This window comes from Phalacrocorax aristotelis, chromosome 25, assembly GCF_949628215.1.
Source record: "Phalacrocorax aristotelis chromosome 25, bGulAri2.1, whole genome shotgun sequence".
NCBI classification, from domain to species: Eukaryota; Metazoa; Chordata; class Aves; order Suliformes; family Phalacrocoracidae; genus Phalacrocorax; species Phalacrocorax aristotelis.
In genome coordinates, this window is record NC_134300.1 from 68,779 (window position 1) to 129,726 (window position 60,948).

The window sequence follows — 60,948 nt, forward strand, 5'->3', positions numbered from 1 at the left end:
TCTTAACGGCAAATAACTCCTGCGCTGTTCTGTATCATCCAAGAATAATAAACAGAAATATACACGTGTGAGGTAACAATAGCATCTCATCTGGCCTAAGCATTATGTACTACCTTGTTAAAATTCTCAGGTGTTAGTTGCCACTTCTAACTGTGATCCTTTCTTAACCGCTACTGTTATCCAAAAAAGGCAGGTTCCTTCGCCCAGTGTGCAAAACGCCAACCTACACACGGTGCGGAGGGATTTTATTTAATTCATTTTTGCACAAAGGTGGGTGAAGCAAACAAACCAACCCGCTTTTCAGGGTAACACTACTAGCTGCTGCCCTATTCCATTTCATCCAAGAAGAAGATACCCGTTTGAGGTAACATTACTACGGTACATTCACGTATGAGCAGACGCAGAAAAAGAAAAAACCCAAACCTCTCTCAGCGGGGTCATAAGAACAGTCGCTCTCACAAAGGCTGTTCAAGACCGAGTGTCCTGGTTTCAGCCGGGGTAGAGTTAAATTTCTTCGTAGTAGCTGGTATGGGGCTGTGTTTGGGATTTTTGCTGGAAACAGCGGTGATAATGTGGAGATGTTTTAGTTGTTGCTGAGTAGCGCTTACACTGGTCAAGGCCTTTTTCAGCTCCCCGTGCTCTGCCGGGTGCACAAGAAGCTGGGAGGGGACACAGCCGGGACAGCTGACCCAAAGTGACCCACAGGGTATCCCGTACCATACGACGCCATGCTCAGGATATAAAGCTGGGGAAGAAGGAGGAAGGGGGGACGTTTGGAGCGATGGCGTTTGTCTTCCCAAGTAACCGTTACGCGTGATGGAGCCCTGCTCTCCTGGGGATGGCCGAGCGCCTGCCTGCCCGTGGGAAGGAGTGAATGAATTCCTTGGTTTGCTTTGCTTCCGCGTGCAGCTTTTGCTTTTACTATTAAACTGTCTTTATCTCAACCCACGAGTTGCCTCACTTTTACTCTTCCGATCCTCTCCCCCGTCCCACCAGGGGGGAGTGAGCGAGCAGCTGCGTGGTGCTTGGTTGCTGGCTAGGGCTAAACCACGACAGTCCATTTTGGCGCCCAACGTGGGGCCCGAAAGGTTTGAGATAACGACAGATTTTATTTGACTGTGCTAGATGGAATTTATAGCGGTTATTGCTGTTCAGGCTTCTGTGCTTGCTGGAGGCTCGCCTGACTTACTGCATGCCTTAAAATCTAGTGCTCACTAGTGGCGCTTTTTGCTTTCACTGCTCGCTGTACTGCTGTACTGCTTATCCCCTTCCCCTGCCGGGCCTGGGAACACTCTGATAACAGCCATGGCGATGCGCCTGGGCTGGCAGACGGCCAGGGCCCCGCTGCTGTTTCTGTGCTGCTGCACTGGACAGGCTGGAACTCCAGTGCGAACTCGAGTCAAAGCGACTGTGGCTCTGGATAAGTCCATGCTGCAGCAGGTGTGCCCCTGGAGAGACTGTGGCTCCCGGGTAAGGCTCCGCTTGGAGCAGGTACAACCCTGTTGTGGTTTAGCGGCAGCTCAGCCCCACACAGTCGCTCGCTCACTCCCCCACCGGTAGATGGGGGAGAGAATCAGAAGGGTAACGCTCGTGGGTTGGGATAAGAACAGTTTAATAATTAAAATTAAAAGAAACAACAGTAGAAATGCAATGTAAAGGAGAACAACGAGAGGCGCAAAGCCCCGGGGGAGGGGGAAGGGAGGGGAGGGGAGAGGGGGAACGAACCGCCGAAACAAACCGCACGCGCCGCAGCCGCTCGCCGACCCGACGCCGCGCCGCCCCCGCGCTGCCACTGCCCCCCCTCAATATACTGGTCATGGTGTCACATGGTATGGAATGAACCTGCCACTGGGCAGTCGGGGTCAGCTGCCCCCACCATGGCCCTGCCCCTCCCAGCCCCCCCTGCCACGCCACGCGGCAGAGCACGGGAAGCTGGAAAGGTAGCCGACCCCCACAGTGAGGAGAATTAACCCCATCTCAGCCAAAACCAGCACAAACCCTAAAGGACTACAGTCTGTGGGTAAGTCCGAACCAGAGCAGGGGCAAGGGGAGGAGTTCATTGCAACGTCAAACCTGATGGTCTGATCCAAATGGACCAGGGGTGGAGACTGCAATGGAAATCCCTTCAAATTGTTCTAACCCGGGATTTGAGTTGCATGTTATAGGAATTACCACAGCAGGAACCACCCGAACCAATGGAGGACAAGCCATTTTCCTAACAGAACTGTTAGGAAAAATGGTAATTAACTCAGAAGAAATGGGAGGCACAAAGAGAGAGATTCTGACTGCGGTATGCTCATGGAGGTATGCGGACTCACGCTAATCTATCAGAGAGTGACTCGGGTTACAAACGAAATTCCCTTATAGAGCAGCTATTTCAAGCCATACCAATGCCAGGCTTGCACGTGAGGCTCTTCGCTCTTGCTGCAAAAGCTATTTCAAATCACAGCTTTGAATAAGAAACACTCTACTAGGTTTGTTCCAAGTACATTCATCATCCCCTTGTTTCTATCTATATCTGATCATTTCTATTCAAGCCAAGTAAGAACAGGGTCTCTCCCAATGTCAGGCAACACTGGACCTGTTTTATTTGTTGGTGTACCCTGCACTGTCTCCTGTCGTTGAAAATCCAACTGCTGGAGATGCTTCTAAAGCAGAGTTGTGTCCTCTTCAATGAAACTTGCCAAGACAGGTTGAACTGATGAAGCAATCGGTGGGTTTGGGTTTTTTTTCCCAGTAGTTTGCTGTTTGAAATGTCAGCAGTCTGTCTCAGAGGGCAAGTGTATTCCGATTCCCAAATCATCCTGCTGCAAATGTATGCACATCAAATACCGCTCCTTTGTGATGCCCGTAGGCCCAGCGCTGGCTGGGGAGCAGCAGGTAGCTCAGCAGCTCTGCAGTGCCAGGGAAGGATGGGGCCGGGCGGTGCTGGTAGGGGCACCCAGCCTGGCTGCCCACAAGCAAAAGCCTGTTGGGGTTGAGCCGGCAATGGAGCCCCACACAGCCGCTCGCTCACCCCCCCACCGGCGGGATGGGGAGAGCATCAGAAGGGCAAAAGTGAGAGAGCTCGTGGGTTGAGATAAGAACAGTTTAATAATTAAAATAAAACCATAATAACAACAGCAATAATGCAAAGAAAAGGAAAATAACAAGAGAGAGGCGAAACCCGGGGCGGGGGGAAGGGGGAATGAACAACCCAGACACACGACACGTGACGTGGCCGCTCAGCACCCGCCGACCCACCGATGCCGGTCCCTGAGCAGCAGCCGCCCCTCTGTGCGCCCACTGCCCCGGGTAATAGGCTGGTCGTGGCGTCACGTGGTATGGAATGAGCACCCCATTGGCCAATCAGGGTCAGCTGTCTTGGCTGTGGCTCCGCCCCCCCGGCCCCTTGCCCACGGGGCAGAGCATGGGAAGCTGGAAAGGTCCCTGGCTGCTTTGCCAGCTGCAGCGAAGAGGAGTGACCCTCTCCCAGCCAAAACCAGCACAGTCGCCAGCCCTTAATTCCACACCGTTTTCGCCATGCCCAGGTCCCATACGATGCAACGCAACCTCACCAACCACCACCCCTCCCCTCCCCAGCCTTTGGCATCATAGACAGACATCACTCCCTTGGTCTATGGCCCTCCCCTGTAAAATGTCCATAAAAACGCCCACTTGGGTTTCTCAGGGCAGCTGCGGTGCTGGGTCCGGCCCTGGCACAAGCAGAGGGACAGTCCCACACGCTCCCATCATGTCACCCCGAGGAGCTCCCCGCAGGGGCAGGGAAGGATGCTCCGGCGGTTGGGAGCAGCTCCCAGGACTTCGGACACCAGGCACGGCCACCCTGGTGCCACACGGGCGGTGTGTAAGCGTTGCCGCACAGGTGGGGGTTTGTGCCTCGGTTTCCCCGTGGAGAATTGCTGTGTCGCTGCAGAGGGGGGTGACAGCACCCCCGTACCGGGGCTGGGTGTACAGCCAGGGCTGGCCTGCTGAGGTGTCCCTTACCCACAGGAGAGAGGGTCAGACAGAGCCCGGCGGCGCTGGAGGGAAACAAGGAGGCAGAGGGGGTTTTTCTTCTCCTTTTTTATTTTCCAAATTGGTAAATCACTTGCCACAAAAAGCATTAAATTGGACACGCAGCTCTGCAGTTCTTCAGCATCAGTATAGAGGCTCCAAAACAGGAAAATATAACAAAAACAACAAATAAAAAGAAGCATCAGCAATACAGATACAAACACCTCCAGTGACCCCCAAAACCTGCATGCCACATCCCGCTGCTGTAATTTCAAGCCGGGTGCTTGCACAGCTCCTTCCTGAACGCAGCCTCCCCACCCACTCGCACCAGCCCCACAACAAACTCTTGCCCTGAACTCAACGCGCGTTAAGTGGCAGCCCCAACCCCTCCCATTTAAGCCCCTTCTCCCCGCTACATCTGACTTTCTGCCAATCAGCAAAACCAACAGCAGCTCCTCTTTCCACAATTACAGCCCCAGCATCATCCCAAATCTTAATAAAACATACCACCGAGTTAGAAATACTGTGACAAACCTTCTCCAGCCAGCTCGTGGGCTGCTGTTAGAAAACAGTTTAAGACTCTGCTAAGGTTGCTCAAAAGCAACTGGCGGCGCTGAAGAGCCTGTAACCTCTGCGGGTCAGTGGAGCTGCAGGAGCCGTCAAACAGCACAACACCTTTTCAAGAGCAAGTATGAAAGCGTCAGCCTGCAGAGCAAGTTCAGAGTCGCAAAGCGCACTTCCAGATCTGCGGGCAAGACCATCTACCAGCAGATCACTGAATGAGCTCAGCTGGAAAGAATGACTCTAGGTTTGCAGCACGGCTGCACTAGTACTCACAGATTTGGTCAAATGCGCCTTTTGTATAGATCACTCTGCTCCGTGTCCAGTCAAGGGCAAACTCTACATTAGCAGCAGAACTTGGCTGCTCTTTAAAAAGAGAGAACAACAAAGAAATGAATCAAGAATTCCAAACTAAAAAAATATGCAACACAAAAAACCACATAAGAAGTGTTACCTTTAGATGTCCAAAGCTTAATGCAGCCAGTCAGAAGCCCTACAGAACCTGTCTGGGCAGCAGCTGACAAGACCGCCTCTAACTGCTCCTCCTAAACGTAGCAGACAAAAGAAAAGGAGAATCCCACCTGCTTTCAACATCCCAACCACCAACAGTAAGTGCTTGTTTCTAACTGTGCCCTCACTCGGGCATCACAGGCTGGGCTGCTTGTTGCTGGGAGGAGCACAGGAAACTTTCCCTCTGACAGGACAACTTACCAAAGGCTAATTCTAACCTCCTGCACGGAACCTCATGCTTTGAGGAACTGACGGGGGGAAGGTTGTTCTGAGGGAACGATGCTTCCTTTTCTCCAGTCTGCCCTCCTTTTCCCAGCTCATCAGGGATCAAAACCCGAAATCAGGACCACGCAGGCAGTTGCACTCATTGATGAGAGAGAAGGAACAGCTTTCCCCGACTTTCTCGTCCTGCTCCTAGAGCAGCGCTGCCTTCCTTTCTAGACATTCAGGCCCTGATCGTGCTTCAACGGGAGGCAACGGTGGGTTTACACGCCCAAGAGGGGACCTCAGACATCACCATTTGCATAAAACTGGCAGGGTACAATTGCAGTTACGCGTGTGGATGGGCAGGAGCAGCATGAAATGGTCTCTGATGCTAAAAGCGGCGCCATGGAAAGCTTAGGAAAGGTCCATCTCTTGACATTCTCAATAAAGACACAGTAAAAGCTCACCTCCTTCTGGAAGCCGCTGCATGTCATATGAACAACTCCAGAGCTCAGCAAGCACCTGCCATCTGCAGAGACAACGAATGCTGGACAACATTCCATACTCTCACCGTGATGGAAGCACCAGTTTACCTTTTTGTCATAGCAGCCTCTGGAAAGGTACAACCAAGTACCCGTTCTCCTCCTCAGAGCACTTAAAACCTTTTTTAGAAAAATAATAGCTGAGTGTAGAAATTTTATCTCCGGGGCTATCGAGGTGCTGCGCTTTGAGCTTCAGCCCAGAGTCATTTCATCTGATCACCAGCACCACGTCACGGGCTGCGTTGCAGAAGCACCCAACCCCCAGACCCAGCCGACTGTCAGACAGGTGTCACAACAGCACACACTTGGTCAGTACAATGAGATCAGAGTTGGGTGGGTGGGGGGTTGGGGTGTTTTGGTTTGGTTGGGTTTTTGCGTGACAAACAGTGAACAGGAGAACCAATAAATGGCATTTGAGCTCGGTTTAAGCTTATCACTATTCAAAGCCGTGTAATACCTACCAAAATTATAGGTGCTTGGATGAAAAACTGCGCAAGTTGTGGGCAAGAAGGAGGAACTCTCCAGCTTAGGCTGCGCTCCTGCACCACAACATCCAGAAGGAGGTTTGGAGCAGTCGTGCTTGTCACAGCGTCCAGTGACCACAGTGCAAAATAGGGGCATCCCTGAAGGGATTCTTCTGGCCTGAAAGAAAACAAGTGCAGAAGCTAAACGCTGACTTTCCAATGAATTATGGGGAGGGGTACTGAAAACAACTCCATCAAAATCTACCTTAGTCAGCCTGGCATTTGAGCCTGATACCAGCAATTAATGTCAAATACACCCAAATAAGTAGATGGTTTTCCCTGGCCACGTGTATTCACTTGCCAGCTGAAGACTGAGACACTGGTGTCAGGAGATATGACTGGAAAAGACAAGACATTGTTTCTTAGTGGGAGAAAATACAGTCTCTCTGATATTTTCAAAACACCACTTTCTATTTTGGCTTCATTCTGTTACATCACTCATGAAACACAACACTTCAGTAAGAATCATTTTAAACATTTACACCATAGCAAGCATCTCTGTGATAGGTTTCAGTCATACTGGCCCCTTTTCGAGTTCAGATTGTACCCATCCTAAGCCAAATCAAGCACACAATTATTAGCTAATCAAGTTTTCCATACAGTAAGAGTTGATCAAGAGGTTTAGCAAAAAAAAAACCAAACAAATCCCCACAAGTTAGCCTACACAGATATGGAAGACTTTCAGGCTGTGGGTATAGAACAGCATTCATTGCTTGGACTCCAAAACCATTTCGTTTAGAGTCACCAAACAGGGACATCAGGAACAAACCTTCATCAACGCTGCCTTCTCTGGCTGCGTGGGTGGGAAAGGTTTCTACAGCCCGACAGCTGAGTAACTTGGCCTTGCTGCCCTGCCCTCTCAAGGGAAAGGCTCCGCCCGTCAGATCCAACCTGTTCTTTCCAACACAGGATGCCAGACGCTGCGGAAAAAATCACAGGAGAGAGAAGGGTCATTCTGAGATAAAAGCAGACATTACACCTCAGTAGGAAAGAATGTCCATGTCAAATATTTGCCATTTTCATGGCAAATATGACCCCTGCCAACTTCACTGATACTGCCTTAGAGAAAAGGACTCTTTCCATCCTTTCACGCACGTGCACATCTTACCTCATACACGGCTTGCCCTGAAGCCAAGCGCCTGCTGGCAGCGAACGCTAACTGCAACAGATGTAAACTCAGAGCATCGCCTTCACTGGAAAAGGCATAAATTATGACACTTGGTTACAAAGGTGCTTTATACTCCTCGTTATCCTTTCCTTGGATCTAGGCTGAGGTTTCCTGAATAGCACTGTCTCGCTGAAAAGAAAAACAGCCCTTCCCAAAGCATGACAATTGGTCACATTTAGCCGCTAAAACACAACGGAGGACATTTGGACACTAACAGCTTCTGGGGCAAAGGCTAACCATGCAGTCTGAAAGCTTTCAGATGTTATGTGGACTAAAAATGGTTGGGAATAGTTCCTGACGGTGAAGAGTTCTCAACCAAAACTGCTTTACAGTCAAACTGAAAAAGATTGCCACTCTACGAGCAGCCGAGCTGAGTAAATAGCTTGCTGATGCTGAGAGGGGCAGATCCTTCCACCCTTCCCTTCCCACCAGAGCTCCAGTCCCTCTCCTGCACACACGGCACCTTCCACACCCTCGTTTCAGTCATTAGCCCAGCAGGAAACCACCGACTTGGCTGCTGAACACCTTCCCTGCCAGGCGAGCTGAGCTGGCTCACCAAGGCTCAAGCTGGCACCAGGGAACCGGCCATGCTGTCACCTCCTCCTTTAGGGGCAGCAGGCTGGTGGATCGGCACCGTTAGTGCTCTGGAGCTGCAGCCTCGGCTGCTTTTGAGGGCATTTTAATATCACGGCGTGAGTATCAAGCAAACCATGAAGCAGTCATCAGGAAACAAAGGAAATCTTTTAAGAATGCCAGCACAAAAATATGGCCCTGTCGCTTTGCCTCCTTTCAGCAGGGAGGAACTAGGAGGTCCCTCTTCATCTCTGCTCCATCCTGTACAAATCGCACCGTAAGCTCCTTCCATAGCTGAGAGAATCTCCTGCACAGCCAAATAAACCAAACAAATACACCTGTCTCAACTCTATGTGAGAAAATACTAAAAAGAAAATTCAGCGGCTTATAGTAAGTTTTTATTCACCTTTCTTGCGTCGACTGAAGAGCCCACAAGGAGCAACATTTGCGAGGACCATTCTCAGGCTCTTGGAAAGTAACGGCGCAGACAGGAATCCTTCCTCCTTCAAGCTGCGAGTGGTGCCTGCAGGTTTAAAAACAAAGAAAAACCAAAGACAAAGAAAGCAGGTGAGCGACTGGCCCTGCTCTTTGTAGAAGGGGAGAAGCATCTTCTGAGCAAAGAGCCCCTGACGTGCTTCTCCTCAAAGCACAGAAGGTCACGCTCCCGTCTCAAACAAGGGAGCCAAGGAAGCGACTGCTTTTGATGCAACAGCCACGAGGTGAGGAAATGACTGTCCATCACGGGCAATAACCTGGCTTTATCTCCTCCTCTGCCTGCGGAGGAGGAGCAGGAAGGATTCCTTCAGCTGCCAGGCAAAAGATTGTTCCTACTGTTGTCGCCTGCTTCAATATTGAACTGAAAATGCAGCGTCTCTTCTGCACAAGCTGAAAACAGCGCCAAACACAAGTAGTATCTTGTTTCTTTACTTGGGCTATGGAAAGCATTTCTCCTCCAGACTTCGGAACCTTCCTTGCCCCTTCACAATCTATTCTTGCCACCTCACTTTCTCTCCACTCTCTATTTATGCCTCCAGTAGTTCCCGCTGAGTCACTGCAGTTTTGCTTCACTGAATCCTTCTCTGAATTGGGTCAAATATTTCAAGCCAGATTGCTCTTTGGCAGATTTGTAATCATCTCTCTAATTTCTCTGTTGCTTATCAACTGACGTGACCCTTATCCTCATCTCCAAGTCTTCCAAGCAGACTTTCATTCACAGGCAGCGCAGCCTTGGCATGGGTCAAGCCCCTCTTTTGGTCAAGGCTGATTTGGGGGAGAGAATGTCTTTTCAGGCACCGAGCAGCTCTTGATCTTTCATGTCTCACTCGTTTTTTTTTTACCTAAACGCTTTAAAGAGTCTTATCACCAAAACCCCATCGTCAACCTACTTCAGCCTTTCAACGTATGCCCTCATTGCAGGAGCTGGTTCTGAGAAATAACGTCTAAAACCTCTTTCATTGAAACACACCCATTTCCTGCTGTCACTGACTACTACTGACAGAACAAACTGCCTTACAGAGGCAGCTCTCTCACATCGTAACTGCCTGACAGACCCCAAAGAAGCGACCTTTCCGCAGTTCCTCAGCCCACAGGCACAATTAGGCAAACAACCCCAGCCCGCTGGGGAGAAGGCGGCCCACTGAATCCATGTCTGACTCAGTGGTTACTTCACAAGGGGATTCCTAAACAGGCCAAGATTACACTGCACAGTTCCGTCCCTGAAAAAGGGCTCTTTAAATTAACAGACTTCCTCCTCAAGCAAAGCCTGGAGAGCCCTGCACCTCCAGGCGTGACCCAGTGCAAAGGGCGACTTACTCCCGCTGCAGAGTCTTCACATCCCACAGTGACAGGGAGCCGTCGGAAAAACCCACGGCGAGCTGGTTGCTTCTGCTGATGTAGCGCAGGGTCGATATTGCTGTTCCTGAAGGGCTTTGCAGTTGAAAGCAGAGATGTCTCCCTTCCCCGGTCACCATTTCTCTTCTTAGTGGAACTCCAGCAGCAATTCTAGCGGCAACTGTTAGACCTGCACGCACAAAACCACACGCTAAATGAAGGTGTTATGCCACTTAGGTTGCATCTGAAACACGGACGTGACAACATGTATAATCTAATCCTACCGTCCCCGGCAAAATACCCATTTGTGAAACACTTGCTTTGCTCTTTCCATTTTGCATGTGCTCAGAGAACATAAGAGCTCTCGCACTGCACAGGTATTCTCTCTCCTATTTCAAAACCAGGTAAAAGCGCAACCTTCATAGGCAAATTCTTCCTGGACCCTGCACATCAGGAGTTTGGGCCTCATGATGAAGTTACCTGAAGTGGCATTAACTCCTGAGGCCACTCTTGTAAGCGCCAGAACAGTGAATGCAATCCGAATACGCAGATTAGAGGTTTCTTTCATCCAAACGCAGCGATTTTGATAAGGCATATTTACTTCAAAAAACAAGCCTAAACTTTGCCCCAAGCCAATGAACAGAAGCAGAAGAACGTTCCCAAGACAGAGGGCACGTCCGACACACCTTCCTATCCGGCAGCTGCACCGACTCGGAGGCTCAAATTCCTACCCCTCACTGGCGAGAGTCACAGTGACACAGGGACCCTGGTGGGAGGGGGCGTCTGTGACATTAGGAGGAGTACGAGGCCGCTCCCATTTTAATCCATTCAGGACCAGACGGTGTCAAACCGCCAGCTGTAATCAGCAGTCAGAAACGTCTGCGCACCAGTAGCTTCCAAGTGGGATGCGTGTTGTTGATTCAAAAGACACAAGTTTTCTTCCTTTTCAATTCAAGTTTAGAAACTGCCGCTTACCCGATGGCTCATTTTCCCTCTGGCTGCAGGATGGATCACCCAAACAGAGCTCCACCACAAGTAGATGACCAACATCTTTTGCCACCGCTGCCGCTCCAGCGAGCCACCACAGAGCCTGGGGTAGGTGCTGAGGGCTCACGCTGCCACCTCCGGGACTAGTTCTGGGCTCTATAGCAGTTACCTACAGGAAACCTACAAGTTAGTATTTAACCTGTTTGACAAGCGAAAGAGAAATCACTCAAATGTGAAGCCAGAATTAGCCCATCACAAACAAGAAAGTAAACACAGGATTGTAAGACTTAAAAACACAGCATTGTTTACCATTACATCAAGAAAAAAACAAACAAAAAAAAAACCAGAAAAAAAAGCCCTGTGCAGAAATCCATTACTGCCTTGCATTTACTGGATTTCCTACAGTTATTTCACTGAGTTCACTCCAACTGCAATGGCGCATTCTACCATTACAGCTTACCAATTTCCATTTCCTACTTAGAAACCATTAACTCAAAGAAAACATAGAAAATCACTCATATGCAAGAAACTTTACCACATTTAAGGGACCTAAGGACGAAAGACCAAACTCACTCTCGCCCTCCCACTGCTCCCAGCCCAGCAGCCCTGGGATACAGCCTACGCCTTCTTTGCCAAACAGCTGTCGCGGCAAATCACGGCTCTAAGTGAGACGCGGCAGCGGCCAAGTTGCGTGGGAGACACCCCAGTGCCCTGGGAAGGGAGTATTTGGACAAAGTGGGGAAGGGACAGAATAGCTTAGTAACATTTACACCAGTCCTCGGGCAGAATCAAAAGGGCAACCAGGGAAAGCAGAAGAGTTTTAAACGCACACCAGCACCTCCGTGCATGTGAACACAGACTTAAAAAGCCGGCCTAAACAACGGCAAAAAGCCCAGCAGCTTGGTCGACAAAAGCCAACTCCGGCTGAGGAGAAGCGCACGCTGCTCTGTAACACGCGGAGCCGCCTGCCAGCAGCTTTAGTACAAGGCCCTCATGAAGACAGACCTTTCAGCACCTGCAGCCCCTCCCGGGACAGCCCTGACTGCTCCAGCAGAGACACCAGCACGTGAAGGCTCCTGCACTAAGGCTCCACAACAGCAGAGCACAGGCTGCCCTTTGGCCTCCTTGCAAAATGCACCACAGCGACAACAGGGAGCTTTACATCAACAGCAACGTCTCACACCACAGGAACACAGAGGAGTGAGCATCGCAAGGTATCCTTTTCTTTACACATTGTTTTTTCCCCCCCAGAGGTGGGCAAAAATAACCCAACCCCTGAGCACCAAGGTTTCCTCCTCTCCCATATCGAGCACTTGCTGTGCCTGCCTTGCCAGGCAACCTGCTACAGAATTTACCTCTCCTCTTGGCTACATGGATTCTAACCTTACAAGTGCCCCCAGGAATCGAGACAACGTTATAACATTTCAGATTTCCTGCGAATCTAATTCAATTTCCCATCTTCTCTGCTACTCTAAGCACTGCCAAAAGCGTTTTGATTATGCGAATTCTTGCTGCTCCAAGTCTTGAGGACTCTTAGGAGGAAAGCGGAAACACTGCACATATCGTGCTGCAGAATTAGCCATAGTTCCAGTGTTGCTGTTAACTTCTTTTTCTTTTAAGATCTCTTGTTGTGGTGGTACAACTGGCTCCAAATCAATCTGTTCCACTTTTGCACACAGGCTCCCAGTTTCAACACTTCCATTTTCCCTGTAGAGGCTCCTGAAGCTGCCTATTTTCCCACGGCGCTCGGCACTGGCTTTGCATATTCTCCTAGGCTGCTGCCAACTCCTTCTGGGAATGAACGCAGAAAGCCTGTCTCAGCTCCCTCACTCTGAATGCTGCCCTTCTGCCTCGTGCAAACCAGGAAGAGTGGGGAAAATACCATTCCATAGCTCTGAAACATGCAACCGTTATAAACCAATTTAATATCACTAATGTTTTCAATTCAGAGCTGCTTTTACAAGAAGCCGATTCAAATAATACTCCAGTATCAGTTTCCGTTTCCTGCTGCGCGTCCCCTGCGTATCCAGAGGGCAACTGGAGATCTGGAGATGCTCCCACAAAAAAATAGCCAACCAAAGCCAAAACTAAATGCCCCTGCCAATTCCTGCTAAGCTTGTGAGTTTGTTTTTTTAATCTCACTCGTTTACTCTCTGCATGACCACACACCTACTCTTACACTAAAAGGCAGTCGGACAGTCACTCTAAATACCCTGGATTAAGGCACCAATGGCTCCACACCTTGCACCAGAGTCACTCTCTGTCAGTGTTAACCTGTACAACTTAGTTGCCCACAGAAGATACACCCACAAGGAAAATAGTCCTGAAATTAAGGCGCCCATTAAAGCCTTAAAACAGTTGTGACAAAAACTGCAGAGAGTGATGTTCAGACCAGATCCGCATCTCACTTTTTAAAAGAATCAGGGTGAAAATCAGAGAAACATTCCGGCAGATTAAAACCCCGACCAGGTAATGTATAAATGTGGAAGGAGGAGTTACCAAAGAAACTCAAAACATAGGGGCGGTGGCCACGTGCCAGATTTATCTACCTGGTTTTGCTGACCCTGACTCCCACTCTCAGCTGGGAAGTTCACAGCCCCGCGAGCAATACCTGTGCCCTGTCCATGCTGGTCTCACTCCTCTCACAACAGCAACAAGTGGGGAGCGAAATGAAAGCAACAGACCAAGCATGCTTGTACTCCAGAGCACTCACCAGGGCACAAGAGCCAAAATTCAGAGAAGCCTAGGCTTTATTCCAAAGTTCATAACCTTTATGACACAACAGCCAACTTTCCCCACCAAGGCTTCTTCATATTCACCCCTTCAACAGTGAACCGCTTTTCGGTGCTGTAGAAAAACTCCCTCAGACAACGGAGAGTTACGACTACATTTGATTGCAAATCACTTCTGTAGACACAGATTCAAGATGTGACACGATCCTTCTCTACCTTTCCTTTTCCCATTCCCAGCACAAACATCATGTACTCATGGATGATACGCTCATGTCAGCGCACAGCTTGCCTTTCCATCTCAAACGCTGAGATTTATCAGGATGAGGGGCAAACTCACACAGCGGAGCACCAACCCAGCTCAGCTCGTTAGAAATCACCACCACACAAACGCTCACTGCCAGCAATCACCCCGTAGCACTACAGACAAACAAAACCCCGCCGGGATCCCAGCGAGTCAAACCAAATCACGCGCTGGAAAGCCGAGTAATACCTAAGTATTGATTTGTTGCAGATTCTAAGGTGGTAAAAATAGAGTGAATCTCGATGTTCCATTAACTTAAGGTGACTCTTGCCTACACTCAGATAAGGAGCCGAGGGGAGAGGCCATCATTTGAGTTTACGGGTTAGACAAGACGGGGACAATTAGTAACATCACACCAGAGTATCCCACCTGCACGAGCACCGTATGCAATAAGCAGAGATTCAAGGGCTTCAGGCTGAAAGTCAACCTTCCAGAGAACTCAGTGAAGGTTGTGTTTCCCATCCTAAGCCAACAGAAAAATGTGTTTTGCTCTAAAGTCACCTGCTTGCTGGTCCCACACTCGTGGGAATGTGCCTAAGTCATTTACAGCACAGCCACAGAAGTCTCAGATACTGCAAACAAAGGGCTACGATCGCTCCTGGCAGCGCGCACTGGGAACCTGTTTCCCTCCCAGCACAGGAGGTCACAGCTCGCTCTGAAGCCCGGGCTCGGGGAGCAACACAAGGGCATTCAAGGGCAGCGCTGACAAAGAAATACAAGTTACACAGACGGGCCAGCTGTGGAGAAAGGTTATGCTCTGAAGGTCGGGCAGTGGAACTGACTGCACTTCCAGTCCCAGGCACGGGAACTCTTTGAGAGCATGTTCCAGTACCTTCTGCCAGCATGAAAAGCACGAGCGCGTGACACACAGGACGCGGCCGTCAGGGTCCCGCACTAGGCGCAGGGCAACGTTTTGATGGAAGTGCTTCATGATCACTCATAGAATATGTTCTACTAGTAGCAAGGTAGTTTTAAGAAAAAGAGTGAGCAAGTCTCTTGCAGCAGGGCAGCTAAGAGCAGTCAGGAAACCTCCTCACCTGCCGTGAGCCGCCCCGAGTCACCCTGCCTTTGCCGCTGCCTCCCGCGACAGGCCAAGAGCACAGACCTTTGTGTGGCCAAGCTGGAAGTCACGCTTTAAGGATTTAAACTAACTGGGGAGACGGGAGTTTAAAAGCAAACCACTCACCGCCCCAAACTCCCCACCAAGCCAGAAATCCTTCGTCCCTGGTGGAAAGCTCACACCCTGACACAGAGCAGTCCTGTCTACAGCGCACATCAGATGTGCTTCTCCGACCAGTGCCACTGGCAAGAACCATCAGGTAAGGAACCCTCCGACATCTGGACCCTTCAGGTGACTTTAAAGCTAGTCATGCTGCCGTTATTAACAGCATACAAAAGCATGTGAAACTGCCAGCGCATCAGGCGCGCCCAGGTTCCCCGAGTGAGCCAACGGGCATTTGAAACATTTTTTTTCTATGCATTTGCTTGGCAATATGGAACCAGGGAGGTAAAACCTATAATAAATGATGAGCAATATATATACTGATCTGGTTATCAGGATGTTGTACTTGCATCGTTCCGCTAAGTTAAACCAAGGTTGACTGGGAAATCAAAGCAGTGGGAAAAGAGAGAGAGTCCAGTTAAAGGCGTGAAGCCTCTCCTTTAAGAGACATGTCCAACACTAACTGCGTTTCTGCTCTCTTTGAAAACACCGACTACAACTACATTCCTATTTCTGTCACCAGTCAGATTAGTGTAAATCGCCACAGGCTTACTCCATGCTCAGGAGTAAACCAGAATCCAGCCTCCCAGCTGGATCCTACCCCACAGCGGGCTGGGCACAAGCTGCCAAAATGACCATTCTCCTTCACCCTGGGAACTTAGGACTCCCATGGTTATTCTCCAACACGACTACTCTTGCATGCAGGAGCTGCAGTCCCTCTCTAACGCGGCCAAGCTAGCAAAAGCTCCTCAAGTCACTCCTGAAAGTGTGCTCTGTTGCATGCTGCTTGGCGTACCTGGACAGACGGGCGCAGGCGCCGAGTGTCTCAGGGCAGAGCGCACACGCAGCCGTCCCGACAGAGGCAGAGCCCAGGGAAGACAACGCTCCCAGCGCTCCCACAGCGCTGGCCCCTCGCAGCACCACTTCCAGAGTCACGGAGTCACAAGGGAGAGAAAGGCCTTCCGGAATCCCTGGAGGCAGCTGGTCCAGCCCCTGCGCACGCAGGGTCACCCAGAGCAGGCTGCCCAGGGCCAGGGCCCGGCGCCTGCTGAGCCCCCAGTGCTCAAACACACTCCTTGCAAACAGCCGCCCGACGAGGGCAGCTGCAGAAACGTTGGCAGCACACGCGACAGGCCCACGCTTTCGGGGACTCGCTCCGACCAACTGAAGTATTCTCTCCCCCACCCCAGTAAAACACCACCACACCAGCAGAGGCTTGTCACCATTCTTTCTCCAAAACTCTCTCTCTCCAAATCTCTTGCTGAAACAAGCTTTCATTTATTATTATTGGTTTGATTCCCTCACTCACACAAATTTTCTGACACAAAAGAGACAGCCCTTTATGGAGTGGATGGGATTTACAAACACAAACACCTCTGTGTTCGGTTTTCAGAGAGAGCCCCTTACTTTTTCAGGGAACTCAACTTTTGGAGGCAAGGACCTACTGTTCGGGGATGCCTGAAAAACGCCAACAGCACAAAAGCAAAGGACAGAATTTAAAAGCTTAGATCCACAACAGGTTACTTGTTCTGAAAAATCAGGCTTTGAATCTGTGCCATCAGGAGGCTTCCCATCTGCTCACAGCCATGTGGATCCTTCTACCCATGCAGCAGCCTGAAATCACAGGGATGATCTCAGTGGCAGTGGTTAGCTACCTGGGGACAACAGATGCTTCTGACACTCCCTGGGTACTGATCCAGCCTCGGACAGCCTGGAGCTGTTCTGTCCCGCTGGCCTCATCACGGACAATATGGCCAAGCAAACGACAGCACGTGCTTTGCTGACACCGCGCTCCTTTGCAACGTAGGAATCCCAATAAGCGCCTCTGATGAAGCACATATTTGAGATGGACACAGCTTACAGAGAAGCTGCCCCCAAAACAAACTAGCAATTTGTGATAACCAGGATGGAGGGAAGACATTCATCGCCTACAACAGGGAAATACTTTTCAGGAACCTCCAGCTTTTACATGCAATTTTGCCACTGATTTGTCACATAGAGCAGAAAAAGTCACTCGCTCAACCTCCCTGAGCCACAGCTCACCCACTCACAAGAGACTTCAAAGGCCCACGTAGCACTGCCTCTAGTTGAGTGTTAGGGGGCGTTTGGGCTTTAATCTGACCAGCACCGTGTCTCAGGCTCTCTCAGTCTCACCGTCACGCTTTAACATTGGCCGTGGACACGCAACCAAGCTTCAGCTGGTTGGTTCTGTCGGTCTAATCACTGCCAGCAGTCACCAGGGCGGCAGAGGCCTGCCCAGTACGGATGAACCCCGCAAAGCACCAGCTGTACTGAGCGTGTGGAGGGGCAAAATTTAAAGAACAAAAGGAAAATACCAGTCCCGGCCGCGCTGTATTTCTGCACGCACCTGTACCTCTGGCTGTAAAGTTTCCCAGGACCTGGTCGGAATGCCTCGCCTTGCAGCTGTACAGCCCCGAGCCATCGTATGACACACTGATGATCTTCAACAGCTTCTGCCCAGTACGAGCTCTGCTGGGAGGTGCAATCCCGATACCGTCTTTAAACCAGTAAACAGGCACAGAAGAGCCGTGGCTGTCACAGGAAAGTTCAATGGTGTCTGCGCTCCCAAACACCAGCTCTCCCAGAAAGGCGCTCTCGTTCCTCAAGTATTCTGCAACGGGAGAAAGAAATGGAAATGAGTAAATAAGAGCAGGCATCAGAGGATGAAAGGGCATTTCAAAAATCAACAGATCTTCTATTTGCCCTGCTGACGCTTCCACGTGCCCAGAGCTCCTCCTTGCCCGGGGGAAGCCTTGCCTGCAGCCAGGCAAGCCGGGCACACGACAGTCAGGGCTCTGGCTGACCTGCAAGGGCGGCTTCGAACCTGTAGCGACCAAACCACGGCCCCCCCTCCAGGTGCGTCACAACAACCAGCACACACCTCTGGGGGGGGGTCACCGCAACACCCAGTGGTGCACGGGGGGCTGATCTGGCAGCGAGGAGCGTGTGCTGAAAAGTGCATGGTTCAGCCTCTGGATCTTCGTTTCTTGATTTCTGTGAGTCTGTCCACAACCCCTGTGGGACCCAGCACGGACAGGATACAAGGAGCAGGAATGGGGATAAACCCGATTGCTCAGGTGGCTCTGGGGGGCCCAAAGGCAGCCTCCGTGGGCTGAAGGAAACAAGGGGGAAGGCCGCACAGCACGCGCAGGTTGGAACAGCTAGAATAAATGAACCCACCGCTAGCTCCCTGCTGGAGTTACTCTCGGGGCAGCAGCACCAAAGACTGAGCACGAAAGCTGAAATCCCTCTTTCTTCACTCTACCTACCAGCTGCGGCAGTTTGTTCCACCAGTGACGACAGGGAACCCTGCCACGGGCTGGAGAATTTTGTTTCTCCATAGGCTAATGACGCAAAGAAACGTTCAGGCTCACGAGTCTCCCCAGGGAGGAATGTGGGGCGTGTTGGAGGTGTCGTTCTTGGGCCTGACGGTCTTCAGGCTCATTTGAGTGACACAAGCTCACTTCTGACACTGAATGGTTTATTCATCCTTTACCCCAGTTTAATAGAGAAGAATTAGCCCTCGACACCTGCCCTCAGCCCAGCCGGGTCAGCGGCCATAAGCCTGCTTATGCCCCTAAGGCAGAACCATTTCTGGGTTGGTGCAAGATGGATCACGGAGGATCCCGTTCCAGCACAAAGGCACTGGGGTGCCGTGACTGCATCATTATCAAGCAAGAAGTAATTCAAACCAGAGCGGTCGGAACCTAATCCTGTGATCCAAACCTAGGAGGCCCGAGCGATCCCTGACAGGAATCAGACACCGAGAGGTGACCCTCACTTTGCAGCTGAAGCAGAGCCACAGATTACAATTTGACTATGAAACCAACGCAGTTACAGCAGCTCTGAATTCCTCAGCATGTGGCGTTGGCTTCAAGCTGCTCTTCGGCCATTGAGCGAAGGAGCTGGAGCAGGCTAGGACAGAAAAATGGATTGCTTCTCTCTTCGCCTCATGCAAATTTTTATTCTGGTGCAAATGTAAGCAGTAAAAATACAAAAATGTTTCCATCAACAGCCTTGCAGGGTAGCCATAAAGAATCCTGGGGGCCTGAAAACGTCGCATTTCATGGGAGGTATCGCCTTGCAGAAGGAGTCACATTTTAACTACTAAGTTTACTGAAGGCTTTACTCAGCTCAATCTCACAGGGTTTTCTGCTTTTGATATTACAGAAACCTCCTGGTCCTTCAAGCCAAGGGGCAGATGCTTTAGGGGTAAGCGCACCACAAGTACCACGTTCACCACAGGACTAAGCGCCCTTCTTCACACATCCAGGGATCTAAATCATACCCACGGCACTTGGCAGCCCGAGCTGTGAGCATGTTGGAAAGGGGCACCTGGACACTCAGCTCGGCTGCAGAGAAAGAACACCTTTTTTTCTTTTTTTAACAAGCTCACCAGGTAAACAGCCAAAAGAGGGGCTAGCAGTAAACTGATAAGCTCTGCAGGAGGGTAAGGAAAAGAAGTCAGCGCATAACAAAGAATTTGATGGCATTTTGGCATCATAGGTGCCTTCAGACCTGGTTTTAACCCAGCGTTTGTGCAGGGGGTGCTGTCGGATTTACAGTTCAGCTTCCTGAGCATAGAGTTGGATATCAAATGTCACTTCTATGTGGAGAGGGGATGAAGGCAGAGAGGGGCCTGGGCCATGCCAACACCCCCAGGGCCTGCGAGGCCCCCCCAGTCTCTTCCCAGGACAGCTGCTCTCGGTGGCTGAGCCCCCGGCGGGGTCTGGGCAGGTGGAGGTGCTCTGGGAGCATGACAGTGACAGGCCTGGACACTGAGAGCGCCGCTGACCGTGCTGTATTTCAGCCGCTTGCTTGGAAAAGGGCAGCCGCTCACCCTCCCTGAGCTGCCGGCAGGGCTTTGGTTTTCATCCCTGACACCTCTGGATATTAAGGGCGTCAGCAAATAGAAAGCTCCGGGAAGGGAATGGTTATAAAGGGGAAAAGGAGAACAAACACATTGGCAGTGACAGTATCCCTGCATGAAGGGCAGTGCACGCTCCGCGCTTGAGGGGGAAGGAAAACTTTGGGGCTAAGATGTGGCTTATGGCACAGCAGTCCTCAAAGAAATGCACTTGTGTTGCGCAGGCTTCACTACGCTACGTAAACAGATATTTGTATAGTAAGAAAGCGGCTGAGACACAGTCCAGGGATGTAGCTTCTGCTGCACAGCACTACATCCGGGGCTCTCTTACGGTGGCCACCGCGGTGACAACGTGGCATCAGCAAGTCTGCGCTTAATCGGATCTGTGCTCCCCAGCCCCACGGCAGTGTGCCGCACCAGAGGTTAATAATGGGGAAACCTCAAAACCTCCCGCCCAAGGGAAAGCTGCAAACCTTGAAGTCCTTCAGGCAGGAGTGTCTCAATAGCCCTTTGATTTCCTGCTGTAAAGGGCTTCCCAGTGTTATAAGCTTTTAGTTTTCCTCCAAATGAAAAGCAGTTCAAAACCGTAAAGGGCTGAGCTGACTTGATCCCACATGCAGACCTTCACACCTCCCAGCAACCTTAAAACTCCCCGGGTCCAGATCTCCCCCTGCCGGAATTACCTCTTACCTACTTGGCCCTTAATCTTGGCGGTCCTGGCCGGTTTTCTCAGCCCGCTACACAAAACCACATTTTGTCATCCTTTTCTGACAGCAGCACATTGTCTGTTGTTTCGGTCACATTAATGATTGCCGAGGGACTAAAACACAGATCGACAGATACGCTGACTCGTACACTCCATGTCCCCAGAATATAACAATATCCCTGGTTGATTAAGTTCATCACTTTGGTTACAGCACGACTATTAGCGATACTTGATGGCGTGACTTGGTTTCCTATCCCTTTGCTCCTTAAGCTCAGGGGTTAAGCTAGCCTGAGAGTGCTGAAGGAAAGCATCAGCCTTTAGGCAACATTGAGAGTAGCTTTTCAGAATGAAGCTACAGTATTTAGCGGCAAAGAACAAGTCAATAAAATTATTGAAAGATTTCTGAGCCGTTAGGTGACTGCCAGCCTTCTTTTTAAGCTAGCTCCAAATGTCACGCTCATTGAGCTGATCTTACACTTTGTGAGTTAACTGATGGATGTACCAGGTCAGCTCTTCGTTATCGCTAACGAAAAAACATTTTGTCAAATACTCGATCAGCAGGGGGTGAATTTGATCTGGTGCTTGTATAAAAGACTCACCGCACGTGCATGGCATAACCTGAAGACAGCATGTTGATCCAAGTCTTGTGGCACATACCAAAGTATTTAGGTTTTTAAATAACCAGGAAATCTGGAAATACAAGTGCAAATTATGAGAAGCAGACGGGTTTGTTTCCTTCTGAGGAATAACGGCACGGGCGTTGTCCTCTGGAATAAAGAGAACTACTTCACGGGATAAGAAATGTGTTTGTGCAGATGTGAACAAAAATCAATCAACAACCCACTGCTGGGGGTGCGTGTGTATTTCCCCCCAACAGAGACATGGAAGGCTAGCAATTTAGTACAGCGTGACAATGAAGTATTTTGAGCTGTAATAAAGAAAACCCATTAACCTCAAAAATTTAAGTTTTTTTTAGAGCCAGTAGCCAAGGAACAGCCAAATGTAGTTACTTGGTGAAATACTTTGTGCAAAATGGGTGTTTGGAATATTGACACGGCAAGAAAATGTGAAAATATGCTTTAGTAAAAAGTAGGATATTAAAGCACAGGGGAAAGTGTGTTGAGTGAACAAAGCACATTTCTGTCACAGTCAGTAAACACCATTAAAATTAAACGGCAGGGGAAAGCAAATGGACTATTTTTATCAAATATGAAATTAACCAATATACCTAATATATGGTATATACACACAAATACAATAATGTTAAAAATCCGGAATGCGGCAGAGTTAAAGGACGATGAACGTTTCTGTGCGCTCACCTACGTTTGTTCATGCCCTTCACGTAGATGCTACTTAGTGAACAAGACAAAGGAGGAGGAGTTGTGATTTCCAGATACGTAAAGCTAAAATACAACTTCCAGCCCCGGTTCCAGAGGACTTGCCGCTGACGTCCTTACACCTAAACCAAGTAAATTTAAGTCCTTGCATGAGCTAAACAGTGCCAGACTAAGAGAAATTATTTGGTTTGTAAGCATCTGTGCTTGCAAGCATCTCAAGCAGATTTATTCCACCTGAGTGTGATCCATTCGTGGAACCACAGCCAGAGGAAATGCAATAGCTGACTGACTGTGGCTTTGGACTGACCTGAAGGTCAGAAATATTTCCCTTCAAAAGTTCTCTCACCAATAGGGCCCAAGCAGGAGTTTTACAATACTCAGCTTTTTACTGTCTCTCTAGTATGACTGACGCTTGCTGGACAGGTCCAGTGTTGCTTGACATTGGGAGAGACCCTGTTCTTACTTGGCTTGAATAGAAATGATCAGATATTGAAAGAAACAAGGGGATGATGAATGTACTTGGAACAAACCTAGTAGAGTGTTTCTTATTCAAAGCTGTGATTTGAAATAGCTTTTGCAGCAAGAGCGAAGAGCCTCACGTCAGGTTTGGACCCTAACAGCGAGGGTTTGGGACCACTAAATGAGGCTTTGTGCGTTAAAAGATGGCTTTGGGCTCTAAAACTCGGTGTGGAAAGAGAAAATGACGGTCTGAGCATTAAGAGACCGCATTCGATGCCAACAGTAAAGGTTTGGGATATAAAAATGAGGCTTGGATAATAAAAATGAGGTTTTAGTACCTAAATGTGAGGGCTTGGGGCTTTAAAGGAGGCACTGAGCATTAAAAAAGGGCTTTGGGCCCCTCTTGGCTGTTAAAAATGAGCCTTTGAGGATTAATCAAGGGGTTTGGACTGAAACGCACGGTTTAGAATGAAAAAATGACGGTTTGAGCATTAATAGAGTGGATTTGATGCTAAATGGGAGGCTTTGGGACCTAAAAAGGAGGCCACTGAGTATTAAGAGGGGTTTGGTCCCTGAAAGTGAGGCTTTGGGACCTAAAAAAGAGGTTTGGACCCTAAAAGTGAGGGTTTGGGATCTAAAAATGAGACTTTGCAGGTGAAAAAAGGCTTTGGACACTAAAAATGAGGCTTTGGCACTTCAAAGTGAGCTTTTGGATGCTACAAGTGAGGCTTTGGGACTTTAAAGGAGGCACTGAGCGTTAAAAGAGGGGTTTGGATGCTTGGAGTGTGGCTTTGGGTGGTAAAAATGAGTATCTGAGCTTTAAAACTGGGGTTTGAACCCTAAAAGTGAGGGCTTGGGACCTAAGAATGAGGGTTTGACCCTAAAAAAGACAGGTTTGGACCTGAAAAGCGAGGGTTTGGGACCTAAAAATGAGGCTTTATTCCTTACTAGAGGGGTTTGGACTCTGAAAGTGAGGGTTTGGGATATGAAAAGGAGGCTTTTAGCCTTAAAACAGAGATTTGGAACACCAAAAATGAGGCTTTGGGACTTAAAATAAGGCTTTGAGCCTTAAAAGAGGGGTTTGGACCCTGAAAGTGAGGGTTTGGGACCTAAAACTGAGGCTTTGAACCTAAAAGACAGGTTTGGACTGTGATAGTGGGAGTTTGGGATATAAAACTGAGGCTTTGAGGGTGAAAAGAGAGCTTTGGATCTAAAAAATGAGGTTTTGGCACCTAAAAGTGAGGCTTTGGATGCTACAAGTGAGGCTTTGGACTTTAAAAGTAGGCATTGGGCATTAAAAGAGGGGTTTGGACCCTGAAAGTGAGGCTTCGAGTGGTAAAAATGAGGCTTTGAACCCAAAAGACAGGTTTGGACCGTGAATGTGAGGGTTTGGGATTTAAAAATGAAGCTTTGAGCCTTAAAACAGGGGTTTGGAACAAAAAAAAATGAGGCTTTGGGACCTAAAATAAGGCTTTGGGCCTTAAAAGAGGCGTTTCAACCCTCAAAGTGAGGGTTTGGGACCTAAAAATGAGGGTTGGCAGTTGAAAATAGGGCTTTGGACATTACAAATGAGGTTTTCATACCTAAAAGTGAGGTTTTAATGCTTAACAGAGCAGTTTGGACCCTGAAAGTGGCGGTTTAGAAAAGACAACTGAGGCTCTGAGCCTTAAAAGACGTGTTTGGCAGCAAAACGTGAGGCTTTGCAAGATATAAAAGAGGCTTTGAGAGTAAAAATGACAGGTTTGCACCCTGAAAGTGAGGGTCTGGGACCTTAAGAGGAGGCTTTGAGCCTTCAAAGAGGGGTTTGGAACTCAAAAAATGAGGGGCGGCAGGACCCCATAAGCAGAGGCTGCAAGGTTTAAAACGGGTTTAGACACTGAAAGTGAGGCTTTGGGTGGTAAAAATGAGGCTTTGAGCATAAAAAGAGGGGTTTGGACCCTGAACGTGAGGGTTTGGGATCTAAAAATGAGGCTTTGCCGGTGGAAATAGGGCATAAAAATAGGACATAAAAAATGAGGTCTTGGCTCCTAAAAGCGAGCTCAGGTTTGGGTGCTAAAAGTGAAACTTTCGCACCTAGAAATGAGGCTTTGAGTGTTAAAAGGGGGGTTTGAAACCTGAATGTGAGGGTCTGGCACATAAAAATGAGGCTTTGAGCCTTAAACAAGGGGGTTTCACTCTCAAACGTACTGTTTGGAAGGAAAAAATCATGATTTGAGCATTAATAGAGAGGATTCCATGCTAGAAGGGAGGGTTTTATGTTCCAAGCCCATCTTTCAACACTCAAAGCCTCATTTTTCAGTCCCAAACCCTCACTTTCAAGGTCGAAACCCCTCATTTACGGCACAAAGCCTCCTTTTTTAACAGCTAAACCCTGTCTTGTGGGTCCAAACCCCACTTTTAAGGCACAAAGTCTCATTTAGGAGTCCCAAACCCTCACTTTTAGAGCTCCAAACCTATCTTTTCCACACAAAGCCTCATTTTTATATGCCAAACCTTCACTTTTAGGGTCCAAATCCCTCCTTTTTAGGCACACACCCTCATTTTTAACAGCCTAAGCCTCCCTTTTATTGTCCAAACCCCTCTTTTAATGCTCAAAGCCTTATAGCCAGGACCGCAATATTCACTTTTAGGGGCCAAACCCCTGTTTTAAAGCTCAAAGCCTCATTTTTAACACCCAAAGCCACACTCCCAGCGTCCAAACCCCTCTTTTAATGCTCAGTGCCTCCTTTTATGTCCCAAATCCTCATTTTTAGAATTGAATCATGTCTTGTAAAGCTCAAGCCTTCATTTGTTCGTTCCAAACTGTGGGTTTTAGGGTCTAACCCCTTGTTTAATGCTCAAAGCTTCATTTTTATCACCCAAACCCTCACTGCAAGGGTCCAAATCCCTCTTTTAAAGCTCAGTGCTACCTTTTGAGGTCCCAAGTACTCACTTTTAGCATTCAAACCCAATCATTTACTGCTCAAACCATCATTTTTTGCTCCGAACTGAGAGTTTTGGGGTTCAAACCCATCTTTTAAGGCTCAAAGCCTCATTTAGAAGTCCCAAACCTTCACTTTTAGGGTCCAAACCCCTCCTTTTCATGGACTAAATCTCATTTTTACATTCCAAATCCTCCCTTTTATTGGTCAAACCCCTCTTCTAAGGCTCAAAGCCTCATTTTTAGGTCCCAAACCCTCACTTTTCACAGCAAAGCCTCAGAGTTAGGACCATAAACCTCACTTTTAGGCTCCAAACCCCTGTTTTAAAGGTCAAACCCTCACTTTTAGCATCAAATCGACTATATTATTGCTCAAACCATAAATTTTTTGTTGCAAACCATGAGTTTTAGAGCCCAAACCCCTCTTTTAAATCCAAAAGACTCATTTAGATGTCCCAAACCCTCACTGTTAGGGTCCAGACCTGTCTTTTTTACTGCCAAAACCTCATTTATATCTTGCAAAGCCTCACATTTAAGGTCTAAATCATCGTTTTGGGCTCAAAGCATCCTTTTTTGGTCCCAAACCAACCCTCACTTTTAGGACCCAAACCCCTCCTTTTTAGGGACAAACCCTCATTTTTAAGTTCAAAAGCCTCCATTTTATTGTCCAAACCCCTCTTTTAAAGCTCAAAGCCTCATTTGTAACAGCCAAACCCTCCCTTGCAGGGTTCAAATTCCTCTTTTAAAAGTCAAAGCCTCACTTTTAACACCCAAAGCCGCACTTCCAGCATCCAAACCCCACTTGTAACGCTCAGTCCCTCCTCTTTAGCTCCCAAACCCTCACTTTTAGCAGCGACTCCGGTCCTTTCATGCTCTAACCATCAGTTTTTCTTTCAAAACCGTGCCTTTTAGAATCCAAACCCCTCGTTTAAGGCTAAAAGCCTCATCTATAGGCCCCAACCCTCACTTTCAGGGTCCATACCCCACTTTGAAAGCTAAAAGCCTCCGTTTTAAATTCCAAACCTTCACTTCTAGGGTCTGTGGTGATTTGGCCGGCAGCTCAGCCCCACACAGTCGCTCGCCCCCTCCCCCACCGGTAGATGGCGGAGGGAATCAGAAGGGTAACGCTCGTGCGTTGGGATAAGAGCAGTTTCATAAATGAAATTAAAAGAAACAACAACAGAAATGCAATGGAAAGGAGAACAACGAGAGGCGCAAAGCCCCGCGGGGTGGGGGGAAAGGGGTGGGAAGGGGGGGGGGGGCGGGAGAGGGGGAACGAACCGCCGGAACAAACCGCACGCGCCGCAGCCGCTCACCCACCGCCGACCCGCCGCCGCGCCGCTCCCGAGCCGCAACTGCCCCCCACCCCACCTCACCCCCCCCCTTAATATCCTGGTCGTGGTGTCACGTGGTATGGAGTGAACATGCCACTGGCCAGTCGGGGTCAGCCGCCCCCACCGCGGCCCCGCCCCTCCCAGCACACCCCCACCCCCACCCCCCCGCGGCAGAGCGCGGGAAGCCGGAAAGGCAGCCGCCCCCCACAGTGAGGAGAATTAACCCCTTCTCAGCCAAAACCAGCACAGCCACCTCCCCTTATTCCACACCGCTCACGCCATGCCCAGGTCCCATACCTGGGCTGCTGCACGCCGAGTCAGGCATCGTTCCGTCACTGCTGCACTTTGCTTGTGTCGCAGTTTATCTTCCACGGCTTGGGAGGCTCGTACTCTGATATCGTTGATACAACACAGAGGTGACACACAATATTATACAGCAGTTCACATTTGCCATTCAGTTCATTGCCTGTTTTCGCCCAAAATCAAACCCCCTTGAGGCACGCATCGGACTTCTCCGTCCTCCCGCATCACCCACCAAGTGCACCCAGGTCCTCGAGCAAAAGCAATCCCACGAACGGCTTTGCCTTTGCCTGAGGCAGGGAGGACCCAGACTGTGTTGCCCAGCGTACTTTTTGCGTGCGCTACAGGGCCTCCATCCCCTCCCACAGGATGTAGGATTTCTGACTGGGCAGGGCCAGCTCACCTGGCAGATCCCCTCCTGTTGACTAACCACGTGGCTTTTGCCAAATGTGCACCCCAGGGCCTGCATGTCCCACCCCCCATTGCTCTCAGTGTAGTTTTTAACAGTCCATTGTACCGCTCCATTTTCCCAGAGGCTGGTGCGTGACAGGGGGTGTGATACACCCACTCATTGCCGTGCTCTTTGGCCCAGCTGTCTATGAGGTTGTTTCGGAAATGAGTCTGTTGTCTGACCACTCTCTGGGGTGCCATGTCGTCACAGGACTTGTTTTTCCAGACCCAGGATGGTGTCTGGGCAGTGGCGTGGGGGATGGGATATGTTTCCAGCCAGCCAGTCGTTGTTTCTACCATTGTAAGCACATGGCGCTTACAATGAACAGGGCATACTGCTTCTCATCTTCTGGCAGTTTGTTATACAGTGGGGCCTCTTCAGCACATGGCACCCCCTCCTCTGGTCATATTCCAAAGTCTTTGCCTTCTGGCCAGCCCATGGTCACTTCCAAGATTCCCGGGCCACTGGGGTTCCCTACTCGAGCCCGCTGGGTGATCAGTGCGAACCATTTACTCCATGTAGCATCACTTTGTGCTAATCCCACCTGGCACTGCTTGTGGTTCTCCCGAGTGCGGGGGGCTTTGAAGAGCTCTTGGCGCACAACGGGCACCCAGCCTCTGTTCGCACCATACCCGATCGTCGCTCATGGGCTCTTCCCTGAGCCGTCTGACCATACGCCGGCAGAGTGGCATTATAACCGTGCCAGGAGCTCTCCAGCACTCCCTGACCATGATCACCAGAGATCTTTCTCTAACAAACCATCAAGTGCCTCCTCTTCAGAGAGTAGAAAGCAAATGCACACACAAGCACTGCTCTCTGCCAGGAGAGCCCTCACTAGCAGTTTAGATTAGCAATCAAGACTAGCAAGCACACTTGACAGTAACACTCAGTTCCAGGAGGACAGAAACACAGATAAAACCTAGCCACTGCTTCACACCAGGAAAGTGATAAATGCCGGTCTTTTGCGTTACGCTGACATGAGTGTTAGTAACGGGAGATAAAGGAACTGACCGGCCTCCAGCTGCGCATTAGTGACAGCTGCTTCCAGCTGGTTCTTTGACTCAAGGCTTACCTGGCCCACGGAACTGCTGGATCCTGCGGAGACGAGCATGCCGTTCTCGTCCTTTAGGAAGCTCCTCTGAGACCAATAGGCTGGATCAGAAGCAAAGGCTTTCCTGTGCCCTGGATTCCTAGGGTCACACACGCTTGTGCTGTCGGTGTTCACAGAAGTCACACACCTCCTTCCTGCATCCTTCTCTCTGTCTGTATTCAAATTACAGCCATAGTATCAAACTACCAGCAATCAGGCTTTCACTAATAAATCATGGTCTAGTCTGGGTTTAAACCCAGTTCAAGAGCAAGGCACACCACACCGATGGCTGCTGTGGGATAAGCCTGCTCTTGAACCGCGCCGGGTGATGCACAGCCCAGGAGAGAGTGACCTGAACCAACAGGCACATCAGGAACCGCCACTTGCATTTTTCCCTCTGCCTCACGTATGGGTCACCCACACAGCACAGTGCATTAGGAAACGCTTTTTATCTGAGGAACAGCTGTCATTCAAAAGGAACCACAGAACATTTCCTCCAAGCGTCCAAAGGCACTCATTATCATGACTGCTTTGGTGAGAACAGCATTCCTGCGATGGAAACCTGCAAGTTTTGCACAGAAGACAAAAGTACCAACAACATAAGAAACAAATGCAATCTTACTACGAGAAATTCTATTATTTCATAGCATTTTCCAACTAGCCTAGACTAAGAGGTTACAAGCATTGCCTAACAACTCACAAGAGACTATAGTTGGTAACATGGGAAGGGATGAATTGCAGCAAATAAATGGAGTGCGCTGACAACCCTGAGAGTCATCTTCCATGAGAAGGGGTTCTGATGGGGGATTAAACTACTTAGTTATCTGCGGCCTTATTTGCACGCTGGACACGTCCTTGTAGGACGATCTGTCCAAGGTCTTGGTCTTTTCTCGTGACAAAAGGACAGCAGAGAAGGACAGTAACTGACCTTCATTGCCCTCAAGTCCAAATATACCAGAATTGAGGTTGATTTGGCCCTACCACCTGTAGGAAACTCATCTGACAGCTACTGGCCTCTTTCCTGCTCTTTATCGTTCTGCCTATTTTTAAGTAAAAGAGGCAGAAACAAAGCAGAAAGATGTCAGCAAGTGGGAAGAGATCACTATTTGATCACACAATCAAGTCTAGCAAGATGTGTACACCAACAGCTTGATGCTCATCGTTTTAGTTTCAGCTCTCTTAAAGTCTCTAAACACATTTACCATAATGTAAATATATATGTTTTGCATAACAAACATTATCATAACAGAAAAAAATCTCTCTCAACTGGGCTTCTGCTCATTTCCTACCCATAACTCTCTAACTTTGGCCAATACACAACTGCTGAAAGGTGCTCTTGGATCCACATTTCCTGCATTAGCTTGTTTTGTTACCGTTGAGAACGGCTTTGGTCTTGCGGCTGTAAAGCACGAGGGAAAAAACGATCAGCCTTGTGCAATCAAAGCGATGGTTAGTTGTGCGTTATGTTCCCCCCCAAAATTACCTCCTCTTGGTCCGGATAAAGGCAGATGGGAAGGCTTGGCTCTCCCTGCAGCCAGCTGCCTCGGACCTCTAGGAAGGGTCTTACCGTGTTGGCCTGAGAGAGAATTTCTGGCAACTGCTCTCTGTCTCCAGCGAGGAGCACGATCATTCTGATGAACAAAAAGCGTAAAGCAAGAAGTTTCACCCCGTATTTTTAGCCAAGCCGAAGGAAGACTGGAATAATAACAGAACCTACAACTTTAAGTTAAAACCATGCCGGCACTCTGCAGAACCTGATTCTGACACGCTTGCCAGCACCCACAAGTTTCACGTGGCTGACAAAACAGCAGCCTTGCCCTTGTTTTTCCTGAAACGCCACTGCCCCAGGGGACTGAATCTCCAGGGCAACGGCGGGTTACATTGGACAAAAGGAAGTGAGGATTAAAACGAGGAAGAGAAAGCTACCTACACACCCCTTCCCCCTGGATGGAAGCTTTCAAATGCAGGACCTAAACCTTCCAAAGCCACCTGGGTAAGTTTGCTTCCCTGGAGAACTATGGTTCCCCAAAACAGCACATGGATCACAGAACCACAACAGAAGATCCCATGACACAAAATTTAACCTGCCTATTTTGAGATACAGAAGTTAGGTAAGAATTTCTGTCCTAAAAGTGGTAAAATTAAAGCTGTGGAATTGCAGACCTCACGCTATAACTTGAGGAAATAATAAAAAGAACAACCCGTAATGTAAATGTTGCCTGTGGGTTGGCACCCAGAGTTGCGTGCAAGATACCAGAGATGACATACAACACACTCTTCATTCCACAGTGACCCAAACAACTTCCAATCATCCGAACCCTACATAACATACGTCGCTGAATATCTGAATGGTAGGAGTGGCTGACAGGAAAGATACTTATTTCATCCTCAGACACAAACAAACTGTTTGAAGTGGAGTCAACAAGAGCCTGGAACACGGAATTTCCAACTGCACGGGGTAGCTTTGGAGTAGTGACACATTTTGTTCAACTTTTAGGTTCAGCTGTAACGTAAGGTGCAGAGGCTTATTGCAAGTATTTCAAAGAAGGGTGTGATAAAGAAAGCAGGATTCTCACTGAGCGCTGTTAAACCGGTTCGTAACCCCTGAGAGAAACTGGCACACTTGGCAGGACTTTTACGCTTACCGTGAGATGAACGTTCATCGCCTGGTTCAGCTGTGCTGCTGCTGTACAGTTGGCACGCTGCAGGTGCTGGACTAAAAGAATTTCATGAGTCCATAAAAATTTCTCCAAACACTTCTACGAGAAATAACACATTTTAAAACATATATGATGATCCTGCCTCTTCTCTTGGCAAAGAAGGGATTCAGATTTTTTTCTTGCCCACACTTACTTGTTCAGAGTCTGTGAAAGGCAGCTTCAGGAAGTCTCCCACTAGTCCCATCTCCTGACAGATGTCATACATATCTTTTAATAGCTCTTCCTCCTTTAACTGAGCGGTGTCTTCCTGCAGCAGAGCCCAAGCCTCCGCCATGCACCTGTAGTTAATTTTTTGAGATGTAAAGGCATATTAATAGTATAACTAAAAAGATGCCCCACAATTACTGTGCTCAAAGTTTAAAGGAAACTTAGGGGATTGTGATTTCTAGTGTTTGTTCTCCACCTTTCACGGTATTTCAATGCCAAAATGGTGGCACATATTTCTTTACCTATTGGACAACAGCACAGTGAGGAAAAGTCGCTCTTCACAACTGCTTGAGAATGGTGGCTTCATCACCTGCATGTATCTGAGGGCTCGCCTATGCTCTCCTTGGCACATGAGGGACCCAAGAATTCTCACGTGTTGCCACGACACAGGTTTGATTGTAGCTGGGTGAAAGAGCAGGGCCACGGAATTCTGCAGAAGGGGGAGATCAGGTTTACTAAGATCACAGAATCCCAGGTTGGAAGGGACCTCAGCGATCATCTAGCCCAACCTTTCTGGGAAGAGCCCAGTCTAGACAAGATGGCCCAGCACCCTGTCCAGACGACTCTTGACGGTGTCCAATGTGGCCGAGTCAACCACCTCCCTGGGGAGATTATTCCAACGGTGACTGTCCTCAGTGTGAAAAATTTCCCTCTGGTGGCCAATCGGAATCTCCCCAAGAGCAACCTGTGGCCATCCCCCTTGTCCTCTCCATGCGACTCCAAGTAAAAAGGGAGTCACCACCTTCTTTGTAGCTACCCTTTAAGTGCTGGTACATGGGGATGAGATCCCCTCTGAGCCTCTTTTTCTCAAGGCTGAACAAACCCAGCTCTCCCAGCCCATCCTCGTACGGCAGCTTCCCAGTCCTCTGATCATCCTGGTGGCTCCTCTCTGGACCCCTTCCAGCCTGGCCACATCCTCTTTGTACAGAGGGGATCAGACTGGACACACAAGCACACAACAAAACTGTTCAAACGTTTCTTCAGTAAGGGTGAATGTCCTTGATACCGGACAGGTAAATATAAATTCTTTACTATTTGCAGAAAAAAAAAATCAGTTAGCCATACAGAAAAAAAAACAGAGTCTTTTAAAAGGAGTGATTCACACTTGGCTAGGGTAACCAAATCCCCATAGGCAAACATCACTTCTTATCAATACAAGTTATTCTCCCAGACAGGTTGTATTAAAATTGTGACAGGCAAAGAGCAACCTTCAGCATCAGAAGGAACATGAATTAGATTGAAGAGTCACTTTTGCGGTCTTCTGTCTCAAACCTTGCTGCTAGGATGGTCGTTTGACTATTTAAAGTACCCAAACCACTGCTTCTGAGAAAGCGCTCGACTGCTCTGCTGAGAACAACCTGAACAGATGGCTTTGGCAAGTCACACGTCAAGCATTAATGTTGACTTCTTCATTGTCTTAATCCATTTCCTGTCAACGTAATTAAAACCAAACTGCACATCATCACGTACTGCTGAAGGTGCTGCTGAAGCAGGATTACAAAAGAAGCTTCCCATGTTTTATCACCTGTTGTTAGCTAAGCACCAGGTTTTTAAAGTCATTTGCTAGATCATAGCCTTGTACCACAACGTATGCCTAACTAAACTGTCACATGCTTACTTCATAGTCCTTGTGGTCTAGAAGCCAAAATCCTTGAATAAGCTTAACAAGGCCCAAAGGGATGGCAAAGGCAGCTGCGAAGGAGTCGACGGAAGCTTCTGTTTTGTTCCGAAAGGAACGCATGATGTCTAGCAGCAAGTAAATTGTCTGATATCAAGTATCTAATTAAGGCTAATAAATTTGCAAGACCAACAATTTATCACAGGAAATAATCACATGAAATAATATTATTCCTATGATTAATATAATAGGAATAAATAAGAAAAGGAAATAAGAATATCATAGTGGTAGGACGCAGAAAATACTCATGTATTAGTCTTGCCGTTTTACGCTGTTGCAACCTGAAGGTAGCCAGGCCCTAACAACAAAATTGCATTCTGAATAAATAACCAGAAAGACAGACTCTCTGATTTCTCCAAGGCATTCAGAAAGGTTGCCTTTCGATATTTAAACAGTTCCGTTGGAAACTCAGGCTCCCTCTTTAGTCACTGGAGCCACCGGCTGGACATTCAAAACACGTGAACGGCCAATGCTTGATTATTAAAGCAAACAAGTTCTACAGCTGGTTTTTCCCTCCTTTCCAGCGTATATGAAACAACTGAAATTAGGGTGTCCTTACAGCACAGCTTAGCTCTCAATGATTAAAACTGGATTTGAACCAGTACCTGGATCACTCATCGGCAGTGTCGTTTTCTCTTTCTGACAGCTGTTTTGGGGGGTGTATTCTCATCAGAGAGCTCCGGGGTGCAACAGCTTTTAAAGCCCCTGCTCTCTAGGCTCCCCTCTCGGGTCAGGCAACAAACACCCAAAGCAACACAGTGCATTTCGGCAGCTTAAAAATTCAGCTTCTGCCCAGTGGCTTTTCTCTTCTCTCTCTTTATTATTCTGTGTGCCTGCACTTGTAACAGCACAAAAGCAAGCCCTCTTAGCTGTGCTGGAAAATGGATGATTTCAGCAAAATCAGGTCCTGGTAAACCACTGTCAGAAATCCTTTTGCTCTGAAGCAGCACATTCTAGTGCATCGCTCGAGGAAGCAGCCGTTTGCTACAGCTGTGGGTGCTTCAAAAATGAAAAACAGTTTACGTTTTGAGAAAACCTAAGGGAGCTTTCTACCTTTAACATTGCTTAGTAAACCTGTTTTCTCACATCAGAAAAGGCTTTGCAACAAAACATTTTAAAAATTCCTAAACAATCCACAGTACAAACAAATAATCAAAGCTTCCTTCTGTGCCTTCATTCTAAACTACATGTTTTCCCTTGCACTGTGTTTGAAGCATAAATTAGAAAATGCATCGAACGCGTAGGTGACAGACATTTCAGACCCCTGATGCGCGTATACTGGAAGTGTAACAGAAATAACTCCAAGGGATACAATTGCATGTTTGTGGCTTTCTTCAACGCCTTCTAGCAAATAGAGCTCCAGCAGTGCCTGGAATGAAAAGGGAAAAGGTTTTTAAAAACTCCTCTCTTTGAGAAATCATTGGCTTTGGGGGAGGGCTGGGCTGGGGCTGGGGCTTGTGGTGGTGGTGGGGGTTGTTTTCAGGGAACACAACACTCACCCGTAAACTAGCAGGTGGGTATTTCCCAGTTCCTCCTTCCTCTCTCTGCCACATCTCCTCAACTTGGTCTCCCAACTGGGAAACCATCCCATCGACCGTCAGGCAGTCAGAGTCCCATTTGCCTCTGGAACAAAACGTAGCGAGGATTTGCACAGAGGAAAACACTAATTCCAGCCTCGCGGTGTCACAGATTTCCTCCAGCCAAAACAAAACCAGCAAAAGCTCCCACGAGCCCAAGAAAGGAACAAACATACACAGGCATGATCGTGACTTGAAATAGACTGGAAAGAAATTTCTCAGTCAGGTGAAAGGTGTTCATTAGATCATAGTGAGCTATTAAAGGAGTTCCAAGTAGGAATCCTAGAAGCTCCCCTATTAAGGGGAAAGTTGCAGTGACCTTTTAGTTTTCAGGTTTTCTTTTGTGCCGCATTACTTGTAATACAAAGGCAGCGTGAGCAAAGCTACCCCAAATCTCACGCCTCCAGCGGGAGTGTTCCCACACACAGCGGTGAGACCACAGCACGGAAATGTCCGGCTTTGTTCTCAGCACCTCGCTTCTGTTACTGAAAAACAGTCACGGTCACAAAGCTGAGCCCACAGCTGAATTCTGGTACCACCTGAAGCAGCACGTTTGTGCCTCTGCACATGCCATCACAGTGACGGAGGGCTGGCCTGTTAAACACTGCATTCCTCAGAAGCCCATCGCAGGCTCCTGCGGGCTGCGACGCCAGCCTTTCATTTCCTGAGGAGGACGAGCAGAAGCAGCACGCTGGAGGTGGTGCTTCTAAGGAGCCCGTGAGCCTGTACGAGAGTTACCTCAGAAGGAACCTCAGGAAGAGGAGCTTGAAAGCCAACACCTGACATAGAGCAGCCTCCACCTGGACTCCTCCTGCAGCACCTTGTTCACGGTGCCACAGCCTGAGCTTCTTTAGGACTTGCTTTACTTACAGTACAGGTGCCAAATTAAAATCTGCTCTCACCTAACCCAAGGCACATCACCTGTATGCCAGGGAGCCAGTCCAGGAAAGGGAGTTCCCGTGAGGAAGGCACTTTTATCCAGTCGCCAGGAGAGCGCTGGCTGTGCCAGCTGCGTGGACCTCTGCCCATCTCCTTCAAGGACACCGCGGTGCTTGGGAGTAGGAGATTTGGGCCAATCCCCTTATCGCCATCTACTACTCGTCAAGGAGAGAGATTATTTTTGGTTTTTAAAACATGCTTTCTTCTGTGTCCAGAACAATTGCTCTGCAAAGGCCGTGCCTTGCTGACCTGGCCGTGACGGATCCTGTCCTCATCACATGCCCTTTTCCAGTAGTCACAAATCACACAGAATAGCCAGTGAATTACGTGCGCTTCAAAGAAACGATGATACCAACAAAGGGCACTAAGCAGAGGTACATATCAACGTTTTAACCCAGGAAAGTAACCTCTGTGTTCTGCAGAACACGCGCATCACTGAAGTCAAGGCTGTTGCCGGCAAATGCATGAAGCGTAGCAAATGCAGCTGTTGATGGAAAAGCCACTCGCTGCCGCTTCTGAATTTGCAGCGGAACTGTTCTAGAGCTTTCCTGCACGTCTTACCTTGATAAACGCTCCAGTTTCTGTCGATGACCCGTGTAGTAGCTCTGAATCAGAGGATAATTGTAGAAAGGTCTAGAGAAACGCATATCACCTCCTACAGGCAATAAATAAGATGTAAGTTAAAGAAGTCATATCATATTTTCAACCTACAGTTTTTGACTAAAAAAGACAGAACACACAAGCTGAGCATCAAAATCACAGGCCAGCCTCCGACTTTGAAAGAAGCCAATCCTCCTTCTGCCTTTGCTAAAAGAGACCGAAGACACAGGAGTCAATTCCTTCTTGTCCCAAGCGCCATTTCAAGTTTACAGCTGAGGTCGCATCCAGAACATGTAGTGTCAGCTGAGGTTCACTATAAAGAAAAAACCCCAATTCTCAAAGGGAATGGGTGTTTAAACACGTCACCTGAGCATGCGTAAGGCAATTAAGGCTGACAACAGAATTTATAACCCATCCAAATGATGAACTATTTCCAAGGTGTATTTTTTCCTCAAACAATCAGTAACAAGTTCAAAACATGCAGGCCGTGCTTTTACTGTAAAATCAAGCATTCCCGTGTTGGTGCTTTAGGAGTTACTTGTTTAAAATCCCAAGTATTTCAAGCTGCGGGCACGAGCAACTCCTTCACTCAGAGACTTAGTGCTGTTTCTGAGAAACACCCCGGAAAGAAACTGTTGGCATCATCCTACACGACGTAGTTGGAAAAAAACAGTCAAACCTCCATTTCAGCAGCAGAACTTCAGCATCTGCTGTCACTGAACCGGCACGGCTTGGTATTGATGAAGCACTGACAGAACCACGGCTAGGCAGGTGTTCGTAGGAGCCACTTACTGCTACAAATGCAGGACAGTTTATGCTTACCTGAGCCCTTGGGCAGGAGACGGGACCAACAGAACCAGAGGACCACTCGTGCATACAAAGCTCTGAGGCTGGTTTCTGCCAGCTTCTTTGTCAAGTCTGCAAAACAGGTAAAAAAAGCTCAAGAGGACTGTTGGTATGCAATTTCTTTTGCTTTGTTTTGTTTTTTAATAAAACTCCCCTCATTGCACTAAAGCAAAAGTAGAAAAGTAACAGGGTAGAAATCTTTGCCTCTGCATTTTTTTCACTCCGTAACACATCCTTATCTGAAGAAAAAACCCACAATCACAAGCAACCCCTACAAAGAAGCAGATTCACTAACGGTTACATAAAAAAAGGAAAGCCTGAACTGTTCAATCCACTCATGAATAAGACATCTGTTTTTCACAGAGCAGAGATTTTTACTCTAGCAAAGGGATATTCTCTTTCCTCCTCAACATGCCAAGAACAATTTGTAATAGAAACAGCTACAGAAATTCATGCAACTCACTTCACATGTCACTTATTTATGCTTCCTTTCCTTTTTTAGTAATTTCCAGTCCAATATTTGCATGCAATTACGCACTGCTAGCTGACAATCATAGGGAGTATTTGTCACAGTGCCACATCCCGCTGCTGTAATTTCAAGCCGGGTGCTTGCACAGCTCCTTGCTGAACGCAGCCTCCCCACCCACTCGCACCAGCCCCACAACAAACTCTTGCCCTGAACTCAACGCACGTTAAGTGGCAGCCCCAACCCCTCCCATTTAAGCCCCTTCTCCCCGCTACATCTGACTTTCTGCCCATCAGCAAAACCAACAGCAGCTCCTCTTTCCACAATTACAGCCCCAGCATCATCCCAAATCTTAATAAAACATACCACAGAGTTAGAAATACTGTGACAAGCCTTCTCCAGCCAGCTCGTGGGCTGCTGTTAGAAAGCAGTTTAAGACTCTGCTAAGGTTGCTCAAAAGCAACTGGCGGCGCTGAAGAGCCTGTAACCTCTGCGGGTCAGTGGAGCTGCAGGAGCCGTCAAACAGCACAACACCTTTTCAAGAGCAAGTATGAAAGCGTCAGCCTGCAGAGCAAGTTCAGAGTCGCAAAGTGCACTTCCAGATCTGCGGGCAAGACCATCTACCAGCAGATCACTGAATGAGCTCAGCTGGAAAGAATGACTCTAGGTTTGCAGCATGGCTGCACTAGTACTCACAGATTTGGTCAAATGCGCCTTTTGTATAGATCACTTTGCTCCATGTCCAGTCAAGGGCAAACTCTACATTAGCAGCAGAACTTGGCTGCTCTTTAAAAAGAGAGAACAACAAAGAAATGAATCAAGAATTCCAAACTAAAAAAATATGCAACACAAAAAACCACATAAGAAGTGTTACCTTTAGATGTCCAAAGCTTAATGCAGCCAGTCAGAAGCCCTACAGAACCTGTCTGGGCAGCAGCTGACAAGACCGCCTCTAACTGCTCCTCCTAAACGTAGCAGACAAAAGAAAAGGAGAATCCCACCTGCTTTCAACATCCCAACCACCAACAGTAAGTGCTTGTTTCTAACTGTGCCCTCACTCGGGCATCACAGGCTGGGCTGCTTGTTGCTGGGAGGAGCACAGGAAACTTTCCCTCTGACAGGACAACTTACCAAAGGCTAACTCTGATCTTTAGTCGCATGCCTCTGCTTTATAGTCTCAACTTACTGAGTCCCAATTAACTATTCTCAGCGACGTGCCCTGCTTATACCCACGGCACACGGTGTGCAGAGAAGTTTGCCATCAGGGGTGCATGAAGGGGACAGAACAAACACAACTCTGCCACATTTGCATGGGAAGGGCGAAGCCAAGATCAAGCAGCTTTCCAGACTACGAAGACATGAAGCAGTTACGACACCCCAAACATTAAGTTGTCATTTTCTAAAATGACAGAAAAGAAGTGAAACAGTTACGGTCTAATAGGTTTCAGTTTGAGGCGCTTCAAACACTGTGTTCTAATGCCGGGGCAATCCTTCAGAAGGGCAAAGCACAGGCAGGCACAGACGTGCACTGTTAAGGAGTAGCTCATTGCAGCTGGTTCTGGTACTTCTTCCAGGTGAAATGATCATAGAAACACAGAATCACAGAACCATTAAGGTTGGAAAAGCCCTCTAGGATCAGCAAGTGCAACCGTGAACCCAACACTACCACGTCTCCTAAATCATGCCCTCAAGTGCCACGTCTACATGTCTTTTAAATACCTCCAGGGATGGTGAGTCCCCCACCTCCCTGGGCAGCCTCTTCCAAGGCCTGACCACTCTTGCAGGGAAGACATTTTTCCCAATATCCCATCGAAACCTCCCCTGACGCAGCTTGAAGCCCTTTCCTCTCGTTCTAGCGCTAGTGACCTGGGAGAAGAGGCCAACCCCCACCTCACTACAACCTCCTTTCAGGTAGTTGCAGGGAGCGATAAGGTCTCCCCTCAGCCTCCTCCTCTCCAGGCCAAACAACCCCGGTTGCCTCAACCTCTCCTCGTAAGACCTGCTCTCTAGGCCCTTCACCAGCTTTGTTGCCCTTCTCTGGACACGCTCCGGCGACGCGATGTCCTTCTTGTACTGCGGGGCCCAAACCTGATCCCGCATCAAATCTTCCTTTTTTGGGGTTTTGATTTTTGTTTGTTTCTTTCATTTTTTAAGCACATTCAAAACTATCTTTCCCTTCTAGGTAAAATCATCACATTCAGAGCCATTTCTGCACATGAGGACACACACGGGAGATTTCCATCTTTCTCTGAAAGCCGGTGTCAGACAAGGAAACACACCGAGTACGGCTTATGGCGGCAGGCAAAACTCCAAACCAAGCGCCTTGTCCCTAATTCTGAAATTTGCCTTGCTGACATTCACAAGCAATCCCTGCTCAAATGCCTAACCAGTCTCTGAATGATAGAGTCCCATCTCAGCAAAGGGTATTAAAAGACTTCTTCCTTTCCCAATTGCTTCCAAAGGGGAGCCGACATCAGATCACCCGATGTGAATGTCAGAGTCTACATCAGGCTTGCAAAATAAACAGCCTATGGGCCAGGCCAACTTGCCAAGAAATCCATGTTAGCTACCACACTGTGCACAAGGGCTCTTTGCCCTAACGCACCCCCACAGATCTGGTGAGGAATCCATTAGAGAGGAAGATGAGGGCAGGGAAAGACCGCTCTCCCCTTCCTACTAAGTGCTCCTCTGCCTGATGACTCGCTTGCTGAGCATTTCGCTTAGAGCCTGCCTGGGTGAAGATGGGTTCTTCATCACAAAGGCTGCATCTCTCATGGAAATCCTTCAGAGGAGAGAGAAAGGTTGGTGCCCTGCAAATGGGAAACCTCTGAAGGAGAGGGGTGAAGTCACTGCGATGGGATAAAGCAGAGAGAAGGTGGTGGGTGTCACGAGCTAAAGGTGACTGAGGTGTTGCAGCAACAAGAGGGCAGTCCAAGAGGAGTCAATTGGGCAACTGCAGCACAAGGCAAAGGCTACAGAGGTGAAGATCTGCTTTGAGAGGCTGCAGCAAAGCCGACCGATGAAGGGAAAATACAGGGAAGTGGTGAGGACGTCATCAGGTAGAGCTGCCAACGGTAATTGTTTGCTGCAGCCCACGTCCTTGGAAGCAAATGATCACGGAGAGTGCAGCAAGCGGCTGTTGGCAACAGCTCCCATCCCAGTGAGACACCCCCATCGTCAGCTCCTGCACGGAACCTCATGCTTTGAGAGACTGACGGGGGGAAGGTTGTTCTGAGGGAACGATGCTTCCTTTTCTCCAGTCTGCCCTCCTTTTCCCAGCTCATCAGGGATCAAAACCCGAAATCAGGACCACGCAGGCAGTTGCACTCATTGATGAGAGAGAAGGAACAGCTTTCCCCGACTTTCTCGTCCTGCTCCTAGAGCAGCGCTGTCTTCCTTTCTAGACATTCAGGCCCTGATCGTGCTTCAACGGGACGCAACGGTGGGTTTACACGCCCAAGAGGGGACCTCAAACATCACCATTTGCATAAAACTGGCAGGGTACAATTGCAGTTACGCGTGTGGATGGGCAGGAGCAGCATGAAATGGTCTCTGACGCTAAAAGCAGCGCCATAGAAAGCTTAGGAAAGGTCCATCTCTTGACATTCTCAATAAAGACACAGTAAAAGCTCACCTCCTTCTGGAAGCCGCTGCACGTCACATGAACAACTCCAGAGCTCAGCAAGCACCTGCCATCTGCAGAGACAACGAACGCTGGACAACATTCCATACTCTCACCGTGATGGAAGCACCAGTTTACCTTTTTGTCATAGCAGCCTCTGGAAAGGTACAACCAAGTACCCATTTTCTTCGTCACATCACTTACAACCTCTTTTAGAAAAGTGATGACCGAGTATAGAAATTTTACCTCCAGGGCTATCGAGGTGCTGCGCTTTGAGCTTCAGCCCAGAATCATTTCATCTGATCACCAGCACCACGTCACGGGCTGCGTTGCAGAAGCACCCAGACTGTCAGACAGGTGTCACAACAGCACACACTTGGTCAGTACAATGAGATCAGAGTTGGGTGGGTGGGGGGTTGGGGTGTTTTGGTTTGGTTGGGTTTTTGCGTGACAAACAGTGAACAGGAGAACCAATAAATGGCATTTGAGCTCGGTTTAAGCTTATCACTATTCAAAGCCGTGTAATACCTACCAAAATTATAGGTACTTGGGTGAAAACACAGCTCAGGTTGTGGATAAGAAGGAGGAACTCTCCGGCCTAGGCTGCGCTCCTGCACCACAACATCCAGAAGGAGGTTTGGAGTAGTCGTGCTTGTCACAGCGTCCAGTGACCACAGTGCAAAATAGGGGCATCCCTGAAGGGATTCTTCTGGTCTGAAAGAAAACAAGTGCAGAAGCTAAACGCTGACTTTCCAATGAATTATGGGGAGGGGTACTGAAAACAACTCCATCAAAATCTACCTTAGTGAGCCTGGCATTTGAGCCTGATACCAGCAGTCAAAGTCAAATACACCCAAATAAGTAGATGGTTTTCCCTGGCCACGTGTATTCACTTGCCAGCTGAAGACTGAGACACTGGTGCCAGGAGATATGACTGGAAAAGACAAGACATTGTTTCTTAGTGGGAGAAAATACAGTCTCTCTGATATTTTCAAAACACCACTTTCTATTTTGGCTTCATTCTGTTACATCACTCATGAAACACACCACTTCAGTAAGAAAAATTTTAAACATTTACACCATAGCAAACATCTCTGTGATAGGTTTCAGTCATACTGGCCCCTTTTTGAGTTCAGATTGTACCTGTCCTAAGCCAAATCAAGCACACAATTATTAGCTGATCAAGTTTTCCATACAGTAAGAGTTGATCAAGAGGTTTAGCAAAAAAAACCCAAACAAATCCCCACAAGTTAGCCTACACAGATATGGAAGACTTTCAGGCTGTGGGTATAGAACAGCATTCATTGCTTGGATTCCAAAACCATTTCGTTTAGAGTCACCAAACAGGGACATCAGGAACAAACCTTCATCAACGCTGCCTTCTCTGGCTGCGTGGGTGGGAAAGGTTTCTACAGCCCGACAGCTGAGTAACTTGGCCTTGCTGCCCTGCCCTCTCAAGGGAAAGGCTCCGCCCGTCAGATCCAACCTGTTCTTTCCAACACAGGATGCCAGACGCTGTGGAAAAAAATCACAGGAGAGAGAAAGGTCATTCTGAGATAAAAGCAGACATTACACCTCAGTAGGAAAGAATGTCCATGTCTAATAGAACACACGTATTGTTCTCTAGCTCTCCCAGGCGCGTAATCTGATGGCAAAGAGAAACTACATCTGACACGCAAGAGAACTAAGTGTCAAACCGTAACGGGTAAGTTTGGCCGTAAAAGCTTTGCACATTTTCAAAACTGAGCATTTCCCTCCCATTATTGGTTCTGAATGTGTTTTGCAGAATTCCTTGCAACATCAAGGTTTCTTCACAAACCTACATATTTACCTACAGAGAGAGATCTGAAATAATGCAATACATAGGCATGCAAAGCGCTTTGCTCCGTGACTTGATTACAGAACTGATGAACTTAGAGAATTCACGGCATTCCAGCAGCCAAAGCTCTCTTGCGAGGTGTTATCTATAGGCACACACCGCTAGAGTGAAAGCGCATCCCTCGGGAGCAGCCATGAGAACGTCTTACTGATTCAGAGTCTCCTCTCAAACACGTCAGCTCCTGCCAGCTCCTCCTCTCGCCTCCTCAGGGACTGATGGGTGAAAGATCCCTCCCTGCCTTCACCAAGTGCAGCCAACAGCAAAATTGTACGACTTGTTTTCAAAACGTATGGACAAAGGCTGTGCCCAAGAACACTCAGCAAAAGATTCTATTTTTCTTAGTCATCTCTGAATTTTCATGGCAAATATGACCCCTGCCAACTTCACTGATACTCCCTTAGAGAAAAGGACTCTTTCCATCCTTTCACGCACGTGCACATCTTACCTCATACAGGACTTGTCCTGAAGCCAAGCGCCTGCTGGCAGCGAACGCTAACTGCAACAGATGTAAACTCAGAGCATCGCCTTCACTGGAAAAGGTATAAATTATGACATTTGGTTACAAAGCTGCTTTATAGTCCTCATTATCCTTTCCCTGGATCTAGGCTGAGGTTTCCTTCATAGCACTGTCTCGCTGAAAAGAAAAACAGCCCTTCCCAAAGCATGACAATTGGTCACATTTAGCCGCTAAAACACAACGGAGGACATTTGGACACTAACAGCTTCTGGGGCAAAGGCTAACCACACAGTCTGAAAGCTTTCAGATGTTACGTGGACTAAAAATGATTCGGAATAGCTCTTCACAGTGAAGAGTTCTCAGCCAAAACTGCTTTACAGTCAAACTGAAAAAGATTGCCACTCTACGAGCAGCCAAGCTGAGTAAATAGCTTGCTGATGCTGAGAGGGGCAGATCTTCCTTCCCTTCCCACCAGAACTGCAGCCCCTCTCCTGCACACACGGCACCTTCCACACCCTCGTTTCAGTCATTAGCCCAGCAGGAAACCACCGACTTGGCTGCTGAACACCTTCCCTGCCAGGCGAGCTGAGCTGGCTCACCAAGGCTCAAGCTGGCACCAGGGAACCGGCCATGCTGTCACCTCCTCCTTTAGGGGCCGCAGCTGCTCTATCGGCACCGTTAGCGCTCTGGAACTGCAGCCTCGACTGCTTTTGAGGGCATTTTAATATCATGGCGTGAATATCAAGCAAACCATGAAGCAGTCATCAGGAAACAAAGGAAATCTTTTAAGAATGCCAGCACAAAAATATGGCCCCTGTCGCTTTGCCTCCTTTCAGCAGGGAGGAACTAGGAGGTCCCTCTTCATCTCTGCTCCATCCTGTACAAATCGCACCGTAAGCTCCTTCCATAGCCGAGAGAATCTCCTGCACAGCCAAATAAACCAAACAAATACACCTGTCTCAACTCTATGTGAGAAAATACTAAAAAGAAAATTCAGCGGCTTATAGTAAGTTTTTATTCACCTTTCTTGCGTCGACTGAAGAGCCCACAAGGAGCAACATTTGCGAGGACCATTCTCAGGCTCTTGGAAAGTAACGGCGCAGACAGGAATCCTTCCTCCTTCAAGCTGACAGTGGTGCCTGCAGGTTCAAAAACAAAGAAAAACCAAAGACAAAGAAAGCAGGTGAGCGACTGGCCCTGCTCTTTGTAGAAGGGGAGAAGCATCTTCTGAGCAAAGAGCCCCTGACGTGCTTCTCCTCAAAGCACAGAAGGTCACGCTCCCGTCTCAAACAAGGGAGCCAAGGAAGCGACTGCTTTTGATGCAACAGCCACGAGGTGAGGAAATGACTGTCCATCACGGGCAATAACCTGGCTTTATCTCCTCCTCTGCCTGCGGAGGAGGAGCAGGAAGGATTCCTTCAGCTGCCAGGCAAAAGATTGTTCCTACTGTTGTCGCCTGCTTCAATATTGAACTGAAAATGCAGCGTCTCTTCTGCACAAGCTGAAAACAGCGCCAAACACAAGTAGTATCTTGTTTCTTTACTTGGGCTATGGAAAGCATTTCTCCTCCAGACTTCGGAACCTTCCTTGCCCCTTCACAATCTATTCTTGCCACCTCACTTTCTCTCCACTCTCTATTTATGCCTCCAGTAGTTCCCGCTGAGTCACTGCAGATTTGCTTCACTGAATCCTTCTCTGAATTGGGTCAAATATTTCAAGCCAGATTGCTCTTTGGCAGATTTGTAATCATCTCTCTAATTTCTCTGTTGCTTATCAACCGACGTGACCCTTATCCTCATCTCCAAGTCTTCCAAGCAGACTTTCATTCACAGGCAACGCAGCCTTGGCATGGGTCAATCCCCTCTTTTGGTCAAGGCTGAAATGTGGGAGAGAATGTCTTTTCAGGCACAGAGCAGCTCTTGATCTTTCATGTCTCACTCGTTTTTTACCTAAACGCTTTAAAGAGCCTTGTCACCAAAACCCCATCGTCAACCTACTTCAGCCTTTCAACGTATGCCCTCATTGCAGGAGCTGCTTCTGAGAAATAACGTCTAAAACCTCTTTCATTGAAACACACCCATTTCCTGCTGTCACTGACTACTACTGACAGAACAAACTGCCTTACAGAGGCAGCTCTCTCACGTCGTAACTGCCTGACAGACCCCAAAGAAGCGACCTTTCCGCAGTTCCTCAGCCCACGGGCACAATTAGGCAAACAACCCCAGCCCGCTGGGGAGAAGGCGGCCCACTGAATCCATGTCTGACTCAGTGGTTACTTCACAAGGGGATTCCTAAACAGGCCAAGATTACACTGCACAGTTCCGTCCCTGAAAAAGGGCTCTTTAAATTAACAGACTTCCTCCTCAAGCAAAGCCTTGAGAGCCCTGCACCTCCAGGTGTGACCCAGCGCAAAGGGCGACTTACTCCCGCTGCAGAGTCTTCACATCCCACAGTGACAGGGAGCCGTCGGAAAAACCCACGGCGAGCTGGTTGCTTCTGCTGATGTAGCGCAGGGTCGATATTGCTGTTCCTGAAGGGCTTTGCAGTTGAAAGCAGAGATGTCTCCCTTCCCCGGTCACCATTTCTCCTCTTAGTGGAACTCCAGCAGCAATTCTAGCGGCAACTGTTAGACCTGCACGCACAAAACCACACGCTAAATGAAGGTGTTATGCCACTTAGGTTGCATCTGAAACACGGACGTGACAACATGTATAATCTAATCCTACCGTCCCCGGCAAAATACCCATTTGTGAAACACTTGCTTTGCTCTTTCCATTTTGCATGTGCTCAGAGAACATAAGAGCTCTCGCACTGCACAGGTATTCTCTCTCCTATTTCAAAACCAGGTAAAAGCGCAACCTTCATAGGCAAATTCTTCCTGGACCCTGCACATCAGGAGTTTGGGCCTCATGATGAAGTTACCTGAAGTGGCATTAACTCCTGAGGCCACTCTTGTAAGCGCCAGAACAGTGAATGCAATCCGAATACGCAGATTAGAGGTTTCTTTCATCCAAACGCAGCGATTTTGATAAGGCATATTTACTTCAAAAAACAAGCCTAAACTTTGCCCCAAGCCAATGAACAGAAGCAGAAGAACGTTCCCAAGACAGAGGGCACGTCCGACACACCTTCCTATCCGGCAGCTGCACCAACTCGGAGGCTCAAATTCCTACCCCTCACTGGCGAGAGTCACAGTGACACAGGGACCCTGGTGGGAGGGGGCGTCTGTGACATTAGGAGGAGTACGAGGCCGCTCCCATTTTAATCCATTCAGGACCAGACGGTGTCAAACCGCCAGCTGTAATCAGCAGTCAGAAACGTCTGCGCACCAGTAGCTTCCAAGTGGGATGCGTGTTGTTGATTCAAAAGACACAAGTTTTCTTCCTTTTCAATTCAAGTTTAGAAATTGCAGCTTACCAGATGGCTCATTTTCCCTCTGGCTGCAGGATGGATCACCCAAACAGAGCTCCACCACAAGTCGATGACCAACATCTTTTGCCACCGCTGCCACTCCAGCGAGCCACCACAGAGCCTGGGGTAGGTGCTGAGGGCTCACGCTGCCACCTCCGGGACTAGTTCTGGGCTCTATAGCAGTTACCTACAGGAAACCTACAAGTTAGTATTTAACCTGTTTGACAAGCGAAAGAGAAATCACTCAAACATGAAGCCAGAATTAGCCCATCACAAACAAGAAAGTAAACACAGGATTGTAAGACTTAAAAACACAGCATTGTTTACAATTATATCAAGAAAAAAACAAACAAAAAAAACACAGAAAAAAAAGCCCTGTGCAGAAATCCATTACTGCCTTGCATTTACTGGATTTCCTACAGTTATTTCACTAAGTTCGCTCCAACTGCAATGGCGCATTCTACCATTACAGCTTACCAATTTCCATTTCCTACTTAGAAACCATTAACTCAAAGAAAACATAGAAAATCACTCATATGCAAGAAACTTTACCACATTTAAGGGACCTAAGGACGAAAGACCAAACTCACTCTCGCCCTCCCACTGCTCCCAGCCCAGCAGCCCTGGGATACAGCCTACGCCTTCTTTGCCAAACAGCTGTCGCGGCAAATCACGGCTCTAAGTGAGACGCGGCAGCGGCCAAGTTGCGTGGGAGACACCCCAGTGCCCTGGGAAGGGAGTATTTGGACAAAGTGGGGAAGGGACAGAATAGCTTAGTAACATTTACACCAGTCCTCGGGCAGAATCAAAAGGGCAACCAGGGAAAGCAGAAGAGTTTTAAATGCACACCAGCACCTCCGTGCATGTGAACACAGACTTAAAAAGCCGGCCTAAACAACGGCAAAAAGCCCAGCAGCTTGGTCGACAAAAGCCAACTCCGGCTGAGGAGAAGCGCACGCTGCTCTGTAACACGCGGAGCCGCCTGCCAGCAGCTTTAGTACAAGGCCCTCATGAAGACAGACCTTTCAGCACCGACAGCCCTGACTGCTCCAGCAGAGACACCAGCACGTGAAGGCTCCTGCACTAAGGCTCGGCACTGGCTTTGCGTATTCTCCTAGGCTGCTGCCAACTCCTTCTGGGAATGAACGCAGAAAGCCTGTCTCAGCTCCCTCACTCTGAATGCTGCCCTTCTGCCTCGTGCAAACCAGGAAGAGTGGGGAAAATACCATTCCATAGCTCTGAAACATGCAACCGTTATAAACCAATTTAATATCACTAATGTTTTCAATTCAGAGCTGCTTTTACAAGAAGCCGATTCAAATAATACTCCAGTATCAGTTTCCGTTTCCTGCTGCGCGTCCCCTGCGTATCCAGAGGGCAACTGGAGATCTGGAGATGCTCCCACAAAAAAATAGCCAACCAAAGCCAAAACTAAATGCCCCTGCCAATTCCTGCTAAGCTTGTGAGTTTGTTTTTTTAATCTCACTCGTTTACTCTCTGCATGACCACACACCTACTCTTACACTAAAAGGCAGTCGGACAGTCACTCTAAATACCCTGGATTAAGGCACCAATGGCTCCACACCTTGCACCAGAGTCACTCTCTGTCAGTGTTAACCTGTACAACTTAGTTGCCCACAGAAGATACACCCACAAGGAAAACAGTCCTGAAATTAAGGCGCCCATTAAAGCCTTAAAACAGTTGTGACAAAAACTGCAGAGAGTGATGTTCAGACCAGATCCGCATCTCACTTTTTAAAAGAATCAGGGTGAAAATCAGAGAAACATTCCGGCAGATTAAAAACCCCGACCAGGTAATGTATAAATGTGGAAGGAGGAGTTACCAAAGAAACTCAAAACATAGGGGCGGTGGCCACGTGCCAGATTTATCTACCTGGTTTTGCTGACCCTGACTCCCACTCTCAGCTGGGAAGTTCACAGCCCCGCGAGCAATACCTGTGCCCTGTCCATGCTGGTCTCACTCCTCTCACAACAGCAACAAGTGGGGAGCGAAATGAAAGCAACAGACCAAGCATGCTTGTACTCCAGAGCACTCACCAGGGCACAAGAGCCAAAATTCAGAGAAGCCTAGGCTTTATTCCAAAGTTCATAACCTTTATGACACAACAGCCAACTTTCCCCACCAAGGCTTCTTCATATTCACCCCTTCAACAGTGAACCGCTTTTCGGTGCTGTAGAAAAACTCCCTCAGACAACGGAGAGTTACGACTACATTCGATTTCAAATCACTTCTGTAGACACAGATTCAAGATGTGACGCGATCCTTCTCTACCTTTCCTTTTCCCGTTCCCAGCACAAACATCATGTACTCATGGATGATACGCTCATGTCAGCGCACAGCTTGCCTTTCCATCTCAAACGCTGAGATTTATCAGGATGAGGGGCAAACTCACACAGCGGAGCACCAACCCAGCTCAGCTCGTTAGAAATCACCACCACACAAACGCTCACTGCCAGCAATCACCCCGTAGCACTACAGACAAACAAAACCCCGCCGGGATCCCAGCGAGTCAATCCAAATCACGCGCTGGAAAGCCGAGTAATACCTAAGTATTGATTTGTTGCAGATTCTAAGGTGGTAAAAATAGAGTGAATCTCGATGTTCCATTAACTTAAGGTGACTCTTGCCTACACTCAGATGAGGAGCCGAGGGGAGAGGCCATCATTTGAGTTTACGGGTTAGACAAGACGGGGACAATTAGTAACATCACACCAGAGTCTCCCACCTGCATGAGCACCGTATGCAATAAGCAGAGATTCAAGGGCTTCAGGCTGAAAGTCAACCTTCCAGAGAACTCAGTGAAGGTTGTGTTTCCCATCCTAAGCCAACAGAAAAATGTGTTTTGCTCTAAAGTCACCTGCTTGCTGGTCCCACACTCGTGGGAATGTGCCTAAGTCATTTACAGCACAGCCACGGAAGTCTCAGATACTTTCAGGACAGTATTTATGACAGAAACGAACCATTCAGGACATGTATGTTACAGGCACTTTAAAGGGGGGAGTGGCGGGTGGGGGGTGGGGAGAGGCTCTTTTTCACTCTGGCCAACTGTCATGGTTTCAGCTGGGATAGAGTTAATTTTCTTCACTCTAGCTGGTATAGTGCTGTGCTTTGAAATTAGCAGGGAAAAAAAAAAATCCTGTTGAGATAACACACAGATGTTTAGGCTGTTGCTGGGTAGCGCTTATACTAGTCAAGGACATGTCTAGCCTCCCATGCTCTGCTGGGTGCACAAGAAGCTGGGAGGGGAGGGGGCACAGCTAAGAGAGCGATTCAAACTGACCAAAGGGATATTCCATATCATGTAACGTCATGCCCAGTATGCTACCTGGGAGGGGCTGGCCGGGGGAGGGAGGGAGCAATCGCGGCTCGGGGACGGGCAGCGTCGGTCGGCGGACGGTGAGCGGCTGTATCGTTCGTGTTTCTGCATTTTTTTTCCCTGTTTTCCCTTTCCTTTCTTTTCCCTTTCCTTTCTTTTCCCTTTTATTATATTAACATTATTGTCATTATTATCATAACCATTTATCATCATCATTTTACTGTAATCATTAAACTGTGCTTATCTCAACCCACAAGTTCTTTTGCTCGTCCGATTCTCTTCCCCATCCCACAGGGGTGGGGGGGGGGATGTGAGCGAGCGGCTGCTGGTGTTCAGTTGCCAGCTGAGGCTGAACCACGACAGTCTATTTTTGGCGCCCAACGTGGGGCACGAAGGGTTTGAGATAATAACAGTTGCTGGTCACAGCATTGATTCATCTGCTCGCAGTATTAGTTTGTCCAGTCTTTACCATGCTGATTGTAAAGTACATGTTAAAACTTGCTGTTGGTTTTGTCAGTTTGCTGTGCTCTGCAGTGATTAGAGATATTTTGCCTAGGAGACTTGTTATTAAAACACTGGCCTTGACTGTTATCGGTTATTTAGGTTTTGCGTGGAAGCCGTTACTGTACTACAGCTACCACCTCATGGAGGCAATTAGCAATTATACCTCCTCCTCTGAGGAGTTTTTTATGGAGGAAATACAGAATGGCACCGTAGCTACTATCTTATGTAATGCCTCCTCCTTCATTACAACAACTTTTCAGTATCCTGAACATCCTTGTGTAGTTAAGATACATCTGTTGATATTGCTTTGGCAGGTGGTATCAGATCTGTCTAAGGTTAGTAAGCAAGTTAAGAATATAATCCAGAGGTCGGTCCCAAGGCTCGATAGCTATGCGTGGCAGGGTATGTGGGAAAGTATGGGCAAATGCCTAAGACGGTGGGCACCCCCCGTGGTGTGGGACTTCACCCCTGAACAAGTGCAGAATCCTGAAAAATTAGTAGAGCATTTGGAGGAAGTATGTTGTCACCCTGGCAATTCCAGAGAGATACAAATCACTGCCATGTGCTGGGGTCTGGCTTATGCCTATAGGGCCCTATTTAACACTATTCAGTACCCCCAAGGGAAAGAGAAGGGAGCTACTCCAACCCCCGTGACAAGCACTGCGGCCACTCAAACCCCCACGATAGACTCTGCAGCTACTCCAACCCCAGCGACAAGCACTGCGGCCACCCAACCCACCGCGACAGATACTGCAGCTACTCCAACCCCAGTGACAAGCACTGTGGCCACCCAACCCACCGCGACAGACACTGCAGCTACTCCAACCCCAGCGACAAGCACTGCGGCCACCCAACCCACCGCGACAGACACTGCAGCTACTCCAACCCCAGCGACAAGCACTGCGGCCTCCCAACCCACCGCGACAGATACTGCAGCTACTCCAACCCCAGTGACAAGCACTGCGGCCACCCAACCCACCGCGACAGACACTGCAGCTACTCCAACCCCAGAGACAAGCACTGCGGCCACTCAAACCCCCACGACAGGCACTGCAGCTACTCAAACCCCAGTGCCAAGCGTTGCAGCTAAACCAGAGGACCAACCTGCGTCAGTATCAGTCGCCCTATACGCAAGAAGAAATCATGGAAGAGAAGGTCAACTCGTTTAGAAAGAGATTTCGAGGAACCAGGGCCATCACGAGAAGAGGAGGAGGAGGAGGAACCATGCGTACAAGAAACGGAAACTACCCGATCTCTATCCTTGAGTGAGTCGCGGGATATACGGAAAGATTTTGGGCGTCATTCAGGTGAACACGTTATCACCTGGCTGCTCCGATGCTGGGATAATGGGGCCAGTAGTTTGGAATTAGAGGGGAAGGAAGCCAAACAACTGGGATCCCTCTCTAGGGAAGGGGGTATTGATAAAGCAATTGGAAAAGGAACACAAGCCCTCAGCCTCTGGAGGCGGCTCCTGTCCGCGGTGAGAGAGAGGTATCCCTTCAAAGAAGATATTGTATTTCGCCTAGGAAAATGGATGACCATGGAGAAAGGCATTCAGCATCTAAGGGAATTAGCTGTGCTTGAGGTGGTTTATGGTGACCTGGACGATCAACGGTCCTCCAAAGATCCAGATGAAGCTGAGTGCACACGACCCGTGTGGCGGAAGTTTGTACGGAGCGCACCATCCTCGTATGCAAACTCATTGGCAGTGATGTCCTGGAAAGATGACGAGACACCAACGGTGGCTGAGTTGATTGATAGACTCCGGGAATATGAAGCAAATCTCTCTTCCTCGCTCGTCTCTGCTGTTGAGAAACTGTCCCGAGAGTTCCAGCAACTCAAAGAAGATATGTCCTACTCCTCACCAGTACGGACCAGTATCTCAGCCATTAGGAGTAATCGTCCCTTGGCTCAAGAGAAGGGATACACACGACGGGGCACCCTATGGTTTTACCTGCGTGATCACAGAGAGGACATGAAGAAGTGGGATGGAAAACCTACCCCAACCTTAGAGGCACGGGTACGTGAGCTGCAAGAGAGAACAATTACTCAGGGGAGTTTCTCCAGGAGAGCTGCTGCCCCAGTTTCCCGTAAGCAATTCTCCAGACAGAGGAGCAGAAGTGCTGATGGCCTGACTGATCTTAACAGAGACACCCGTGATTCATATTTACCGGAAGTGAGTGATGAATACTATGATCAGGACTAGGGGGGCCCTGCCTCCAGCCAGGTGGAGGAAAGGGATAACCGGGCTTACTGGACTGTGTGGATCCGATGGCCTGGCACATCTGACCCACAGGAGTATAAAGCTTTAGTGGACACCGGCGCACAGTGCACCTTAATGCCATCAAACTATATAGGGGCAGAACCCATCAGCATTGCTGGAGTGACAGGGGGATCCCAAGAGCTAACTGTATTGGAGGCCGAAGTGAGCCTCACTGGGAATGAGTGGCAGAAGCACCCCATTGTGACTGGCCCAGAGGCTCCGTGCATCCTTGGCATAGACTATCTCAGGAGAGGGTATTTCAAGGACCCAAAAGGTTACAAGTGGGCTTTTGGTGTAGCCGCCTTGGAGACAGCAGAAATTAAACAGCTGTCTACCTTGCCCGGTCTCTCGAAGGACCCTTCTGTTGTGGGGTTGCTGAAGGTCAAAGAACAACAGGTGCCGATCGCCACCACAACAGTGCACCGGTGGCAATATCGCACCAACAGAGACTCTCTGATCCCCATCCACGGGCTCATTCACCAACTGAGGAGCCAAGGAGTCATCAGTAAGACCCACTCACCCTTTAACAGTCCCATATGGCCAGTCCGGAAGTCTAATGGAGAGTGGAGACTAACAGTAGACTACCGTGGCCTGAACGAAGTCACTCCACCGTTGAGTGCTGCTGTGCCAGACATGCTAGAACTTCAATACGAACTGGAGTCAAAGGCGGCCAAGTGGTATGCCACAATTGATATCGCTAATGCATTCTTCTCAATCCCTCTGGCAGCAGAGTGCAGGCCACAGTTTGCTTTTACTTGGAGGGGGGTCCAGTATACCTGGAATCGACTGCCCCAGGGGTGGAAACACAGTCCTACCATTTGCCATGGACTGATCCATAATGCTTTGGAACAAGGTGCAGCTCCCGAACACCTACAATACATTGATGACATCATTGTGTGGGGCAATACAGCAGAACAAGTTTTTGAGAAAGGAAAGGAAATAGTTCAAATCCTCCTGAAAGCTGGTTTCGCCATAAAACAAAGTAAAGTTAAGGGACCTGCACGAGAAATCCAGTTCTTGGGAATAAAATGGCAAGATGGTCGTCGTCAGATCCCCATGGATGTGATCAACAAAATAACAGCCATGTCTCCACCAACTAGCAAAAAGGAAACACAAGCTTTCTTGGGTGTTGTGGGTTTTTGGAGAATGCATATTCCACACTACAGTCTGATCGTGAGCCCTCTCTATCAAGTGACCTGGAAAAAGAATGATTTCAAATGGGGCCCTGAACAACAACAAGCCTTTGAACAGATTAAACGAGAAATAGTTCATGCAGTAGCTCTTGGGCCAGTCCGGGCAGGACGAGATATAAAAAATGTGCTCTACACCGCAGCCGGGGAGAATGGCCCTACCTGGAGCCTCTGGCAGAAAGCACATGGGGAGACCCAAGGTCGACCCCTAGGGTTTTGGAGTCGGGGATACAGAGGGTCTGAAGCCCGCTATACTCCAACTGAAAAAGAGATATTGGCAGCATATGAAGGGGCCCGAGCTGCTTCAGAAGTGGTTGGTACTGAGGCACAGTTGCTCCTGGCACCCCGACTGCCAGTGCTGGGCTGGATGTTCAGAGGGAACGTCCCCTCCACACACCATGCAACTGATGCTACGTGGAGTAAATGGGTTGCACTGATCACCCAGCCGGCTCGAGTAGGAAACCCCAGTCGCCCAGGAATCTTGGAAGTGATTATGGACTGGCCAGAAGGCAAAGACTTTGGAATATCACCAGAGGAGGAGGTGACACGTGCTGAAGAAGCCCCACTGTATAACACACTGCCCAAAAAGGAGAAGCAGTATGCCCTGTTTACTGATGGGTCCTGTCGCCTTGTGGGAAAGCACCGGAGATGGAAGGCTGCTGTATGGAGTCCTACACGACAAGTAGCAGAAACTGCTGAAGGAGAAGGTGAATCGAGTCAGTTTGCAGAGGTAAAGGCCATCCAGCTGGCCTTAGACATTGCTGAATGGGAAAAGTGGCCAGTGCTCTATCTCTATACTGACTCCTGGATGGTGGCAAATGCCCTGTGGGGCTGGCTGCGGCAATGGAAGCAAAGCAACTGGCAGCGCAGAGGCAAACCCATCTGGGCTGCCACATTGTGGCAAGATATTGCTGCCCGGGAAGAGAACCTGGTTGTAAAGGTACGGCATGTGGAAGCTCACGTCCCCAAGAGTCGGGCCACTGAAGAACATCGAAACAACCAGCAGGTAGATCAGGCTGCCAAGATTGAAGTGGCTGAGGTGGATCTGGACTGGCAGCAAAAGGGTGAACTATTTCTAGCTCGGTGGGCCCATGATACCTCAGGCCATCAAGGGAGAGATGCAACATACAGGTGGGCTCGTGATCGAGGGGTGGACTTGACCATGGATGTTATTGCGCAGGTTATCCACGAATGTGAAACATGTGCGCTGCAATCAAGCAAGCGAAGCGGGTAAAGCCTCTGTGGTATGGGGGACGATGGCTGAAATATGAATATGAGGAGGCCTGGCACATTGACTATATCACACTCCCACAGACCCGCCAAGGCAAGCGCCATGGGCTTACAATGGTAGAAACATTGACTGACTGGCTGGAAACATCTCCTGTCCCCCATGCCACTGCCCGGAACGCTCTCCTGGGTCTGGAAAAACAAGTCCTGTGGCGACATGGCACCCCAGAGAGAACTGAGTCAGGCAACGGGACTCATTTCCAAAACAACCTCATAGACAGCTGGGCCAAAGAACACGGCATTGAGTGGGTGTATCACACCCCCTGTCACGCACCAGCCTCTGGGAAAATGGAGCGGTACAATGGACTGTTAAAAAGTACGCTGAGAGCAATGGGGGGTGGGACGTTCAGGCCCTGGGGTGCACATTTGGCAAAAGCCACGTGGTTAGTCAACAGGAGGGGATCTGCCAGGCGAGCTGGCCCTGCCCAGTCAGAAATCCTACATCCTGTGGGAGGGGATGGAGGCCCTGTAGCGCACGCAAAAAGTACGCTGGGCAACACAGTCTGGGTCCTCCCTGCCTCAGGCAAAGGCAAAGCCGTTCGTGGGATTGCTTTTGCTCGAGGACCTGGGTGCACTTGGTGGGTGATGCGGGAGGACGGAGAAGTCCGATGTGTGCCTCAAGGGGGTTTGATTTTGGGCAAAAACAGGCAATGAACTGAATAATATGCTGTTAATTGCTATATGATGTTGTATGTCATCACTACTATGGTTGCATCAATGGAATGTTATCATGGTGGGAATCTCCCAATTAATAATAGCGAATGAACCTTCAATGGAACCAGGCAAAGTGCAGCAGTGAGAGAACAAGAACTACCAGTGCAGCGGTGATGGAACAAGGACTGACATGCAACAACCTGACCCCACGCACACCGCCTCTCTGAAGGACTCTTACAAGAGATGAAATCCAAAGTCATGGACTAAATGAACTCAATGGACATTCCACAGGCATTCTACAGGGGTGTTCCATAGACTAGTGGAATGATAAATGAAAATCTGTATAGAGATATATATATATTGTTAAAGGATGAGAAGATGGATAGGGATTATTGCATTTGTACTGAATAGTATGGGACCTGAGCATGATGTCAATGATATGGAATAAGGGGTGGATACTGTCATGGTTTCAGCTGGGATAGAGTTAATTTTCTTCACTCTAGCTGGTATAGTGCTGTGCTTTGAAATTAGCAGGGAAAAAAAAATCCTGGTGAGATAACACACAGATGTTTAGGCTGTTGCTGGGTAGCGCTTATACTAGTCAAGGACATGTCCAGCCTCCCATGCTCTGCTGGGTGCACAAGAAGCTGGGAGGGGAGGGGGCACAGCTAAGAGAGCGATTCAAACTGACCAAAGGGATATTCCATATCATGTAACGTCATGCCCAGTATGCTACCTGGGAGGGGCTGGCCGGGGGAGGGAGGGAGTAATCGCGGCTCAGGGACGGGCAGCGTCGGTCGGCGGATGGTGAGCGGCTGTATCGTTCGTGTTTCTGCGTTTTTTTTCCCTGTTTTCCCTTTCCTTCCTTTTCCCTTTTATTATATTAACATTGTCATTATTATCATAACCATTTATCATCATCATTTTACTGTAATCATTAAACTGTGCTTATCTCAACCCACAAGTTCTTTTGCTCGTCCGATTCTCTTCCCCATCCCACAGGGGTGGGGGGGGGATGTGAGCGAGCGGCTGCTGGTGTTCAGTTGCCAGCTGAGGCTGAACCACGACACCAACAAAAGGTACTTTTCAAGGCCTTCTAGTCAAAGTGGAGAATTAGGTAACTACGTGCTCTACCGTAAAACCAGAAAACTTGTTTTACTCTCAAACTCACAGGGTAATGGTACCGTGAAGCCCACCATTTTACATCATGCCGCTCACGACTGGACACCCTGCAGCGACAGTGTGGTGACGCAATAGAGAAAATAGACTTCCTAACAAAGAGACGCTCCAAAGCTGCTCCTGAAACAGCGTTATGCAGCACCTGACAGTGTTCCCCCCATTAAAAAGCACCTACCCTTCCTGGCAGAACAACTGCTGTAACCACGCTCGATGTCCCTGGGTCATACAGGCAGAGGACACTTCCCTCTGCTTCTCTCAAGCCAACCAGCAGCCCCGTTCCCGTCTGCCAGGAGACCTCCTTCACCACGCGGATGGTGGGAGGCTGCTCACGGGCTCCACTGAAACGGTGTGCAGAGAGCCGCTCCCCCGTCACAGCGCTCACGACCTCCAGCTGAGGGCCACACGCCAGCCAGGCCAGGCCACCTCTCCCTGGAAGAGCAGGGAAAGCTGGCCAAAGCAAACTCCTCAGAGACGATTGAAAACAACTGGAAAATCACAGTCACTGCCCCTTTGCTTCAACAGAGGTGCCTCACAGAGGGAGACAGACTTACCGAATTCTGGTCAGTCATTGAAAATCACCCACTGAACCCTCAAGCAATACATCTTCAAATGAACCACCTTATGATTTTGCATTTGTGCTTGTCATTCCTGCACTGAAGAGTTCTGCTTGTTTGGGATAAAGATTACAATATGTTGATCTCTCGTCTTTATACCATATTCAGCTTGGGTTTGCTAGAAACCATCTAAACACCTATGGGAATACAACTCCTAAAGCATACTTCAAACAGAGCAAATCTCAGCCAATTCTTTTCTACTTTACTAACTTTGCTTGACACAAGCCTACTTTGGGCAGGGATTTGGACTTCAACAAGGAGTTACCTTAAAATGGGCGCTGCGGGAGCCAATTTCAACTTTCACACACGCTGATCACAGAGAGAATTTAGCACATTTAGTTTCACTGAACTACTTCCAACACAAAGGGAGTATTAACTCAGTTACTGCACTTACAGTCACATAGAGGGATTCTACGTGGTCTCAGCAGATGCCCGGACACCCAGGCAGGCACCCGGCGCTACCCTCCGATCACCTACAAAGTCAGCTACCTCATCTGCTCAGCCACTCTCAGCACCTCTCACAGGACACTCCTCTGCATCCTACTAAATACTCTGCAAACCCGGCTGCAGCGCCTAACAGGGCTTTCCTCTTCCTTCTGTTTGTATTCAGGCTAGCAACAAAAAAGCAGGGCCGTTTGCTGCTGTAACACTGCGGGGGAACTCTTTCTGCAGGCGATGTTATGATGGCACCAATAAATACGGCCCAAAACAACACTCGGACTTTTTTGACAACTGCCCTTCATTCAATTAGCAATTGAGGAGGGGTCACTGACTTGCGCCTGTTATTTTAATGGCTCAAGATTGGCGCAGGCTGCTGTCATTTCAAAGTTTAACTACACTAATGTTCTAATGTTAACATTTTTCATCGTTTTTTTCATAGCTCACCCTTTCTGTTCTCTCAAAACCTGAGGCACCTGAGCAGCACCAACCTGACACAGCTGATGCTGTGACCCCGTGCCTCAGGTCACCTCCAGGCAGTAACAACTTCACAGCAAGACCCAGTTGCAAGGAAAAGGCTCACCTCTGCAGAACTGCCCGCGCAGCACAGACCCTCGGCTGGTCTCATCTTCCCCAAGAGCCTGAATGGTCACCTCGGGAAACTGCAGCAGGCTGCTCGTTACCTGAGCCGCGAGGTCCCGCATTCTTCACTCTAAATAAAGACAAAAATGCAAAAAGAGACTCCTGACAGCCAGAGACATTTCTGAGATTGACAGAAGTTTCATCAGGTTGCCGTGAACAATCTCCCGTCCACCTCCTGCAGCTCTTCTCCTGAACAAAACGGCGCTCAGGGCAGCTTTGGATCTCACAGCAGAGCAAAGGGAGAATCCTTTGCTTTTCTGATGCCTACGAGGTCACCAACAAAAAGGGACACAGGGGTATTGACAGGATAAATAACAGGGAGAAACAAGCCCAGGACACTGAAGTCAAGTCTACTCACACAGGTTAGTACGATGTGATCTGAGAAAAATCATCTTTTCAAAAGCTTCTCAGTAATAGGGAGAAGTTTCCATTTGTCCCTTTCCTTGATTTCATACTTTATTCTTAATTCCATTGATTTCTTTTAGATTTCATGCATCGTTTGTGTCTTGTTCACTTTTGGCATGTGTATTTTGAACAACGTTCTTAAGGACCTTCATTCTCTAAACTCTTCCACAAAACGTACTCTTGATATTTTCATGTTACAAGCAATACAGACTTTCATAGCTCATCAGTTACACAGCAGTTTTCCATACACTTATGATGGAAACATAACACAGCACAGATTTTTTTCCTACAATTAAAGCCTCATATTCCTCATTCCAGTCCTTTCCTTCCTATTGCCTGCCCTTATCACACCTCTGCAGGATTTCACAAACATTTCTAGGCCTTTCAGATGCTTCCCACAGTTCTGGAGGTGCTCTACAAAGAGTTCATGGTTCTGTACATCAAGAGAGATTTTCTTGTGGAAAAACTGAAAAGCTGAAGTGATTTACAAGGTTAAACAGGCGCCTTAATAAGAGATACACTCTGGTTTCTCTTCAGGTCTTATCAATCTTTCTCTATTCCCGACACGTGGAAAGACAAAGTCCTTCAACTAAATGTGTTTTGCAGGTTCTGAAATGGTTCCTGAAAACGCCTCCGGAAGACAAGGCAGATTTAATCACCCCGTTCAAATGGCACTGCTTTCTTCACGGCGTCTCAAAAGGGAGACATGAAACGCAGCTCGCTGTGCCTGGGTGTCCCACCTGCTGGCCAAGGCAGGCGTCAGCGCGAGCCCTTACCCCGTGCGACGGAGCAGTACAGCCAGCGCTTACACGGGCTCACACGGCGTGTTGCGGTGTCTGTGCCGTACGTGTTCTCCTGCAAACAAAGGGCTACGATCGCTCCTGCCAGCGCGCACTGGGAACCTGTGTCCCTCCCAGCACAGGAGGTCACAACTCGCTCTGAAGCCCGGGCTCGGGGAGCAACACAAGGGCATTCAAGGGCAGCGCTGACAAAGAAATACAAGTTACACAGACGGGCCTGCTGTGGAGAAAGGTTATGCTCTGAAGGCCGGGCAGTGGAACCGGCTGCACTTCCAGTCCCAGGCACGGGAACTCTTTGAGAACATGTTCCAGTACCTTCTGCCAGCATGAAAAGCACGAGCGCGTGACACACGGGACGCGGCCGTCAGGGTCCCGCACTAGGCGCAGGGCAACGTTTTGATGGAAGTGCTTCATGATCACTCATAGAATATGTTCTACTAGTAGCAAGGTAGTTTTAAGAAAAAGAGTGAGCAAGCCTCTTGCAGCAGGGCAGCTAAGAGCAGTCAGGAAACCTCCTCACCTGCCGTGAGCCGTGAGCCGCCCCGAGTCACCCTGCCTTTGCCGCTGCCTCCCGCGACAGGCCAAGAGCACAGACCT

At 48.7% G+C, this 60,948-nt stretch overlaps 1 pseudogene; it reads right to left on the reverse strand.

Moving 5' to 3' along the window:
- Positions 1 to 29,897: 29,897 nt before the first annotated feature.
- LOC142048163 (protein ELYS-like) lies at positions 29,898 to 59,208 on the reverse strand (annotated as a pseudogene).
- Positions 59,209 to 60,948: the final 1,740 nt, after the last annotated feature.